General features: G+C 42.2%; 1 protein-coding gene across 1 annotated transcript; it reads right to left on the minus strand.

The window, feature by feature from the left end:
- Positions 1–16,798: 16,798 nt before the first annotated feature.
- Positions 16,799–52,960, minus strand: RNF144B (ring finger protein 144B). The gene is made up of 8 exons (XM_015619720.2): positions 52,793–52,960; positions 39,761–39,865; positions 31,851–31,911; positions 31,743–31,745; positions 26,943–27,144; positions 25,666–25,810; positions 23,842–23,931; positions 16,799–23,572 (listed from the first exon to the last, which is right to left on the minus strand). Exons 1-8 carry the CDS (start codon positions 52,955–52,957, stop codon positions 23,432–23,434), a joined length of 912 nt encoding a protein of 303 aa, XP_015475206.1. The 5' UTR covers positions 52,958–52,960; the 3' UTR covers positions 16,799–23,431.
- Between the last annotated feature and the right edge of the window lie 19,129 nt (positions 52,961–72,089).

Genomic DNA, 72,089 nt, shown 5'->3' on the forward strand with positions numbered 1-72,089 from the left:
ATCATGGCAGCCAAGAGTGCTGGGTCAGAATACAGAGAACAAGGGAAGTCTGGTTTCATGGAGGAGGTTTCATTCCAGCCAGAGACCAGAACTGTGACAATGCCCACTGCAACAGACACAGAGCAGCTGGAACTTCTCAGCACTCTCACTCAACTAGGCATCAGTTAAAAGTAAAACTTATATTTGAAATACATTTAAACCAAAAAAGTGCCCAAGTGTGCCAAGATCTACTTGAAGGTAGCATTTAACAAGCATCTTACTAACAAATTAATACAAGTAAACTTAATTCACTGTGAATATTTATATATTTAATAATAATACACTCAATATTTAGCTATCATATGAAAAAGTTAAGGTTTCAATGGGATTATGTTTGAGAGGGTTGTTACTAACTCAGCAAAACAGGGAGTCTTGGAATACAGACTTGTTATCAGCCAACTGTCTGCTTGGATAGATCCTGCAGACATCAAATCAAACTCTAAGAAGGCCATTCTGAGTAGGGCACAGATAAACCTAAATAAACCAACACAACAATCTTCTGGTGAATTTGGGCCAAGTCCCTGTTGCAGATCAAACCCACAACACTCAGGGCTACCTCTGCATTTTCCAGGTCCCACAAAGGCACAGCTGAACAGCACCAAGGCTGAAAGAAGAATTTTTGCTCTAGACCCAGACCTGGCACTTCCACCCATCCAGCTGTTGTACCAAGCCACCACCACAGCTGCTGAAGAACCAGGACCATGGTGATTGGCACTCTGGCCACTTACAGCAGCGTTCCAGCCACTTCTGCAAGCATACACGGCTTGAAGGAGGCTCAAGAAATGTGTGATCTCTGACGCTATGGGTTACCTAAAGAAACGCTAAATACCAAAACATTTTTAATCCATGCGAGGTTAAAATCTAGGCTTGTCCAAAAGTTTCCTTGTGCAAGGTCAGCTCCTTTCTCAATTACTGAGCTCAGACACTGCCTGACAGAGCCCAGAAGTGCAGCTCCCTTGGGACAGACAGGGACCTGAGATAATGTTGATGAGATGAGTAGGACTGATTAGGATTACTGTGTCATGAATTTGTCCCTCGTTACCTACCAGAAGAACTAGTGGACAAACATGACGGCAAACCACCATCACTTTCCACCTCAAGGGCACTGGAAGCAAAGGCCAAAATCATTCTCATTTGTATGAAAGCAAGCATGCCTTCAGATGCAGAAAGTCTCAGTGAAGAGATTTTCATTAAACATTTTTGTCCAGATAGAAGCACTGATTTTTTTAAAACATCTGCAAGGCATCATGACCCAGTGAAGAGATGAAAGACAGTCTCTTGCTGCCAAATCAAACAGAAAAGGGAATCTATGTGGATGCAGTGATACTCTAGCTGCTCTTCTCACCCCAGGAATGCTCCAGCTGGGAATGAATAGATTGCAATGTTAAAAACCAAGGTGATCACATCTGTTTTATTTCTGCACATATCCACCACTAGAGGCCCTTGTATATCTCCTCCTCTGGAGAAGGCTGCCCTCAGTTAAACCCCTGTGGCTGAGCACAACAAAAAATTATATACTTTTAAATCAAACTCTCTGCTTGAGGAGTTCCAGCCCAAATGACTGATAAGAGATGATGGCTGAAACTTTAAGCCTGTGATTTTTCCTGCCTTAGCATCCAACACTCAGCCTGGGGGCTTTAGGTTTGATACATAAACTTCAGCAATCTCACTTAGGTTTCTTGTCCAACTTATATCTTCTGGCATCCTGTCAAGAAAAAGCCAGGCCAATTTTTTTTTTTTTTTTAATCCATCTATTTAATTCAAGAAATATCAGAGGATTATAGTTTACCTGTGTGCTTACACGTGTTTATCCAAACTCCAAAAGACACACACAGTTTTCTGCCTGTCATGCAAGTAAAGCAAAGCACTTTCTCAGATGTTTTTCATTAATTTTACAAAGCATTTTGAGGTCCCAATTTTGGTCCTCTGATGCAGCTGGCTGTGAAGTTGATCTGAATGTTTGCCATGTACATGGTTCCTAGAATGAGGAAAGGCTGTGACTGGGGCTTTGTGTATAATATAATAATTCTCTTCTTCCTCTGCCTCAAATGTTACTTCACTGGAGTCAGCTTCTGCTTTGGTTCATTGAAGCCAGCTGGTCATTTCTGCATCCTCAGATATATCAGGGGAAAGAGAGGACAGAGGGCAAGAACTTGAGTGTGACCTCTGCTAGATTCTGCTCCCCTCTCCTTTTTCTAGCAAAAGGTAAAAAGTAACATGGAACAGCTCTGGAAATGTAAGGCACCTGGATCCTTTGCAAGGAAGATATTGCAAACATTACGATTTTACATCACCAACATATGAGTCTTATGAACTATCATCTAATAAGTTTGGGATATATATTGCTGCTCTTGCTACGCCCTGAGCCAAATTACTCATGGCTTTGTTATACCATGACTTTGGGATAGTCATCTTGATTTGGGACTTAAAATTATAGAAATTTCACCATGCGGTCCAGGAAAACCAGAGTGTTATTTCAAGAATAACACTCCTAGTTACAAATTGGGTCTGGTTTCTAGTCTGGACATGCACCATGTGTGTTGGATAATGCTCCATGAGAGCCTTTTCCACTCATAGCTTGCCATTATTAAACCTGTTGGGTACTTAATGACCAGAGTTTGGTATTTGTGGGCTAAATTCCTCCAGATGGTCTCCATGGGACAAGACAAAATGCAAAATCCTTCCTGAGTAGTGACTTGGTTGTCAAGTGTGACCAATGACACCTCTACTGCTGCAGAGTACACATCTATCCTGTAGCACCCAAAGTTCTACCCTGGTCCAGAATTAAAGCCCAGATGTGGCATGGCCAGATGTTTCACCAAGCTGGCCTCCTGTTGGGAGCAGCAAAGGAGGGAAGCAGTGGCCATAGGGAACTGGCTGTGCCCAGCAGCAACTCTGCTGCCCCCAGCCTCCTCAGCCACAAGCCCAAAAGCTTACATCTCTCCTGCTTCTTACTGGGGACAAACTGGGGCAAAACAGGGGCTCATCAAACCCAAATGGACCTTATTAGTTACACAGTGCCACTGTACTTGCTTAGGAAGGGAAAATTTGGCCTGTGGGCATGTGGCAGGTGTGGAAGTGGCATGTGTCTCACCTTGTGAAAGTCACTGCTCTGCTTTTTGTGTGCCTTTCACCACCTTAGTCTCATCTGCACTCCTCCAGGAGTTTTTTGACTTTATCTGTCCAATTTTGTACTTCCCCAGTGATCAAAAAGTATAGGAAACCTATCATGGCAAAGGTAGATTCACCTTCAGAGTGGGGAAGTACTTCACCACCATCCCCTCATGACGCTGCCTGACCCACCAGCAGCCCCAGTTCACCTCTCACATCTCCACCTGAATGCACTGTCAGCTCCTCTGGGGTCACACACACATCACCTTCCTGTGTCCAAACAAACCTCCTGACTCCAATGAAGGAGACTGTCATCTCTAATTCCCTTGTAGCAGTCTTTAAAACATTACAGATGGATAAGCAGACACCATGTTTTTTAAGGCCATTAGACATTTGTTCCCTTTTTAACAAGAGATCATTAACCTTGTTTTAAAAATACACAGGTTGGAGAGCAGTAGTTTGAGTGTTATATTCCTGTTTGGCTACATGCACTGCCCTTGGTGCCAGCAGTTTGCATCTTATCAAGGATTTAAGCTCTTCTGGGATGAGGGCAAGGTTTTTTTTCTGATGGCTGAAAGCAGGGGTCACTCCAAGTAATTACTACGGCTGCCCCCAAAGACACCAGCAGCCGCAGTGATTTATCACTGTTGGCACCACGACGCCCTGAGATGCCAGGGAACAAAAAGGACTGAAGGAATAGTAATGAGACACCTGCAGTATTTCTAGGCATCCTGCCTTTAGCAGCTGAAGACTTCTTAGTGGGGCTCCCTGCAAAGCTTCAGGCTGGGAGGAAGGCACAGCAAAAGGGGATATAAGGAAAAGTCATTGTGTAATGTGCTGTTCCCATCACAGATCCTGCAAGATGCTGTTTGGAGGCAGAGGGAAGAAGCCTGCTAGGTGATAACAGGATGCCAAGGTGGTTCTTGTCAAGGGTATTTAGAAACACAGGAGAAAGGTTTGAGCACCCATATCATATTATAACAGGTTGAAGAGGCCACAGCAGGAGCACACACAAAGAAGCTCCAGGAAGCTTTCTAAAAATTTCCAAGGTAAAAATATTATCATCATGTTTTTATTTTGAAGAAGTAAAAGGACTCACAAGTTTTATAGTGAAATCTTGGCCTAATCAGAATTTGTTGAAGCTTCTTTAATTTCTGTAGAAAATGCACAGATTTTCACCTGTAACCTCAAGAAAGCCCAGTTAGAAGATTAATTGCAACCCTATTAATTTTATCAAATGGGAGGGTCAAGATTTATGCGGTCCAAATAAACCATTTAAACAATCCATTAATGCCCTATTGTCTGCTTTTCTAGGTCTGCCTTACACTTTTCCACGGGAAAAAATATTCTGGGTCGTGGTCCATCGTTATTAGAGGAGTCTGAAGCATTTGAAAGTACAAAAATAAATAAAAATAAATAATTTCCCCCCTTTTTTATTGTGATCACTCCAGATTCATCAGCAGAGTTTATCTCAGGGGTTCCTTGCCCTCTCAGGGACATCACCTGAGATGGGCACAGCCAAGCAAAGCCAGCCTGCTCCAACGTGGAGTCACAGTGCTAGGGAGGAAAAAACACAGCTTTAATCGTGTCTCAAATCTGGGAAAAAAACCTTTTTCCCTTATTCAACAACAAACATGTTTCATGACTAAAAACCCATCAAAACCTGTCTTGGCGTGCCAGAGTTTCCCACGGTTGTTTTGTAGGAGACACAGAACCCAGACACCACCAGGTGGTTCAGAATTGTTTCCCTGCCCTTTGTCTTTGCCAGTTCAGTGACTCCGCTCGCATCACGGCACTAGAACCGAGCATTTTTTTACATTTTTAGGTACCCACGAAGGTCACTAGATGGCAGCAAGAAACTGCACTTGGCAACCCGATGGGCATCTGCCCACCTGAGTGCCCCCAGCTTCTCCTCGCCTGCAGGCAGGGGCAGCCTCTGGGGATTCACTTTGCCTGGGAGTATTTATTATTATGTCACTTTTACCCGGGACACCAGTGCCTCGGGATACAGCTTGCTGCCCATCGCAGTCCAGCAGCTTTATAAACCCAATAGCATCCTTAAAACACAATAAGATCACATAGCTAGAGCCCAAAACCTCACAAGTTTCACAGTGCAGGTGAGTGTTACCTTTCCAAGAAGCTGGAGGGTTGTTCCCATTTCCAAATTCTCTTTATGCCCTTTTTATCACGCCTGCATCATATCACTTCTTGCTTTCCCAACAGTGATTGTTATACATCCAGGTGGCAGAGAGGGATCTGCTGGAAAAGCCCTCGGCCAGCTGCATCTCCAGTCCATCTCAAAGCAGGACCTCCAGCAGGAAATGCCTCCCCAAGAGCATCTTTCCTCCACTGGCCCCTGGTTTCTTTAGTAGATGATTTCTTAAGCTGTACTTACAACAGCAGGGGTCATATGCACTTGGTGTCAGCAGAGTGCTGTGCTTTCTGAAAACCTTCCTCAGTTACCAGCTACCTGACCTTGGCCTTCCATACCCACCCACTATCTCTGTCTCTATCCCTCTGATGGAGCTGTTTCCTCCCAATGATAATTTGGAGCTGATTTTTAGTGTGTTCCAACACACACACTCACTTCTCCTTCAGCTCTAAGGTCTCTGTTTATACTTTCACCAACCTCTCTTTGGCTTTTCTTCCTATTAGAGCCAACTTTTTATATAACTATACTGATCAGCGTGACAGAATTGTCTCTGGCTGCCCCAGCTCATCCTTCTGTCCTGACATACCTACAGAGATGCCCTCCTCACCTACCTGATGGGGTGGAAGGCCAGAGAAGAGAAAATAACTGGAATAACCCCATTGGATTTGCTTCATTCTCTCTCCAATAGTCACTTAGAGGCCATGGACAATTTTGGTCACTCACCTGACCATGCATTGTGCATTTCCCCACACCATATCCCATGACAACTCCTCTCTGGGGGCAGAAGGACCACTCATATCCTGCCTTTGTCAACACATTGGTGCCCTCTGTCCAGGGGTAGAAAGAGCAACACAGAATAAAGATCTTTAAAATTAATGACAACAGGCTCAAATTCTTCTGTGGAAGAAGAATTTGTGCAAGGAGGCTGCTCACAGCTTTGCTTTCTCCAGCTTTATTTCCCACACAGAGGCACCCAGCTGTGCAGCTTCTCAAACTGTGCACTCCTCATAAGCCTCTGAAAGCAATGACAACCAGTGGCCACCTTGAGAGATTATTTTAAGGGCCTTCCAGTGCTGCTCAAGGGAAGCAGAGGAGTTTGTGCTGGGGTACATCATCTGTCATGCTCCATTTTTAAGCTCATTCTTTAAGCAAAGACAACAGGATGGGATTGGGGTGACTCCTTTGTCTACAGCAGCACAGTGCTTATATTCATGCCACACAATATAAAATACATATCCCCAATATCTACTTCTGCAAGCTGCATGACTCTTCCTGGGGGGGGCCAAACCTGCCAGCAGCAGCCTTGAACCCCTCCTGAATCAGCCACAGAAGGTAAAGAGAAAGACACAAATTCCTCAATCTGGTATCCATAATAGCCACCTTTCAACCCCTTGCTGGCAGAAGGGGAGACCATGGGCACCTCTTACCAGAGGAAGGATGAGATCTGACAGACAGCCAAAGCTCCAGTTACAATTCCCCTTTGACATCAGGTGCATTTAGCATCATGTGCTCATAAGTCCCCCTTTCTGTTCTCTCCTCTCCCCAACACCCAACCCCTGACACTTATACCAGAGCAGCCCACAACTCAAGGAACCCCATATCTCATCTCTCCTCTGCAGCCTGCTCTGCTACAGGTGCCTGGTGCAGGAGCCAGGACCTGCCCTAGCAACCTTCTGCAGCCAGGACACACCTGGGCAGGGCTGGGGTGTGAGTTGGGAGGTGCAGCATCCCCCAGCTATAGTCCCATGGCAGGGGGTGAGTGTGTGAGAGCTGTCACATGCAGCTGACAGCAACCTGACAAGTCAGCACTCAGACCTCTTTGTACCTTAAAGCTGCACAAACTTGGCCAGATAAACTGACTTCCTCCTGCGTTCTTTGCTAACACTGCCCAGGTTCCTTCCTTCATTGCACTGGGTTTCTAACGACCTGGGTGAAGGCACAGCAAAGTGAAAATAGAGAGTTCTTTTGTACAGACTCTGCTTGTTTCTCTTGCCCTGTTAAGGCTGCTTTCCTCCTCTCTGCTAAAGCTGCTCCTTCAAAACACTCTCTGACCTTTGATGTCTCTCTCAGACCCAGTTAGTCTGCTGCTGTACCCCTCACTCTGGCGGTGATTCTGTTCAAAGAGCCCCATTTCACTCAGAGGATGCAATTTCACCCTCTCTTTTTTTTCCAGCATTTAATCCAACCTGCTGCAGCACTACCCCACTGATATTTGCTAGCAGCAGCCAACCTTCAGCCTCACAAGCTTTCTATCCAACCCAACAGCAGTCCCAGGGAAACCTCCCAGGCAGCAGAAGGTAATTCTTGGCATTTCCAGACCCTTCAGTGCCCATGCCAAGAAGAAAATAAAGACTTTAGCAGGAAAAGTATAACTGTTTTCTGGTGCCCACTCAGAGATAAAAGTTATTAGTTTCTGAAAGGCAAAGTATTGGCTGTCACCATCAGCTATATTTCCCACCTGCTGGGAAGGTCACTCCCTGGCCCTTGCCTCAGTGGCTGCTTTTGCAGCTCCAGAGCACTCATGCAGCTTTGGCTCTAAAATGGTACTCAACTGAAACCTGTAGATTAATCCTCTGATTTGTCCTGTGGGGAGGGAAGCTGCCTGGCAGAGGGGCAAGAACATCAGTGATTTCCCTTAACCCTACCCCCTGACTTGGCTCACACCTGCAGAAAGGGGAAGAGCAGCAAAGAAAAGTCCCTAGAAAGCCCTTCAGTACACAGAAGAAAGCCAGGTTGTTTCCAGACTTGTAAAGGCTCTGTTCCCGCAAGTAATAGTGCAATTTTCCATACAGAGAAGTGTCTGAAGCATTTCAGAGACATCCTTTAACTTCTATGAAAAGCTATTCTGTTTTGCTGCCACAGAGCCTCACACATCACAGTTGAAGTGCACAGCAATCCATGGTAAAACCCTTATCCCAGTTAATGGGAAGTTGCATCACCCCAGCAACACAAGCCATGTTTGGATGTGTCAGATGTTATGGCATTTGGAGAACATAACCTACTTTCTCTGGCTGAATTTTCCCTTATTTCCAGAGACTCAACCACTGCAGCACAGCCAGACAGGGGAGCAGAGCTTGCATTCAGCTGTGATGCAAATCCGTATTTCACCTTCCCACTACAGCAAAGGGGAAATTGCTGTGTGTGGATCCATGGAGGGCCAGACCTCACCAATTTACTCCATTTCTATTCCCAGCCTTGCTAGAGGTCAGAGAGAAGAGATGGACACCATCCAGCATCTTGCATGGCCCCATCCCTTCCTGCCCCTCTCTTCCCAGATTTGGGGAGTTGGCTCAATCAGAAGCCATGAGATGCCCCATTATCCAGCCAGCAGACCCACACACAGGCATGATTCAATTTCCTCTGCAACCTCTCCAAGACCCTTGTTGTCACTGTTGAGAGCCCCCAGACTCGGCCCAGCTGTGGCAGAGCGCCTGACCATGGGTGGATCCGCACCTCTGAGAAAAAGGGTATCCTACTTGCTGGAGCAGGAATGTGGCTCTGCCCAATTTCTCAGTTTCATCCATCCTTGAGGCCACACAAGGAAAAGCTCTGGGGGAAGTGGGGGAGGAGAACAGGGAGGGACAAGGACATAAACACAACCTCCCATTATTGCTCAAGGATGTTCAAAGTCAGGTTCCTACAAGAGTTATGCAGCAGAGCCCCATCTGCAGGGTCAAGTGAAGGAAGATGTGCCCACCTGAAATCCCAATATAGGCTTGAAAAATTCCCCTGAAGATGCTGGAGAAGAAGATTAGGCACTGGTGTTTAAGATGTCAGCTCAGGGCTCTGTCCCACCCCAGTGCTGGATCCACCAGGCAAAAGGCAGGACCTCATATGACATCTCATGCCAGCAGGGCAGGAGGGTCCCCACACACCCTCCTCCCTCTCTGGGTAGCTGTACCTCTCTTGTGCCCTGTGGAGCCAACACCAACAACAGCTCAGCAACACACACAGGTCTCCATGGAGTAGTTCATGCTGTGGTGTCCATCCATGTGCCGGTCCCTGAGCTACCACTTCGAAAAACGCAACTTCCAACCCACCTCCAACATCCAGAATCATTTCTGATTCCTCCAGGAATGTAAAGTCTGATAGTGTGCCCACATCAACTATTTCCCAGCAGAGACTGGACAACATTAAAGGAAAAACAGCTAAATCACTTCATGAGATCAGCTGGCAAGGATCCCACATTGTTTTTTCGCCTTTGAGTCAGACAATTATTGTAACCTGCTTTTTGTTTCCTGGCCCCTGTTTTGCCTGTTCACCCATGTGATCCTTCACTTACAAGTTGTTTCCACACCATGACACAGGCAGGAGATTCAGAGCAAGGAGCACAGCCAGGAACTGATGCCTCTCCACAGCTTTTCTGGCAGCTCCGTTGCTTCCCGGGAACAGAGGTGACGCAGCACAACCTGCACTAACATTCCAATGGTGGTTGTGATGGACAAGGAAAACTTTAAAAGTGCAAGACAAATCTCTCTGACACTCATCACTGTTTCCCTCTTGCTCTCCTTCTGCTTCCCCACACTCACTTTTTCCTCTGCACAAAGTCACTGGTGAGCAGCTGCTGCTCCTGTGCTGCTGCGGCTCTTCTCTCACACAACACCTGCCCTGTGCTCCTCAGGGATGCAAAGAGAGTCATGAGCTGTGTTTTACCCCAGGGAATTTGACTCTCAATATTACCAGCTTAGCACAGAGATGCACCAAATGGAGCCCATGGATTTACTGTGGGTACCAGAACAGTAAGTGTCAGAAGCCTACATCCAAGGCAATATTTGGTTTTTCTTTTTCCTCTCTCTTTCCCACCTTGGACTTGCACATCTTTCCCCCACTGCTTTCCCAAAGATGTAAGTGAAACACAAATGATACGGCATGAAACAATCCAAATGGTTTCTAGTTAAACCCTATTTAAAAATAAATGGCATCTTTGCTTTTAGTACATTAGCATCCATTTTTTAAAACAAATCTTGGGGAGGAGGCTATTATACTTTGTTTGACACAGTCCACAGAGTATAAAGCAGTCTCTTCTTCCTCTGTCCTGCCAAGCCACGGGAATGCTGCAGCCCAGCAGCAATCCCAGCAGGCCCACATCAGTGCCAGCTTTACAGGAAGCTTTGGATGTGCAAAATCCCGTAACAAGAGGCAGAGGGCACATCTTCAGCCAAAAATCACTGTCATTTCAAAGAATGAGCCAGGGCTAGGGGGGACAAGAATGATGGTGACACATGATTTGCAAAGAGCAAAATAACTTCATCTTCCCCCAGAAAATGCCTCCATCCTCCCCCAGCAAAGCAATGTCCTGCATAGCTTGAGTGCCCTATCACCCCTGTACTTCTCCAGGCCTCAGACTGCCAGGTATTTTAGTCTCATGTGCACTGGAGCATAATCACATTTGGGAAGAAACTGGCCACTTCAGGTGTCCCAAGATCACTGTGTGCATATAAATATATAGTTAGATAATGGCAATTATATAAAATTACACAATAGTATAATGATAACATATGAGTAATGGGGCTTATAATAACACCTCCACTCCAGGAGGTCATGAGCAATCCTGGTTGTCACTGGTGCTCATCCTTCCAGTGTGATCTCAGCTTAATGACAGCTGCAGACATGGACTGACACCAAACCCTGGATCTGAGAGGGACTCACCTTCCCAGAGGAGTGGAAGCAGGATTACTGAGTACTTTGCTGCTCCCATATAGATCAGCCTGGGGAAAATAGGCAAACTGCAGACATACCAGGGTGTGTGTGGTGGGGGCACACACTTCCCTCTAGGTCACCATCACAGCCTGTGCCAGAGAAGCCCTTGTAGATACTTAGAGCTGTAACACCCCCAATCCCAGCCTGCACAGGCTCCAGGGTCTGCTGGAGTCACTCAGGAGTGATGGAGTTTACTGCTCACTTAGAAAAGCCACCAGCCTAGTTAAAGTCAAATCTCCCCTTGATTTTAACTAGAAGGCTGTGTCTCACCATGCCTCAGTAACACCCAAAATACATGGATGCAGGATCAGGAGACACAAGGTGGTTAAGAAAGGAAGGGGGCACCACCCAGCATTCCCTTGGGTGATGTCAGCAACAGATGAGGCTGCTGGAGGGAGGCAGACATGCAATCCCAACAGTCTCCGTGCCCACTGCCATTCAGGGCTCCTCTCCCGCAGAGCTGTCATCCCACAAAAGTTTATACACAGGCACAAACTTGGCACAGACCATACTGGCAGCAATGGGACACACATGCGCATGTAACACTAAGCACGACCACAAACCCAGGCCTGGCACCATCAAAACCCAAACCACAGCTGGGAAGAGCGACCAAAATCCTTAGAGGGATTATGAAGCTTACCAGAAGCTTAGAATTAGGGGCTTGCTTTTAATTAACAAAAAAGTACATGCTTGATTTTTGCTGAGTTACCCCCCATTGTTTACATACATGCTATTTTCTTTGAATTCTTTTTATTGATCCCATATGCCTCAACTCTGGCAGCTGAACCAAGTCATCTTATAAAAATTAACAAAAATAATGTAGTCTTACACATTACTCCCATGATTTGTTCTCCTACACAGACATTTTCCTCTCCCTACTTTGAAAGGGTTTTTATCTCTCTGCAGTCAGGTTTGTTTTTTCCCTGCAATATTAATTTCCAGAGGGATTTGGAGGGGCTCAGAGGAAGGGTCTTGCCACACCAGGAGCTGCCAGGAAGCAAATGTGAGCAAGAGCCCTGAAAGGCAGGAAAGACACTGGGGCAGCACAGTCATGTTTCCCCCAGGGCCCCCAGACCTGCCTCCTCTTCCAGGCTCTTGTGAAGCATCTTTCATATGCCCTGTTCAGCTCCCAGGATGGGATTTGGGACATGGGACAAAAAGCTTCTACAACCATGTCCATTCCTCTTGTGTTTCCTCTATAAGTGGGTCTCACCTTAAGCACACAGATAGCTTTACTGGCTCATCTAAGATGGGATTAGGGCATTGCTGAAGGAAGTTGACTCTTACGTGGAGAAGAGAGGTGAAAGGACCAAATTCATGACAAAACTCTCCCTTCATCTCACCATGGTAGGACCCTGTCCAAGCTCCCTACAAGTGATGAACAGGTCCAAGCCAAGCTCTGTGCAGCAGCACAGCCCTGTGAAGGAGACACATTTACCACCTCTCACAGCCCTCAGGCAGAGAGATCCTCTGGAGTGGCTGTACTGAGTGCCAATTCAAATAATCACATAACAGCACAAACAGCTGCACCACTTGTCTGGAGGGAACAGGCAGAAAGAAAACCCACAACATCACAGTCTGTATGAGGGATGGGACATTATGGGAAATCTCTCATCTTCATAAATAGAATTAGTAAGTGGGTCATATTTACCTGCTGAACTTTAACCAGGACACCTTTGACTAACTAGTGAAGTGTCTTTTCCTCCAAAATCTACCTGAAATACAGACTGAAGCCTTTGATTAAACACATATATCACTGTCGTTCCTTCCAGCCGTTCCCAATCGGAACAACATATCACCATACCAAATGTTATACATTTGGTGGAAGAAAGTTTTCTCAAAGCCACCCCAAGCCTCCACTCTGTCTACCAGAGTTCTCCTGTGGCAAGAGCCCTAGATCACATATCGGGCTGATGTGAAGACAACATAGCTCAGAGGTGGTAGAAATTAGTGTAAAATCCAGCCAATCCACCACTACCACAAGCATTCTTCTGGTTTTTGAGCCACCACAGATATATCAGGCCCTGCTGCACTTCCTCACCCAGCCAAGAGAGACTCAGGTCTGGCTACAGCCTAGAACATCCCTGTTACCACTTTGAAACCATTGCCCCTGGGGAGCCACAAACTGCTCTCTACTGAACCTTGTGATGACACAGGCTGGAGGCCCCAGGGCGTGTCACATTTTAGTTGTTCATAGTCATAGCCTGAGCGAAGCTAGAAGTTTCCTTTCCACTCTGATAATGTTTTTAAAATGACACTACCTCATTTGGTGCCACTGGCACTGCAACACTGCTCACATCAGCCAACTTTGGTAGCAGACATGCCTCAAGGCTTCTCCAGTGGAAAGATCATCAGGAACACTGTCCCTTCCAGGCAACAGCTAAGCGGGTAAAGCATAGGTCAGCAAAACCGAACACAGCGTAGCAGAAAACAGATTAATTCCTCTCGCCTGGCAGTGCTGAGGGCAGAACAACAGAGCTTAGTCAAGCTTCAGTATCCCAGGGAATTAGATATCAATCCCTTGATCTTTCCCATTGCATATCTCACTATCTGCTCTGACTGAGAATCCCAGGGAGACCAGGAGGAAAAACCTCCAAATGGGAGCAGGTATAGTTCAAAAAAAGACTCAAAGCTTTCTCAAGAGGCATTCAGCTGAGCAAGGCTCAAGGTCCTGAACTAGCTCCTCTAGTATCCAGAGTGCTGCTTCTGGACACTTTCATAGGGCACTCCCTAGAGTCCTCTTCCTAGGGCCTGACCACATACCCCCATCCCACAAAAGGTTTAGGGTTGTAAGGGTCCTTAAAATCATCTAGTTCCAACCCCTTGCCACAGGCAGGGACAATTTCCAGTAAACCAGGTTGCAAGTCTTATCCAGCCCGGTCTCGAACACTTCCAGGGATAGAGCACCCACCACTTTTCAGGGCAACCCAACCAAGCAACAGAATGTTCAGACACACTCACATGGGCCAATCCAACTGCTCCAAGAGCAGCTTCCCCACTAGCTGCGGTGCCCAGGATGAGCAGGAACTGCTGGAAGCAGGAGTCTCCTTCCTCTCACAACTGGGAACTACACACTACCACAGGCACCTGTACCAACCTGGGCTACAAATTTTTTAGCCAAGACCCAGGAAAACACAATTACCTACTAATTGGCCAGTCCTCCAGGTTTCAGGTTTCTCAAAGTCTGACCTCTTGACACTGGCACAGATCTCAAGAAGGTGAGATTGTGAAATTTCCAACTCTCCTTGATAATGGATTATGCTAAGGGTCAGCACCAAGAAGGATTTTTCTGCTACATTACTGTACTCAGGAAAAAGACATGGGGTGCTCTTGCTCAGAGGCTTCGCTCTTCTGCAGACACTTTTTATAACCCCATTTTGACAAATCAGAGATCCTGCAATTTTCCCTTTTTGGATAAAACACGAGCACGTCTTCAGGCAGGTGTGGACACAAGACTTGCTCATAAGCTCTGACATGGTTATTCCAGCATCCCTGCTGAATTTTAAAGTGCACCTATTGCTAGGTGCACTGCTTGCTAGCACAGCTGGAGCTCAGACTGGACAAAGGAATGACAAGAAAGGATTAAGTCTGCTTGGTTTTTTTTTTATATATTGAGTATCACAGTACAGATTTGGAGCCTTGAGTTTGCCCACTGGACACCTCTGAGACACAGCATGGCAGTGGCTACAAACATGGCTCACTAGAGAGGTGTTAATGAGGTGTTCTCTGCACTAAGAAGCTCAGCATGAGATGTCCCATTCAAGAAGTAACCCGTGGCACCAAGTGGAAAGCATTTCCTCTGAGAAGTATGATTTTGTGGGTAGCACAGGCCGTTCATTTGGTTTCATTTTTGTTGTGGGTTGATTTCGGGTTTGGATTTTTTTGGTGCTTTTTAATGATGTGATATCCATGGAAAGCTCTGTAGAAAGACAAGCCTTTTTGTTCTAATTTTTCTGGCTTCCAAAAACTAAGAAGTTTTCAGACCAGAGCAGTTGTAGAACTTGAAAGTAGCTGCCAAGCAGGCACCAGGATCAAAGGACATTGGGAAAGCTTCTTGCAAGGGAAATCCTTCTGAGAGGCAGGCCATCGCTGCTTGCAGAGGAGGGAGGATTCCCAGGAGGAGTCACGGGTTTTACAGGGAAATGTGACAGAATGATGATGGGGTGGACAGCACCATCCACAGGATCGGCCTAGAGTAAAAATGGGAGACCAGGAAGGGTGTTTTAAGAGGGTGATGCGGGTTGTGTTTGTCAAACTGTAAGGATGGATCAGACTGTGGGTAGTGTAGGAGTGGGTGTGCACACAGAGAGGTTAAGAAGGTAAATGACATCTTATGTAATCTCAAAAAACATGGAGAGTTTAAAATTGAAGGATTTGGTTACAAATAACTCTGAAATAAAAGGCTTTTGAAGAAAACTAACCTTCATGATAAGTGCAGGAGCTGAGAGGGGAAATTGCACCTTGAAGCTGGGATCAAATCAAATTTGAACCATTGACTTTTTATTTTCGAGAACTGGCCAGCAGATGTTTGGGTTGCTTAGGCTAGTCTGAGTTGGAATTTTAAATATTGGAAATTCAGAAATGTTTATCTTTTTCTTGGAAAATATTTGTTGGTGTTTTCCTTCAAAGTTGCCAGGTGAGGAGCTGGCAGTTCACTTGTCTGCCAGGTGGGAAGCTGGGCAGTTTGCCCACCACTGGCAGCTGGTAGGCTGGCAGGGTACCAGGCACACTGTCTGCCAGCAGCTGGTGTCCATCACAAGTCTGACAGAATGGACACGTTCCCATCAGAAAGCTGGCTCCTCAGGAATCAGCAAGATCCTCTGAAGGAAAAGTGCTGTGCTGGAAACCTTCAGACTGCTGCAAATCGTCACCTTTGTTAAGGTGTGGACTGGTTAAGTTGCTCCTGCTTTGTTGCACAAGACCAGAGCCTTGAACACACACAGACACACACACATAAAAAAAAAAATTTAAAAACATTTTTTTCTGTGTTTAAGTGGAATAATATCAGTGCTGAATTTACTCTAAGCAAACTAGTGGGGAAAAAAAAAAAGTGTACATTCATGACCAAAATTTGAGCTGTAAGTTAAAATTGTGGTATTCCCCTCAACCTTCATCCTGAAAACATATTCTCAGAGGCAAAACTATCAAGACCTTTCAGATAATGTATTGAGGTGAACAGCCCCACAGAAACACGCAGGGTTTTCAAGGATGTGTCAGCCAGTTGGAAAATCCTACCTTCAGATGCTGAGTAATTGTAGCTAAGCTAGAAATGTTTAACAGTAAACATCGCCTTCATGTGTGATGCTCAAAACCACAGCTGTGATTGTCTCTCATAAGCACTGCAGGATGTGGGTGTGTGAGGAAACTAAGGAGCATGGATGTCTGAAACTGCACAACAGGATGTAGCATTCTGCCAGGTCCTTCAGAAACTTGGAGCAGGAGGCCCTGTTCTGCTGCAAGGACAGGCAGGGCTGAGGGAGTAAGTGAAGAGAAAGGGGGCTCTGAGGGAGCAGACTTTGCTCTGTGCAGCCTGACACACATCCTACATCCAATGCCTGGGGTAGCTACCAGCTCCTCCAGGTGCTCCTGGTAGCTCCCAAGCCAGTCTTCACCAGACTTTGCAGGGGAGCAGATCTTTAGTAAACCTTCATCCCACCTACGGAGAGCAAACACCACCACTGTCTGCACGCCACTGCAGCAGCTCCCAGGGCTAATCCAGAGCCTGCCACACACTCTTCAGAAGAATTTCAATGTCAATTATTCTCGAGAAAATAAAGAAAGAGTCAAGACGCTTGATCCCAGCTCTTTTACCTTCTTTTATCCTCAAGATTTCCATTAAGCATATCTGATGAATTCAAATTCTCTCCATAAATTTTCTGTTATATTTTAAAAGGCAGTTGAAGATTACAACAAAATGAGACAATGTCTTTACACTAGTTTTTTAATGTTGCACATACTGCATTTTATAACATCAGAAGAAAAAAAAACCCAAAGTAAACCTTAAAGACAGAAAATAAATATAATTTTTATGAATATATGCAGAGAGAGTGCAAAAAACTGCATCTGTAAAACATTTAAAAGCTGAATCATACCACAAAAAAAAAATTTACAAAAGCACTTATTTCTTTATACATGTCAGCCTTCTTCTTATAAACACAAAAAATATTTTAACAAATCTTACAAAGATCAAACCCTTTTGCCCTTCACCAGAAGAAAAGTGGTGAAGAAAGTGTATTACCTGTAGGAAAAGAAAAAAAAACCCAAAAAAAATAAACAGAATGTAAAATCTGCGAGGGGCAGGACAGGGGTCCGTGGCCTCTGCTGGCTCACACCACGTGCACAAACACGCCCAGTGTCAGGCCTGGACACTTCCATCTACACACATGTAAAACACAGGCTTTTTACAGAAATAAGCAATGCTGAAGCAATTAAAAGAGCTCTCACACGGTGACCCTTGGTGCCTGTGATGCCAGTACCTGTGTATGGAACAGTTCTGCTTCTCTTCATTCCCAAGCCTTGCTCATTAGGGAAAACTGATTGATCAGACCAGCTGAGCTCCAAATAGCTCACGTGAACTGAAGCTTTTGTGAAACTGGACCAGGCCAGCAGCAAAAGACTTGGAAAATGAAACAGATTTGCTCTGTGTTCTGGGGTGTTTAGGAAGTGGGTGGGTAGCTATGGAAAGGGCAAGCTTGAGATAGAGCCCCTGATGAACATCTGGGATATGCTTGAACATGGTGGGATGGCCCAGCGCAACACGTGCCATAGAGCTGGTGGCACTTGAATCCTCACATGGACAAGTCCCTTGTGAGGGACCACATCCACTGCATGGGCCTCAGGAAGCCATGCAGCTCAGGCACCTTCTTGAAATTTAAGCAACTCACTGCATACATGCTGCAGCATCGCACATTCATTCCCACTGGGATCTCCCCGGCACATGGCCACCAGAAGCTGCAGCTTCTGTCTGGACATCCAGAAGGCACAAGCAAATTAACAACATCCTTAATTTTCATCCAAGAAAAGAGAAAGTTTCTTGGGAAGAAGAAAGAAGAATGAGGTCGTTACCTCTAAAGAGCTGGTGGACCAGCTCATGATCGTCAACCACTATCATCTTTTATAGCTCAGATTGTGATGGTCAATAAAATTGGTTGCTAGGAAATTACCTTTCCTAATGACAGAGATTTGCTCGATTCAAACAACTAACTTGAGGGACCATAAAAAAACCTCTGATGTAACTACAAAATAGTAGGAAACATTTACTGCGGACTGCACCAGATCACAGAAATTTACTTTGCCAGGTGCACCATGACCTTTTCTATGGGAAGCAGAAGAGAAAAGCCTTCCAGGATGAATGCAATTTAAATAAATCTATCATATGATAAAGGCAATGATACTTCATCCTTAGTATTTTATAATTATCAATAATAAATTATATTGCATTGCATAAATTATAATAATAAATTATAAAACCATATTGGTTATGAGGTTGCATGTCATGACACAAGACAGACCTTTGGGTTTCCTGTTCAGCAACACCATTCAGTTCTCACTTCACTATTTTACTAACTAAAGGACAAATGAAAACGAGACTGAAGTTCTCCAGAGTCTTAGCAGTAAGTTAACCTTCCAGACAACTGCAGAAGAACCAACTCTTGCTGTTCCAGGAAAGGTAATTTTTCGCATCTTTATTTCTAGCCATGTAAATTACGATTTCATCCTACACACTCATGGGTGAGAGATGTCTGACAACTGTTTTATAACTAGCACACTCTGTTCAACTGCCTCAGCATATTTATAAGATTATCTTCCTGGGTAAGTATACTCTAAAAAGTCTCTAGAGAGTTTGAATGCCTACATTCTGAATCTATACAAGAGAAGCATTTTTTTATTTATATAATGAAAATATGTATACAGGATGTAGATTTTTTTTATTTCCCAGCACACTTCCAAAGAAATCTGCTTAACAATAGAAGCATCTCTTCTGTGAAGCTCAAAAGCTGAAGAGCTCCCTTATCTATGAATTCCAACAAAGCAGCCCTTATTTAGGTCTTACAAGAGAACCTCTTAAGTCTCAATAGTTTTTTCCTAAACAAGCCAGGTCTGGAATTTTCATCTTTGGTCCAGTAACTCAGCATCAAATTTCTTTTTCAAACCTGGGAGAAAATGGCTGCAAGATTTTTATCCTCATACAAAGACATCTACTAGCTTTGTTCTAAGAATCTTTGGCCTATTTGGAAATACAGGATGAAAAATAAGATCATAAAAGGAATTAGTTTGAGAAAGAATGACTGGGAGAAAGAGATTACAGTGCAAAACAGATTTCAAATTTTTAAAGCGACAGTCATTACAGCACAACTGCCCATTGTGGTACCAAAAAATGGAGCAGCCAAAAGTTGGTTTTATTGTCCCATTGTGGAAATGCAGTTGTATCTGTCCGCTTGTAATGATTTCTTCATGCAAATATGGAGGCAATATCCAGTTTCTCCTAGTTCATTCAAGTAAAATTTGTGTACATTTTAAACTTATCTTTGGACTTCATGCTGTGTAACTGGACAGACAACAAGATGCAGCATTTAGCGTCATTAAAGCACTGAGAAACATTCATTATCATTACCCTTCATGCCCTTCTTTGGGGTAAGTAACTCCATACACCAAAAATAAACCATCACTTACCAAAGGGCAACACTGAACACCCACTATAGTTCTGGAATAAATACTGCAGAGATGCACTTATGCTGCAGCATGACAAGTATCTTCTTTTTATTAAGAGATCAATCTGGGAGAAGATATCATCATCCTCATTTTAACACAAGGACATGGAATGCTGAATGGGATCTTCAGCTGTATTTGACACAGACCCAGAGACTGATGGGAAATGACAGGATATGTGGCCACAGAGATTTGTGGCCAGAAGCAGTACAAATGCAGGTTTCTAGCACTGGTCTCTTAATTTTAGGAACTGACCTTTAAAGACCTAGAGCCCAATTTTCATAAGGCCTGAATGCTCCTCATTCAGAGGAGTATTTTTCACTTTCATTCTCCACGAGATATGTCTGTGAATGTTCTCAGTGTAACATTAAAGGTGTAAATCCCACCCCCAAGGTGTCTCTCGGTGGTTAAAGGCCCAAGAACAAACTGGCAATGTGCTCTGTGTGGTACCTGCACTGCCACAGCCCTGTGCTCTCCCCTGTCTGCTGCCCCCATAGCAGCCACCTGATATGGTGAAGAGATGGGAAGAGCAGTGAAGCCTGGTAGTAATATGCACCAGCTACATCACACAGACGGAGCTCAGGAGGGTGGATTTACCTCAATTAAGAAGAGTCAGATGTAGTCAGAATCCTGAGGTTTTTTTTCTGTTCTCCCTAATTATTACTAGTATTATTTGTCATGCTTTCAATAAATCTTTTATAAAGTGACTCTAATGTTTCTTATAAAGTTTAAAAAAAAAAACAAAAAAACCCAAAGAAACACAAAAGCAAAAGCCAACACTGTAAAAAGATTCCTGCTAAAATGTTTCTCTGGAAACTCTGTGAGCACAGCCAGCTAGTGCAAAATAGCTGCCTTCTGGAAAACAAAGCAATGGGGCTTTCCTGCTCCCAGCACTTCAGCGCAGGTATTGCTCGTCTCAGCCGGGCCAGGATCTACTTAATGCACACTAATGCACATTAATGCACATGCTCAAGTATTCCCATGCAATGTAAGCCAGGATATGGACACAGCCTTTTAAAGAAAATCATTGTTGTAAAGCTTTTAATTTTAAGCTCTGAAGATATCTTGAGCTTCTTTCTTGGTCCATTTTTTGCACCTACACAGCCAAAGGAAGTGGTGCCTGTAGCTCATGCTCCCCTTATCCAGTTTTTGTGTGAAGACCTTCAGCAAAAGCCTGGGGTACCAATCCAGGTCTAGATTTCTTACATGCCTGGACTGGCGCTGAGACTGCCAGGCTGTGTTAACTCCTTCATAATTCATTTATACCAGTTTTGGAAAACCCACCAGACATCTAAAGTGGTGCAAGAGAGGTGCCTTTGGCTGCGTTTCTTTAACAGAGGGAAGAATCTGACAGTTTCATTAACACAACGGTATTAATGAAAAAAGGGTCCGACACCTTCATTCCAATAGGCATTTTAGATAAAACAGGCCAACAGAAAGAGGGAGAGGACAAGGAAAGAAACCAGACTAGCAAAGGATGCATCGGTCATGGCTAAGATCACAAAACATGAAAAACCCTCAAATTTTAACATGCAAAGATACTGGTACATTGCAATGCTGGTTATGGTTAAAGAGACTGTACAGCTCCTACATCTTTGTCCTTGAGGCTTTGTTAAAGTAAGACTTGCAACTTCAAGTTCATAAATAAAATGGAAATGACAGTAGTGCCATAAAAACGTAGGTAGAAAAATAGTGCAAAGCCAAGGGCTGGACACTTTAATCTGTCACAAGTACCCCAAAGCACTACCATTAGTGCTCTTCATGAAAACACATACAGAAAACATTCTTTATTTATTATAAATGGCAGTTGCCTGCATTGCACTCTGTATTTAGAATGTACTGTCTACCATTCTGCTTCCCTTCAAAGCTGAGGATGAAGAATAAATATAGCCTTTCACACTGGCGAGCACTGCCTGCCCTCCAGCCACGACTGGTAGCAAAGTCAGACAGTATTTATAAAAGAAATCAATTAAAAAGTAAAACAGACAGTATCTGTTAAGGCCTCTGTCCTTGCTAGTCTGCTCAACATACTACACTTTCTCAAAAGAACACCTGCCACTTTTGTTACAGTAACCAGGAGCTAAGTTAAACAGAAAAAAAAGGTCACATTTACAGCTGCCAAGAAGGCAAAGTTCCTGAGGCTCAGCCAAACACCACACACAGACACCCTCGCAGCACCCTCCGGGTGACCCGCGCCGTGTGCTCTGAGAGGGCTGAGCGCGAGCCCGACACCACGCTCGGGCCCAGCATCTCCTGCAAACCTCGCAGCCCTCATGGAAAGGGGTTTGGAATTACAACCAATTGTATAGTGCAAACTTGTATCTGTTCCCAAAGGTACAGAAAGCACAGACGGGAGTCCAGAACAAAAGCGCCCCGACTGTGAGGAGAATTATCCATTAAGGAAATAAACTCCAGAGAGTAGAGTCTGATCTCAGCTACTCCTGACTGAGCCTGGAGTAATTCCAGCTCTTCAGTGAGCTTTCAGTGAACTCATACAGGTGTAACTGATACCAGGGTATGACTTGGTTTGGTGGTGAGGCACCAAATTAAAATGAAGCACTTATTAAATGATAGCTTTCTAGATTCTGAGTTACTAAAAAATACCAAAAACAGAGTTTGTTAACCTTGAGCAGGACGAAAGAAATACCCACCAATGGAGGGAGCTCACATTTACAGAGCATTTCTCAAGCATTCACTCCAGCATGTCCATAACGTTCTGAAGGAAGGCTTGGCTCAGCCTGGTTTCAATAACTTTTTAACAGTGCTGCCACCCCATGTAAACTGTTGAAAAAAAGATGCTGACTGCCCATATGTACTTGGTACATCTGTGCCCGTGCCATGCTCTGTACACACACAGCCAGGATCCCAACGCTGGACACAAAATGGGAACTGTATCACAGTCTTTCTTAAAACATTACCTTCACTGTGAGTTTGCTGCACCCATGGTACTGACAAAAGGCATGCCCAGTGCTAGGGAAATATGCATATTCCTAATATTTCTTGGTAGATACGTCATGTTTGATGTGGAAAAAAAAAGCAGCTTTCTCGTGGTAGTCTGGTCTCTCAGAATAAAGCCGTATCTTAGAAACAGTTTTGTTGTTTTTTTACTTCTGTAGCTGAGATCAACGGTAAAAATCAAATGGATTTCAATGCTGAAAGAAAAGCTATGGCAGCCAATTGACAGGGAACTACCAAACATATTTTTCTTAATGGTTTGTTACATTTAACTGGACACAAGCTAGCAGACAGAAGGACCTAATCAGGCTTTTCCCTCTCCCTCTTTTACAAAAGACCCAAAATTTTCTGAGAAATCTGAGTGTCACCAAGAACCAACAGCAAGCACAACAGTAATAGTAATGACTAGATCTGCAAAGACAGAGTAATGCAGCAGGATCGAGTCATCGAGTGCAGCCAATGGAAAATGGGAATGCTCTATTGGTCTTGAACGGTGGATCATATCAGTGGTATGAAGTACTGAATGGTGTCCTGTTTCCCTCTTCAGGAAGCAAAAACCTACACTATACGTACTGCACAATAATCTAGACTTTTCCCCCACTAGGATTTGTTACTGATAGAGTAGCCTGTAAAGAATAGGCACTTATCCCAAGAACTGGCAAAAAAAAGGGAGCGTTATTTGGTAGGAATGGCACCCAAACACAACCATTGTGCTTTCTCACATGTATATGTTGTACAGATGGAGACTCAAAAAGACACAAAGTTTTAGGTTGTCGGCAGGCTGTGTTTTTTCTTTTTGCTCCGGCAAGATTTGCAAATGCAACAGATGATGCATGGAGATGCCACAAGCAGCAATGGCGAGGTCACCAATGCTATGATACCTAGTCCAACGAGGATCCCCACAACCTGAAAGACAGGGTGGTGAAAAGTACATATTTAGATAGCATGGAAAATAAAATATGCATGTGCATAAACATAACATGGGTCACAAAAAAAAAAAAAAAAAAAAAAAAAAAAAAAAAAAAAAAAAAAAAAAAAAAGAAAAAGAAAAAAAAAGAAAAAAAAGGAAGAAAGAAAGAAAATATGAAAATAATCATCTTGGTTCTCCTCTGAAGGGTAAAATCTCTTTGCTTCATGCATGCATGAGAGCTTTGCCCAGCTGGCTAGGAACACACCTGTGTTCTGTTCCACATCACTGAAGCCCGTGAGTGGCCCAGCTTGTTTCTGCAAGGGCCTCTGTCGTAATGTCGTAAGAAAATATCATTCTGAAAAACAAAAGGAGAAGTTGTAAGAGCAGGTTACAGAACTGCAGGGAGAGGTTCAAGACCAGAGTGGAAACACAACCTTCCTGGCACTGCTTTGAAATTGCCAGCTGCCAGCAGACGAGTTCACCTGTCTTCTAAATAATTACCTAGAGTAACTTCTCGCAGTTTCAGAAATTGATGTATGTTTGGCACCTGAGCTATCATACAGAATCTTTCATCCTCCACGTTTAAAAAGCATAAGCACATGAGTTTCACCTATTGCACAAGTACGTGGTCTATAATTTGGTGATGATAAAGGGGACTGAAAACAAAAGGCATTTCTGAAACCTAGCAATGTGAGGGATCATCTTCCTGAAGTATTCCACCTTCTGTTCTCCTGATGTACCTACTTCACAGTAATTTTCTCCTTAGATTTAACAGGAAAATATAAAAAGTACAAAAATCCTGTTTCACTTCTCTTTAACCATTAATACTTATTAAACTACCCATTCCTTTCTCCAGGTGACTCATGGCCTGCATTACCCTCCCTAAACCACTGTGCTGTAACCTGATGCTGCTTCCCCTTTCACTTTTCAGGTCTGCTCTCTGGCTTTGCAGGTATTACCTTCATCTATGCCTGGAGCTTCTGTAACCCCCACACATTCATCAAAAAATACATTTGAATCACACAGCTATAGTTTCTTTCTCTCTTTCTCCCTTTGAACTGACAAAAACTCGATAAGGGCATGTCTGCAGAGTCTGCAAGAATGCGACACTCTCCTGGTTCAGCACAGTGTTAAGCAATCACTGTGTACTGCATGTACTCTGAGGCAAGCCCTAAGACTCATGTTGAAAAAGCACATTCACCCACAGAGAAAGGAGACATAACACTGAGGGAAACCTGTTTAGCATGCTGAGTAAAGGATGAAGAGAGGAAGTCTCATTGTTTGCTGGCTGTGGAGTACAAAAAAGAAGACAAGAAAAGCCATGCAGCACACAACATTTTATTTCAAGTGCTGCTAAAGTCCTTTTCACACTCCCACAGTTGTTACTGATGGCTGTGCCAAAAGGGCAAGCTGCCATATATACAAGTGCATTACTTCAGGACTCTTCATGCTGCTAGGATACTTGAAGTCCACACAAGTTGAGACTGGTTTGCAACCTTTGAGAAATAATTAGCAACCTGCACTTCACAATCCATGTTCATGATCCAGTATTTTTATCTTCAAGCCTAATAACCAATCATTCTCTTCAGCAAAAATGGCACTAGAGAGGGACTAGTAAAGGAGACCTAGTCCTTCCTAGCAGGTAGCCCTTAAGCCACCATACCATGGAACAACCCCCTTCACCCAGTACCGTAACATGTTTTAGACATGCTGTGTCCTTTGCTGTTGAAACAGGCAGAACGTTTATTTTTCTCACTCTCAACCAAACTGTCTTTAACTACTGGAAGAGGGAAACCGAGCAAGGTATTGCTGCAACAAACCTTCAGAAAGTGATGTGCTAGTCCCATTTCCCTCAAAGAACTAACATGGGACCCACAGACGTGGCTATAACCCTTTATGGAAGAAATAAAAATTATACTGATATAAATAAAAGCACTGGGTGAAAGAAGAGAAAGAAACTGAGTCAGAAGCTGAATTGAGCCAAGAAATAAGCTAGGACAGCAATGAACTAACAAAGAGCTTGCACGGAGCCTCAGACTAACCCTAACATCATTATTCTTTATCTTGGTGTTTTTTCTGCAGTACTTACATCCAAGTTCTGTAGACAATACCAGCAAAATGTATGCTTGCAGTTTTTGCACATCATCTGAGCACAGCCCTCGTTTCGCTCAATATAAATTCGACAAACTGGGCACTGCTTAATTGGCGCCTCTGTCTCTGCTCCAATAAGGAATCTAGAAAAGTAAGGAAACATTCAAGTGAGATGTGAACATAATTGTTGGCATTCAGGTCCACTGCCTGATAAGTATTGTGCTGATTTTTCAGAGCTACTAATATTGTTGTCCCAACGCACTCAGTGTGTGAAGCTTCAGAACAATACATTGAAGCATACTCACTACTAGGTGTAAGACTATTAATATCACATAGAAGTGAAAATCCCCTGCCTTGTTCCTTGATGCTATATAAAACCAACACTCACTACACCCACAGTTAATCACCTATAGCATTAAAACTTAGGACTTTGTTACAGAGACCTTGCACAATTCATTTAACAGGACTGGATTATGCAATTCATAGCACTTGTCTGAATAAAATAGGCTTAAATTCCACCACAGCCAGAGATCACACCTAGAGAAGAAAAATCATAACAAGAGCTTTTTGGCAACTCCTATTCAATGGAGTCTCTAGAAAGCAGAATGCTTTAGGTTTAAAGTCTTTCATTTCCTAAAAAAATGATAGAAGACTTTGAATACATGACTCAACATAACCTGATTCTGAAAACAAAGATGGATAGCCAAAGACATGATGTAATTTAAACACAAAAATCTCTCTTCTGTAGATTAATGACTATTAAAACCTGATCTGTAGGCTGTTTGCACTTAAGGAAAAGGAGCATAAATCAGGCTTCTCACACCAAGTGAAATTTACACTCTGTATGAGTTAAAGTTTTTCTGTGCAGAGATTCTATATATATTAAGCAGGGATGATTTCTTAATCTCAGTATAGGCAAAATCTGTATCCTGCAATACTGGTATATTGGATTTTTTGTATGGGCATAGCTCATAATTCTAGAACGTGAACAAAACCTTTAGGCAGATTTAAAGTCCTGGAGGGCTTCGCCTTTCAGAAGTGTCAGTTGCAACCCAAGCTTGGCAAGTACACAAATAATATTAAGCATTAAAAAATGAAATTTATCATTTAAAGTAATATTTAATCTGGAATTGTATTTAGGAAACACCAGGAGACATGGACAGTTTCCAAGCTGAAGCTGTGGACCTGGAAGAAAGTTGCTCCACGAGCCTGATGTGAAGCCCTGTGATGAAAAGAAACGAAAGACTGCGTGGCCATCATGGATTCCCATCTTACCCCTGCTCGGTTGGTACTGGAGTAGTTTGGTTTTCCTGGCACAGGTGCTGCCCGTGCCATGGCTCCTTGCAAGAGGAGCAGAAGGTCAGGTGGCAGGCGGGGCACTCCACTGGCACCGGTGCTCCCGACTCGCTCAGTGCAACGTGGCACACTGTTTGGCAGTCAGCTGTGGGGCACCATGTTCTCTGAGGGTCCAAGTGGAGTGGCACACTGTTTGGCAGTCAGCTGTGGGGCACCATGTTCTCTGAGGGTCCAAGTGGACTTCTGAAAAGCAACAGAGAGAAATAAAGCTCTTTATACAGTCCCCTTCTTGATCCAGTGACATGTGTCTAGGTATACAACACCCAATTCTGCACTAGGGTGTGGGTACCAAAGCGCTCCGCACCCACGCCCATGGGCATTTGGGCCTTTTCTTCTTTAGGCAGGTCTTCATTTGTGCTCCGCTAAGCAGTTGCACTGAAAGTATTGCAACAACAGAAATACAATGCACAGAATGTGTTCCTTGCTTTTTTACAGGGAGGTGCAAAATATGAACCTAATTGCTGCTTGCTGAGAAGCATGTGTCTTTTGTAAGACTAGGCCACTCCATGTCTTTCACATGTGCAAGCCATGCAGTAACTTCCATATAAACAGCAGAAGGACTGTAATTAAATTAATGTCAAGTCACTTTCCTGCCTGATTTACTCTCCTCTATCTTTAAGCTGCAGTTAATATTCACTGTATGATAACATTACTATTTGTCTGGTATCAGATTATTACAGGAGTCAAGATTCAGGGTGTAGACACTAAGTTACAATCATCACCACATGGCAGAGAATCATAAGTGTTGATCCTCTCTCTCACTTCCCAACCTTTATTCAAGGAATTTGCAACAAAAACCCACCAGGGACACATTCACTTTTGCTCGTTTGCTATTCAGATCCATGAGATGCAGCTGAGCACTCACACCCTGCAGAGCCTCTCCAGAAAAGGGCTGTTATGCCTGCAGGAGCTACCTTGTCCCTCCTCCTTCCCTGGGAGCTCTCTGGTACCACCACTGAAAATAAATAGATGAAGGGGATGTATCCAAAGTTGGTGGAAATCCTGACTGTGAGATGGCAAAAGCCATTACAAGGTACCTGCAGCAGACAAAATTAATTGTCCCACTTGAAACAAGAAACTGCACAAGAACCTCATATATATATATATATATATGTTCTCTGGCAAATGTTGCTGAAAGTACATATGGATGTTCCTCTTCTCTGATGGCTGCAGGACACACAGGTACACAGTGCTCTGACTTCAGGTAATCTCTGAGTCTGTGTCAGAGTGCTCCAACAGAGGTAGAGAATTTCTATATCCAAGCAAAGGCTGTCACCTATAATTTAGGCAGTGACAGCAAAACACCTGTTCCTTCAGCTACTTCATGGATCTAGTTGCATTCTTTTCTCTGTCTTGAACATGCTTTGCCTCCTAAAACAAACAAACATTTTGCTTTCTACTGAATGAAAGCAAACCAAATTAGTTCTCTCAAATTAGTTCTCTCAAATTAGTTAGCTTCATTTGTATGGAGAAGAGAACCACAGCCAATCATGTAACTTTTCATATTTACATACTTTTAAAAGGTAATGCCCTGATTGAGAAATCTTCTCTAGGTTCCTTTAGTGTCTCTTAAAAGAAACTCTGAATTGGGTAAGACTATGGCCTAGTAGTTGCTATTGAATTTAATCCTTCACACAATAGGTTCTGCATGTTTTCTGTTGAAAATTCAGCTTTGGAAACCTAAATTCCCCTATCCTGTTTTTGTGTGAAAGACAAAATGTCTGGTTTTGACATCATTGTAAGGAAGGGAGTTGGGTTGTAAACCTGTTTTTTAACAAATTTGTTGCAGCAAGATGTAATGCATGAAATGAAACTCCTTCCTCTCCCACTTCCTCCATTTTACAAAGAACCTACAGACAGTGTTTTGCAATCCAGGCTGTCTCATACTGTTTGGTTTACCATGCAGTACAAGCAAAAGCAGAGAAAACTAAAAAAGGCACAGCCAAAACAAGGAAAGAGGCTATCACCCTACTCTGGCAAGTTACTCCATCTCTTGGTTAAGGCCATTTCTCTCCCGAGCTTTTCCCTGCAGCCAGTTCAGCCACAACTCCTTCCACTCTCAGGAGGAAAGCCCTCCCAGACAGTGCCAGTTTCGGGCACGGACCTGGCCAGTTTTCATAAAACATGCAAGCAAACAGGTGAGATGTGGGTGGCAGACAGGGGGAATGCAGCACCCTGAAGAAAATAATTTCTGGCTCAGAAGAGGTACTCACTGAAAGGATAAGACTATGATTGTATTTCACATAAATCTCCATTTGAAATGGACTACTTTTGAGTCAGGCATAAAATGGAGATTCTCTTCATCTACCACTCAGCCTACTGAGTAATTGTCACAGAAACAAACATAATGCATGTGCCCTAAGCACTTACCATTCCTCTATTTCTTTACTTCAGTTGACTACATCAACCCCATCCTAAATAGACATTAAGGATTTCCTGTTTCTTCTAATAAATATGCTTCACAGAAGCTCTGTGGTTTGGCCCTGACTGGATGCAGAGAAATTAAAGATATGCAAAAAAATCTTGTTTTTAAAAACACATTTGCATCCTAAGAGCACAAAACCCACAAGAGAACAGCATATTGTCAGTACATCAGTTATTAAATTTAACAATTGTCTATAGATACACCATTCTATACCACCTACTTCTCACTATGTTTTCACACAATATTATTGGCCCATTAAAAAAATATATATATGTTATTAACATAGCTAGCACAGATGGGGGATGGGGGAAATAGCTGTTAGATGTATAAATCCTTCTTGGGGTGTTCCAAATATTCCTCAAAATCCATTTCGCAATGGAAAATATCTGGAAAGGCTCTACCAATCACTTGAAGATCAGGAAGGAGTCTCTGGGCAGATTCTGGGTCAGAATTCATCCCCAGCAGATGCCATCAGTGAGGTTTATTGCTAGTTTCAGAAAAAGTGTCAGACCAGGGCAGGCAGGCTTTCCCAGGTAAGGCTCAGGTCTGAGAATGGAGCTCCAGGCCACCAGAAACTAATAAGCCAAGTCCCACTAGTGAGTGCAGAAAGGTCACCCTTGGGGAACAGCACTAAATCATAGTGGATAGGCAAAAGTCTTGGCTAGGGCTGGGATTAGTAGTGGGTGTCCAGGTCAGAGCTTTAGCTAGCAGGAATTGCTGTTCCCAGACATCAGTAAGCTGGATTTATTGCTGGGGCCAAAAGGCAAGGCAAAAGGGCTACGTCTAAGTCTGCTGCTTGGACACCAGTTTTATCGTAAAGGAGCAAGAACAGATATTAGAATCATAATGAAGAGAGATAGCAGAGGTGGAAGAGGATTTGTCAGACTCAGGCAAGAAAGAAAAGGAAAGGAAAGGAGGATTTAAAAATAGACAAGTTTCAGGCTTCTCCATGCGGGAGGAACTATTTAAAAAAATATATATGTAACAGCGAGTCGGACAAAAGATCATGGGTTCAACTTTGGCTAGTTAGAGAGAAGATATCAGGAAAGCAATACTTTCAGAGTCTTCAGTTAAAAAAGGTTTTACATAAAACAGATTAACACAAGGCAAGAAAGCCTCATTTTCTTAACCCTTTAATGCAGTGATTTAACAAGCTCTGATTTCCATTGTCTGGGACTGTAGACAAGCCCCTGATTAGCTTATGAACTAGAGGGACTTCATAAGGAATTAAGAATAAATAAGAAGGTGGTAAAACAGGAGAAAGAAATTTTAAAAATGAAAGCAAGGTTTGGAATTTTTTTTCCTTTTATTTTTACCCGAGTGCCATAAAATCATAGCTGCAAATCTCCACTTACCCATAAACTATGGGGCATATTTGAATATTTTACACTTTTTGTACTTTGTGGGCATTCAAAAAGACTCATGTCAGATGAGATTCTGTAAAAACCTATATATTCTTATATCTAACCAACTTTTCAAGTGCATTGCTTTGCCTAATTTTTATAGACCTTTGCATTGTCTTACACAATCCACTGCATCTAAGCAGGCATGCAGAGCAAGAATATAAATACAGCCTTTCAAGGAAAGTTTGAGAACAAGCAGAGTGGGGCAGTGTCTCAGACACACCACTCTGCATGCTACCAAGCACTGAGTTCTTTGAAAAACTCTGCACCTTTCAGCTGAAACCCTCAAGCTGGTGACAGTCTTTAAAACCAGAAATGGGATCTCATCTTTCTGACTAGCAAGTTTCTTCTTCAGCCTTGGCAAGGAACCACCTCTTGATGCAGAAGGGTGATCTCTGGGCATAGGAAAGCTTGGCCTAAGTGAGACCTTCAGCTTCAAACTTCTTTACAAAGTAGGCCTTCCTCAGGAATGAGGGGACCTACTATTCCCAGGGAAGAAAAACTCTACTAGATGAACACACATGAGGTTTCTACATAAGCAAAGCAATTTTTGCAGGGATGCTTGCAAAAATCCACATTGCATTTCAGAATATGTGTCCCCCAGAAGCTCTGAAGATCCCTATGGATGTGTAAAAGGATGGTGTGCCCTGGCCTGCACCAGCCTCTAGTACCTTGACAAGTTCTACCAGTACAACCACCTCAAGGATCCAAGATGAACGTGCCATTGGAAGAGCAATGGAGCCCCAGGCACACAGTCTGAGAGTGCTGCCCACAAGCTTGAGTAAAAGTCTGCTAATTTTTTTGATTCTGCAAAACAGAGAACTTTGAATTTGTCTGTGGAGCACAGTCAGACCTAGTGACTGCTCTTAAACTATTTGAAAGCAAAGACATCTTCTCTGTCTCTTCCTTAACTCACTCGACAGGCCCTGCCTCTGCCGTATGTAACAGTGCTGCCTCCACTGACAAGAAAGAAAGCAAGAGAAACAAAAAGGTTCATACCTCGTTCAAACTTCAACCTCTTGTATAACTCAAACTGGTCAACAGGAACCAAACAGGCAATCTGAAAAGAGAAATACACAAAATAAGCATTAGAACTACAAACTTTAAAAAGTTAATAAGCGCTATCTTCTACACACCTGCTTTCCTGAGCTGGCTCTCAAATTCACTTCTTTGTTCCTGGACCATGCTCCCCCATACCAACTTCTTCTCCAAAACTTAAAAAGTCATTCTTAACCTTCCCTAATTCATTCACACAGCCCAGAAGTTCAGCCCATGTCTTTCTTACCATGCACAAGAAAACCTTCTCTGTGGATTCCGTATTTACTTCAGGCTTGCCAGTTTTATTTCATGTTGGTTTAGTGTAACAAAGAGTGACATGTTGCCAGCCCTGGAGACTGCAGCATGCTGTTCATGCACAAGAATACAGCTCAAATGAATGGTTCTTCATTTATGTCTCCCAGTGTTAATGGCAGGGGTCACTTAGTTCTCCAGAACTGAAAGCAGTCTGGTTTCCATTTTTTATTCGTTTCATTTCATGTTTGGGCCAAGACAGCTAATACCACTGCTGCTGGAATTTGCCTTAGACACAGAGCAGCCTATTGGGAACCAGACTGAAGTTAACAAATTTAGTTGGCATAGACAAACAGGCTTTGCTGATACATTCTACACATTACCGTAATTACACTAGCAGCCTAAAAGGCTAAATGCTCTAATCTCCAATTAACAGTCTACATAAGAAGACCAAGTGCCCTATTTAAAACTAATAAGCAAACCTGCATACCGGGTATGGAGGGGTTTAAAAGAAACTTCACAGGCACCTCAGGAGTCACATGTTGCTCAGATTCAGAATGTGGGATCATTCTCTTAATCTGATCCATTTGTAATATTGTACCAGCACTGGAAATATTTTTCTCTTTTACTGAAAAGAAACCTAGACTAATATAAGACCTGAGACCTGATCATTTGAAACATTGTGAGACAGTGTAGAACTGACAGCTTCAAAGTGACACACTTTCAAATCTCACATCCAGTATCCAACCACAGTCTGTTCAGATTATTGTAAAGGGCAAAATTTGCCCTCAGTGAAGTGGCCCTTGCTGTCCTCCTCGGATGCAAGGTAATAATACTCATGAGAAGAAATCCAATGACAAAAATCCAATATATATTCAATATCATGCTGTGAATACATTTTCTTTCACAGATGGAAAAAATAAAATAACTTTGTATTATAAAATACAAAATAGCTTTATTAATATCTCAAATCAATTGGACTTGATTGCACACAACTGCATTTTGTAGCAGATGCTTGGATCATTTCTTTAACCTATGCCAGAGTAGTACAAAAATGAATCCAAATTATGTCAAGATTTAATAATTTTAAGATTAATATGGCTGTAATTAATTAATATTTAATATTAATATGACTGTAAGACAAAGAGATTTTTCTGGGAAACTCTTCACCTGTTCATCAAAAGTCACCTGAAACACTCTTGGAAAACACAAAAAAACTAAATCAAATGGGTAAAAAGAGTGAAGTTTAGCAATTTCAGCAATGACACATAATTTCAGTTTTGCCCACTCCTCCCCAGGGCAGCTTTGCATATAAATAGTTTGGAAAATGAAAAGAGTCATCTGTATTTCTCTAGCTGGGTAAGCATTGGCAACTACTTTAAGTTTTCCTTCATTACAACTAAATTAAAACCGTGAGTCTCAATGCTGTAAGAGCCACTTGAGTGAATTGTTTAGTTGGCCGGGGTCCCTCTGTACTTGCTGTTACATTTAACAAACAGTTTTTTCCAAGAGCAGTTCTATTGAGCCCAGAATTTCCCATGTATTAAAAATCAGCCTTTTTGATTACAGTGGGACTGGAGTTATGCATCTTAACGCAGATTTCAATAGGAAGCAGAGGCAGTGCTGAAAGCTTCCCATTCTCCTGGGGAAAACTTGAGCTTACCATGCCAGCTTTCCCTTCCCCACTGGCTTCACTCAGCTCCACTTTTTCCTACGTATCCTCTTCACGGCTCAGCTTCCCCCTCCCTGTGTGCAGCTCTGAGCGTTGAACACACGCAGCCCATCACCTGTGCCACTGACTCCCACGGGCTTGGAAAGACCAGGTCCTGATGGCACCCACACATGGGTCAGCCTGAGAGGTGCTGAGCCAAAGCCCCTCACAGATTTAGTATCTTTAGGCATGAGGAAAACAATGCACAAATTCCTGCTGCCTGAGTTCAATGCCACATGAAAGCTGTATATGCAAACGTAACTGAAAAGAAAAACCAAACGTGAATATCAGGTCCCCATAAAAAAACAGCAAATCCTTTCCTCAGTGAACTTTTAATCTCATTTATACCTAAGCAAGAAGGACAGTCCTAAGTGCAATAAGGGGATTAGGTGTTTATCCCCTCCTACTTGGCATCAGTCTAAATGCTTATTTCCAGACAACTTCTCAAGCCCCACCTGGGTGTCCGTCCGTCCCAAACACCTCCTCTCCTGCACAACCACTCATGTCTCTGGGCTGGTCAGGGCATGGAAATCTGGGGAGGCAGCGGACCAGCAACCCAGCAGATGGCAAAGAGCCCAAAGAGAAAGACCATGAGCATATCAGAAAGCAGGCAAGCAGGCTTTGCTTATTCTGTGCTATGAAATTATTCAACGTAGGAAGAAATGCTAGAGGACAGGTACGGGGAACTTATTTTTTTTTAAAAAAAAAAAAAGTACTGGGTGTTTTAATTAAAAAAAAAAAAAAAAAAAAAGAAAGAATTCTCCTCTCCTGAAAATATCTCGATTTGAGACTTACCAGGTTGTTAGGAGTTGAAATAAGTATTCAGATTTTCCATACCCTATCAACAATATCTGCAGGTAAAATACTCTTGCTATACAGCACAAGAACACACCAGACCTATTGCTAACAATAGCAGCATTCATCTGAAGTAAAAATATCTATGGACAAAAGCAAAATTTTGAAGGCTTACTACAAACAAAGGGCCCCAGCTGGACCCCTGTCAAGCATCCAAAAAGATCGTGTGTCATCAAATGTATCACAATAACCAGGGTCCCTGCTATCACATGATACCAAAGAGCAAAGAAAGGAAATTGAAAGGGGTCAAAATAATTTGGTTAAGTGTACACTAGGGCAAACTTTTCCAGGCAGTGCAGTAACCAGGATGCAAGGAAGAAAAACTCCCCTGTTTTTAAACACTGGCTACCAGAGTGGAAAGGGAAAATCACTACTCCACCTATTCTCGGGCTTTCAAGGGAGATGCAAAGAGGCAATCAAGCAAATTGAATAGATCTTACTTCCTTTCACACCCCTATGAATCAAGCCTTGATAATGCCAAGGGAGGGAAGTTCAGCAGGACAAAAGCTTCTGTCTTTCTCACTTTAGCAGACAGGCAGCAAGGGGAAATCCTGCACTGGCAGCAGAAGTTTGCAAAGGGTGGCACTGCCCACCTCTGCCAAAGCCCCACTCACAGAGGAACTGTCTTGTTTTGCAAGGAGTGTAAAACAGTTTCAGCAGGGGCTCTGGTTTGCTTTTGAAAGGGGTATGAGAGCTCAATCTCTTTATTGTTAGAAATTACACCCACAGCTTTCTTCGTCACGCCACCATGCTCACTAGAGTCATAATGAAATACTAAATTATTCATGTTCTTCATTAAGGAGCTCTTCTCTTATTTAGCAACAAATAAAAACAAAACCAAGGCTCTCTCACTTGTTCCCCTAGGTTTTATTTTAAAACAAGTAAATAGGAAGAACAAAATTTTTCATTTTGACCCTGAAAAAGATAGGTCAGTCTGAAAAATTTTCTCACATTCCTTCTCATTTTACCATTTCAATATCTTCTGTAGCAAACTATAAACCAATTTTGAAATTAAAAATAAAACTGATACTTTAAACCAAGTCCCAGTGGGATTTTGTGTTTGGCTATGTATGGAATATAATGCAATTAAGAATTCTAAGATCTGGGTTACTGTCCTATTTCAGCATTGCTTTACACAGTGCTGACAACCCTCTGTCAGCTTAGCACTGGTGTGGATCACGAATTTGCACAGACAGAGGGACAAGGAGCAGATTCTGCACTGCATGCAAAGGGGCAATTCTTGACAAACTTGAGAGCCCAAATCAGTACCTCCTTTACTGACTGCTGCACAGCTTTAATCCAAATCAGATTACGTATAGATGGATCACTGTATCAATGTTACAAACCTTGGAACAACACGGGAATCAGAAACAGCAAAGCACAATGCCCTAGATATTATCCAAGTGAGTACTGCAGTAGAAATCCCTGTATGCAGTGGAGATTTACCCTGATTCACAGCTTACACTGGTGACTGGATTTGCACCAAGGAAAACCATTTCAAACCATGATAAATTACCCTTTATTTAGATTAGGGATTTTAACTGGTTCAGTTAAATCAGTGGAGGAAGTTCCCAAGAGAGACAGGAATATTCTAGACAGAAGAAGTCTGCGTGTTTAAAGAGAACTGCATTACCATAAGATGTTCCTTCTACCTCCTGCTTCCAAGAAGAAATCCAAATAATCTTTGTTTATTGTACCATTGGAGCTTGAAAGGGCAAACATTTTGTTTAACCAGACAGCTTTTAAACTTTCCTTGTTTTGTGTAACCAGCTATTTGAAAGAGAGTCTGTAGCCAAAACCATTGCCTTACCACCACCACCCCTCATTTATTTCTGTTGAAAGACAGCTATGCTACAAGCAGCTGCTACCTAGATGTAACAGGTCAAGATATGACCTAGGATTGTGTTGGAGTCTGAGATACAGTGTGTGTGCCCTTATTTCTAATACTTAGTTATAGGATTCAAAAAAACACTTGATTTCAAGCACCTCAGTGGAACAGATCCTTCTGTTTGATTGCATTCTTTGTCAAAACAAAACAAAACAAAATAACAAACTGCTGGGGAATATACCAGTTTCAACTAGATTTTGTTGAAGGAAAAAGAAACCCAAGCCAGAGGGTTTCAGAAAACATTTAAAAAGTACTGAAAAGTACAATATTCTAGTTCAAATGACTTTTCACTTCATGCATTTTAACAACAAAAAACCTGGAACATTTTTTTCTAAGGTCCAGAGGGACCTCAGAAAGGAAAGCCTTAATTCCCAGCATTTCCTATGGTCTATGAATAAGCAGTTTACTCCCCAAGCACCGATGAAATATTCAACTGTTTTAGAGAAACACATTCCCTACTATTCACACTTGCTCATTTCATCATGAGACATACAAGAAGAAATTCTATTCTGTGTTTAAATTGTTAACCAGAGTTTTTGCCTCCCTGCATCCCCCAAAGGCAACAGAAGAACATGAATCAGAAGCAAGGCAAGAGCTTTGAAAAGGCTCTAGTAATTTAGGACCAAGCTAGATAAACTCTTCAGAATTTTACTGAGAAAATAAACAGTAACTAGACAAATTAATTCTGATTTGTCGAAATGAAGACAAACAGGTCACTGGAAAGCACTGAAGGAATGTTACACACCTTGAATAAAGACCTTGAGAGGGAGAAGAAGGGGAACTTTCATAGCTATACTGTGTTCATAGCTATACTACATTATAAATGCTTATAAGCTTTGTTATTAATTGTTCAGTTTCCTTATTGAAGAAAGCTCAATCCAAAATACACTGAAAGTCAATTAAGAGGTTTTCCTTCACTTTAAATTATGCCTAAATTCATCTTTATCTCCCTTTTGCAGGCTATGGTAAAAGGCATTTTAAAAAGCAAACAAAAACCTGTTTTAGCTAATATGACAAGATGCATTTAGCCCAAAGTATAGGAACCAATTTAGCACTGTGTCCATGACAAATCCAGTTTGAACTGCTATTTTTTCTCCAAACTTCAACAGTATCTGATGAACAGCAGTCACAGCATAGTCTGAAATGAACATGACATGAAAAATGCACCTTTTCAAAACACTGATGCTATCTTAGAGGAGATAAAAAGGACCTTTTATTTTTGTTTTTCCTCACAGTACAGGCAACATGTCATTCTTCATACTACAGTCCTGGTGAGGAACCTTGTCCTGTCAGAAGCCAGAGACAAAACATCCAGACCCCTCAGAGGTGAGAAGCCTTATACTTTTACACCAGGAGTTTGAGAGTTTAAGGAATAAATTATAACTCTAAACAGTATTTCCATGCCAAACATTAGCCCTAGTTAAGCACATTCTGTATCATCTGATAAGGTTTTGCTTTTTTAAGAAATAGCTTTAAAAGGCCACATTTTCACAAAGGACAGCCTTTATTTATAGAGGAAAAAAGAAAGAAATACAGAATGTTCATATATATAAATCTGTAGTTTACAAACTATTCTTTTAGTCTGTGAATGAAGTCATTCTATTCTTTCTGTCATTACTGCTTTTTCTGGGTGTTTTTTTTTTTTGCCTTAAAGAAATAGGTATTTGGTAAAATATATAAGCAGTACTTTTAACCAGGTTGGGGATTTGTTTGCTATTCAAGCAGAAGGTTTGTGTTACAAGCACATCGCCAAAAGGGAGTGTCAGAACATTCAGTCATCCACGGGACACTAATGCACATTTGGGCTGTTTAGTCATTCTGCTGTCAGCCCAAAAAACACCCAAGGATTAGGCCAGTGGTCCATTAATACATGCTCCTGGAGTGTCCTTCACTATTTCTTAATTCCTATAGCATTATAACCCTAGTTGAACAGAGCAGAATTCTTCCTGTCATTTGGTAATTTTCCCTTAAAAATACATTTTTAGTAAAGGCTAGATACCTCCAATCTGGTGCAAAGGGTTGGAGAACATTGCTACACCCTCTGTATCTTTTCAGAAAGAGAAGGAAACAGCTGGATACTTTTCATAATAGCTGGATTCAGCCAAAAAGAAGGCTCCACCATATGTTTGTACACCATAATAACCACAGCTGAATGTCCCATGCCCTGATTCAACTAAGCACAACATTTCAAATGTATGCTGGAGAGCAAATACAGAATTTTTTCTGGAGAAAAAGTCTGTTTTGGTATCGGGAATCACACTGTCACTGATGGCATTTGAGTAGGATTATATACTTCTGCCACAGTTATGACATCTGTATGCACAGGGCTCAAGAGAATCCAGAAGACAAACTTCTCTTCTTCAGTTCAGGGATGGAGATCTAATTTTCCTTCATTTAATTCCTGCAAACAAATGCTGAGAGAATGCACAAAACAAATCAAAATCCCGTAGCCATCTTATTTTTCCTGGTTGGTTTTTTTGTTTGTTTGTTTTTGTTTTTTTGTCCTACTTGTATTGTCAGGCCCAGCAGGGACATTCCTGCCTCAAAAAGCAGGCAAGCAAGCATCCCTTGGGTGTATCCCAAGAGACACGTTCCACATCTCTTAAGATCTACTTCAACCAAGTGTTGCGCAGGTACCTTTCTTTCCATACAACTACACAGCCCTGCATGATTATATTGGACTGCAAAATGGTTGTTGCAGCCCAAGATCAACATACACAGGGAAATTCTGACCTTGCACACCATCAGTCTGAGTTCTTGCTGTTAAGAAAGATACAAGAATTTCAGCGTTGGCAGACGAATCAAATCTGACCGAACTGACAGTCTAATGGAGGCTCAGCAGTTCTGGGATACAGGGCATTCTGGTTAAGTCACCTGCATGGGTAATTCAGAGGCTGCCCAGATGCCAAGGGAACTTCTCCCCCAAGGCACAGAGGGAGGGGAAAAGGAGCAAAACTCTTTAAAAACATCTGTTTGTTTCTATCTCCTCTTGTCAGTCAAACCTCTTGCCAAAAGTTCAATAAAGGTAATTAAAGGGAGGAAAAAGTGTATGATTATCTTTATTATTATACTGATAAAGAAATTCAGGGGATATATGTTAAAAAAAAAAAAGAGAGAGAGAGAGAGAGAGAGAGAGAAAGAAATAAGCATGATAAGTATAGATACCTCTGCTTCTTGTAGGGTCCCATGGTTCAAGCATACCATGTCTGGACATGTGATAGGGGAACCACAACCTTCTTGAATTGCCAGCTCCATGTACTGTTTTAGACACTAGAAACAAGTAAAGAAAAGAAAAAATAAAAAAAAAAGTTATATCCCACATGTTGGTAACAACCAGATGTCAGAGATGCTGTGCATTTCCCACCTTCACCACCTTAATTGGCTGTCCTGAAGCTGCAGCACACAGCAAACATCAATTATTATAAGCATGAATGCTACAAGTCATTACATTGGAAAGAATGAAACAAAGAACAATTAATTATGCATGACTTCATCTGCCGAGCACTGCGTTTACCTAAGTCAGCAAGTCAGACCTTTCAGCTGTAACAACCCCTCTGCTCTGCTAAACTGGGATTGGAGGATTTGGCAGGGGTGGGTGTCTTTTATCCTAATTAAACAGGCTTTGCGCCTTTCTTTTTCATCCTGTGTTCTTAATTGAGACTCTCAGCCAGAAGTCTCCATTGTAGAAGAACTCATCTACAAGAAAGACACTACTGTTCTCAGCTGCACAAAAGGGGAAAGGGGTTTAGCACCTGGTTGGGAGGTTATAATCTGCCCTAGAAGATGTGGAGCTACCAGTTTTTCCTCTCCCTCAACCTCCTCCTTAGATCGAATAATTTCCATAATTTATCACAATTTATCATCTGCCTTTACTCTATTCAAAGTCTATTTCCAGCATAGAGTCCACTTCATGAGTTTTTCCAAATTGTTCCATTACAAGAACAGCAGGATTCCCCTTCAAGCTCATAAAGCCCTCTATTCTCCCCACCCTTTATCTGGCATGCCAGTTTCAAATATATTCAACTTCTCTTTATAACACATATTATAGAGTTTTCAGTAAAATCACAGTGCAAAACTCATGCCAAAGAACACTGCTAGAATTGTTCCTCCAAATTGCATAGATAAGTAAGGTCACTTCTAAATAAAACAAAACAGCAAAGTCTCTTCAACATAATGGCAAAGCATACAATAAATTGCAAGTCACCATTAACAAAACAAAAAAGCCTGGAGTTCTGACAGATTTTGGTATCAGCTTGCATAGTTTACTGTAAATGAAAATAAACATATGTTATGAAAAGTAGGACTAATGTAATTTTTTTTCCTACAGTTTTATTTTCATGCCCACACAACAAACCTCCACCCCAGTACTGCTGACTTCTTCCATTATTGCCCCATCAATTTTTAAGAAATGTCAAAGTGACATATGGCTTCAAGACATCTGTCTCTCTGCAAACTTTTGGAAGAGGCACAGAGTTCAAAAGCTAATAAGTGAGTGATGGGGAAATCACACTCCTTCCAACTATGGAGGCCTTAAGACTCTTCAAAAAACTTTGTTTTATTTATTTATAGGCATGTAATATCCAAATCTGTGTTAGTCTGGGCTATTCTGAGAAGGCCTTGTATATCGTGCTCTGATTAAAGAAATTTCCTGATTTGTATTTTTTTATTGGAAAACTGATTCCCTCTTAACTGTCAGGATAATTAGGACCTTTACAAATGGAAATGATATTTCTTTATTATTCTGTCTCCCTACTGAAATGTCCACATCCTCATTTTGCTTAATTCTGATGAGCTATACAGAGATATTAGCCCAAGCAAGTAGAATCATCTTAACTTAGTGGCATTTTAAATTAACTTACTTTTGATTTGTAAATATTTGAAGTGTATTCTCTTAGAAGAACGTTGGGATATAACCTAACTGGTAAGCTTTAAACATGTATCTCATTAAGCACTAATGTATTCAGATCCAGCATGCACCCCTACAAGAAAGCAGCAGAGCAGGCTGTAAGGAACTGATGGTGCAAGTAGTATGTGGGAGGCGAGGGAGATACTCACAGGTGAAAAGCAAAGAAGAAATCATGTCCATCAGTGAAGGCAGTATTAGCTCCCTAGGGATTATCAACCCAGATTTAACCAGGAGTTATTCTTTTATTATTCCAACAGCAGTCTCAGTGTCCTGACCCATCTTCTCACCCACTTCTCCCAAAAGCATCCAGGTACAGTGCTTTTACAAAGCCGGTTTACCCACCGGATCAAATCACCCCCAGCACAGCAACCCCCTCACAGAGCAGTGAGCAGTAAACAGAAGCAGATACGGAGCCACAGTGGTGCCTGGGAGCGGACTCTGGTGACACTGGAGCTGCCCACATCTGCCTCCATGTTCTGGGCAGTGGTAGCAGGTGACATAGGGAAAGCCCAAGCATGCCCAGAGCCCAGGGTAGCTCCCAGGGCCATTACTGATGCAGATGGAGGCTGTGGGTGACCTTGTCCTGCAGCCCCATATTCACTATGCACTGAGCATTGCCCACATGTATCACAGGAGAAACGGGGCAGCAAGCGCTCACTCCCTGCACAGATTTCCTCCCTGGTTTGCACCTGTACCCAGCCTCCTCCACAAAGAATGTAAACAGAAAATTCTGCCCTCAGAGTCCCTTCCCCAAGGCCTGCACATGCTGCAGTGTGTTGAGGGCACTTCTTAGATACGTGGGCAGAACCTCCTTACATCTCACTCCATCTCCTCATGGGAGACCTGATTACTTTCTGGATCAAGTCTCAGAACAGCATTTGGTGAAGGGCAAATGCTTCCCTCCCACCAAAGCATTTAGGTAGCCTTAAATTCCTCAGCAAGCATGAGAGAGCAACCTTTTACTTTTGCTAATATCCTGGGTTCTGTCTCCTCTGTGGCGCCGCCTGATATTTAGTAATTTGTTTTGACAGCATGGTACAGTGGATTTGTATTCTGGGGGCAGCTCAGGTCAGGTGGGTACAGAGGGAGGACGAAGCCTGAGAAGCTACTGCAGGCCCAGCAGCAGCCCAGAGGCTTGATCTTAATTTAGACTCTCAGGACAGGAGCTCGGAGCACTGACAATTACGCTTCCGTACAAGGATGGCATGAAGCTCTTAAGGAGCTTCGATCCACAGTATAGATTTTGCAATCTGTTTCCATACGCAGCATCTAAGTACCAAGCCAGAAGAACAGAGGTTTCTGAGGATTGCTAATGGATCTGGATTCTTCTTCTCTTCTAACCCTCTGCTTGGCTGTAGGTGAGCAGAGGTGGGCAACCAAGCCTTCTGTGGTTCTTTTAGAGGTTGCTGTGTTTTTCAGCTTGAAAAGATTTTGTAATTGGGCTGTGCAGTGCTTGGATCTTCAAGTACTTCCCAGAAAATCTCTCTGTTAAATCATTTCTATAGATATGCAATCTTTTGTTTTGACTTTCTGTGCTTAGAGAAGGTGCTTTGGGTGCAATACAAGAAGGGCTTAAAGTTGCTGGGAAACTTGGAAGCATTTAGTATTTATCACTGAAGGATTAAGCTTTTTACTGAAGTACATACATGAATGAAGATGTGAATTTCCTGTTTCCTCTTAGCACCAAAGAAACATTGGAAAATCACTAAAATTTTAAAATATGCCCTAACTTTGCAGCAAAACTGTTTTCAGAGGGGTTTTACCACTATTTACAGCTCAGCTACTAATTTAGCTGCTTACTTGAGAAGTGGCAACTAAGAGTATCTGAAAAGATGCAAGCCAAAAACGTGATGAAAAGATGTTTCCATGTTTGAATAATGAATCACGACTGACCTTCTCAGCAGTGTGTCCTCCCACACTTTAGAGAATACATTATTACAGACATAAAATAGCAAGATTTTTTGTGCATTTTGTCTACAAAAATCAGTAGTATCTCAGGAATACTGCATACACTACATATGCTACTTAATTGCTCCTCAAAGTTAAGGAAAAATCAAGATGCTCTGCCTTCTGTGATACAAAGCGTTGCCTGAAAGGGTCTTAATCTTGACATCCAAGAAATTATGAGATCGGAACACCCTGGGCTACACTCTCCCACCAATCTCCTGCAATGTGGTGACTTTTGAGCACAGAGATCCATCAGTGGCTGGAGTAGCCTCAACACAGGATCTGTGGCTTACAGTGACATTAATGCCATCCTCTTACTTTCCATGGCCAGAGCCAGCAAAGTTTCCGTGAATGTGTCATGTAAGCAAGGCAGAATGGTTGAAACAACAAACTAAAAATCTACCAAGGTCTTGCTGAACCTTGAAGTTAACTAACTAACTTGCTAACCTTCTGAAGGTTAGAATCCTGCTGACTACAAATCACGCACTGGAGGTTTGATTCCATTATGTTCACCCCACAAATAAAAAGCAGACACCAATACAAGTACTTTTAATTCCCATGCAAGTGTGCTCTAACCAGTTACACTCAATTTACTCAGATTTTCCCCACTGAGGAACAAGATCATGTACATATCTGTGTTCTGGGAAACATAATAAAATCCCGAGACATTCAAGCAAGAGAGATCAATTCAAATGTGATAATGTAATTCCACTAGTAAAACTCAGCACACTTAACAGAATGCTTTGTTGCTGATCTAGCTTTGCAAATCATGTGTTTCTCCTGCTGGACAACTGACAACTTTGGTCAAAAAGAGGACTGCAATTATTTTTTTCTCTGGCTGAGATTCATAATGTATAATGACATTTTTTTCCACTAATTTGCTGTCTAAGTGTTTTGGGGAAAGATTTTTTTCCTCTTACGCTGGTTTTGTCATTCAGGCCATCACCTTCCTCTGTTTAATAAAACAAGATCAATACCCAGTTATCTATCTCACAAAATGCTACTCATGAGTATCTAGTAAGTAAAGGCCTATAAAGTACCTGGATCAAATTATCCTGCAACATATATGCTTGGGTTTTTTTGGTTTTTGGTTTTTTTTTAAATCTTGCAGGACTGCTGGGAAAGATTATGATTTAGCCAAATTCTTACAAATGCCCCAAATACATATTTCCCTGCTGGAGCTAAGGGTTTGTTGAAAGAGTACATTGAAACATGATGGAATAATCTTTAAAAATACTCTGAAAAGCCTATTAAAAAAATGCACAAACTAGTAATATAAAATATCCCTTCTTCAGTAATAAACAGAAGTGTTTCTATGGTCAGCTTCAAGCCTGAGAAAGAAAATTCTGTTCAGGCTATTAATGAATTTTTCATTTTAACAATTCTGCATGCTGCTCTAAGTTCAATTTCTTTTTTTCTCCAAAGTGGGTATTTTTAATATACTGACCAAGAAAAAGATGTTTGTTTGGTTATGTATTTACTCTGCAAAGGGATCATAACAGTTCTGCATTTTAACATAAAAATGAGTACAAAGTGTAACTTCAGTGTTATGTTGCTAGGTAATGATGTGACAAAGGCACTATATCCCTTTCACTGTGAAATCTGAAGTTTCTATTCAAATCCACTTTCAGATAATTTATGTATCAAAGACAAAAGATGGATCCCAATCATTCCTACATACTGATTTTCAAGTACCCAGACATGTTCCATTGCCTTGCTCCTCTCCAACCTGCTTGCAGCTCTTCAGCTCCCAAAATGCAGCCGCACGAGTTTGGATACAAAAGCAGAAATGAAACCCCTCGTGTCATACGACAAAACTGAACTTTTATAAAGAATTTTTCTAAAAATCAATAAATTTAAGAAAATTAAACCTTTATTAAGAAAGATGGAGGGAGGGCTAGGAAGAAGAAAGAAAACACTGGCTTATTTTCCTGTCAAATGCCACCGATACTGCTGCCAGACACTGTGTAGTGGTTGGTACAGGATAAGTAAGGGTATTTGTCTTTAATTCAATTATGGAAAGGTAAAGAACAGAACTACAGTATTTCCCAGACAGTACTACAGGAACTACATTAAATGTGAAAATGCACAAAATCATTGAAGGCATCTTGCCAAACAAGAAGGTCTTTCCTCCTAACATGTAACTTGAAGACAATTTCCATTTCAAAAATAATAAGAAAAACATAGGTCTCCCTATTAAAATCCACAGGAATGATTTACAATGTTAAATCTCTCTTCCAGATTTGTCCTTAAAACTGTGTTTGTTTGGGGTTCGGGTTTTGTTTAGCCTAGGCTTTTTTACAAATTCCAGTTTTGGGGGCAGGTTGCAGAAATACTGTATATGGAGACAATACTTTTCAGCTGACATTCCAGAGTGTCTCATGATTCAGAACAGATGAACAGGTAGGCATTCAGTTTTTATTTTAGTTCAGGGTGGCCATGGTTATGTACTTTTTTTACTCAGTAAGACATAACGTTCATTTATTTCTTATACTATAGAAATGTTACCTGTTCTTCAGTGCGTACACAATCTAGTATTACTAATTTTGGTAAGACAGTTCACATCAGAACTCTAAATTTAACCACCTGATCTACCCAGTATCTAATCAAATGTGTGCTAAGATAAATGTACCTAGACAGTACTCATAGTGCTTATGGCAGATATATATAATGTTTAATAATAAGTTCATCATTGCTGTGACATCTGCACTTCCACATGTTCAATCACCAAAATGGATCAGCCACTTTCAATGTGTGGTACTCAAACTCCTCAAGTATCTCTCCAAAGGTCTTAAAACTAGATGAAACAAGTGTATTGGCAATTAGCTTGGAGGCATTTGCACTTCACTTGGAAAAAAAAAAAGTGAGCCTTTTCCAATTAAAGTTTTTAGAAACTACATGATGAAAATAGTCGTATCTTAATTTGTTACAGATAAATTTATGACAGGCACGGTTTAAAGTGAGAAACAAAATTCCAATGAAATCTGCATTTTGTCCAATCTCTATTTTAACTGCTAAGGACCAGATACAGTGATAAATTAATGGATAGAAGACCAAATGGATAGAAGATCAGGCCACATAAGAGCCTTATCAAGAAAGATGCTTGGAAAAAAGTGGGGAAATGCCCCTGTAGCTTCAAAGAACATACAGTCAGTTCATGGCTTAGTATGAGGAAAGGAATAAAATCACTAACAAGAATTTAATGTTGTCACAACCAAGTGAGAACACTAAGCAAACATGACAGTGCACAAGAACATAATTGCCTCCTCTTGGTCCACAAGCCTTTTTTTTTATGGGATCCTTCAAATGTTCCTGAGAAATATACTGTCACCAGCTTTGTCTCAATGTATCTACCAGTGACGCTAAATTCTGCTCAGAAACACAGTCTGAAACTGTTTCTGTGAAATTTACTCATGGCCCAACACATCCTGGCAGCATTTCATAAAAAAGTGGGAAAGGTTCCTGGTAATTGTTGCCATGAAGTGGTACCACCAAACAGAACAGGACCAGGGAAACTCACCCTTCACAAAATGTAACCAGCTGCAAATATAATTTTGCTTGCAAAAAATCCATGTCAGGCCAAACCTGGCCTTACCAACAGCTACAAAACAGACATGAGCATGAGGCTTATGTCACAGTCTGGCTCAGTTACTGTGGCACATTGAAGCACTAGCAACTTACTCCACATCGATTTCTTCATTGGTTAAACGAAGATAACACCAACTGCATTGATGGAATGCTGTCATTAAAACATTAATTCCCTCTTCCTCCCGTCTTTCCTTGGCCACCATCCAGAGGCTGCCACCTCTACTGACTTTAGAAACATGCAGTCCCTATCCTGAAGTAGTATCCATCTAAAGTGAATCACATGCCAAGATTAGCAGGTGTAGCAATTCTCGTTTTTAAAACTTGAAAAAAAAATTTTTCTGAGACATTTCAAATGCCGAGCTGGGAAAAAAAAAGAATCCCAAATGTCAACACTTTCAAATGGAAAACAATCTGAGGTGAGCTTTACATAAAGTAAGTGGGGCATTGCAGCACAGGGTATATTTAGGAGGAGGAGAAGGTAGTGAGTGTTCTGGTGCAGTTGTGAGAAGGTATCTCACAGAACGGGGAGAAAAAGGGGAGAACAAACCCCTTCTTGAAAATTAGCACAAAGAAACAGAAATTATACTAAAACCCAGTGTTGGCTAGATGATGGCAAATCCGAATATTCCCTCATAAGTTTTACTAAGTATTATTTCAGTGGATTATTGATACACAGTTGTTTCACTTAGCAGGTATCCCATTCTTTTTGCCATCTGCCTCCTCCTTGTACTTGATCTACTCAGTCTCCTCCGCTCTCAGTCTTTTCTGCTCATGTTTTTTGTGAAGACCCCTCCCACATTCGTTTTTCCAGTTTTCCAGTGCTCCCCTCCACAAATAATCTGAAACTTCACAGTGCTGAGGGCGAAATGTCACTGTTCAGCCACCCAAAGGAGGCAGGACAATGAACAGCCATCCCTGGAAAGATAAAGGAAAGCAGAGGTGCCTTAGAGTGTCCTATAGATGAAGTACCAACAGAGAAACTCCTATTTCTGTAAGAGTTTCTTCTTCTCCTCTAGTAAAAGCAGCTGGCAGCAGCCTCTTTCCAAGGCTGAAGCCCCCAAAGCCCAGGCAGGTGGTTTCCCACAGCACCATGCTGTTCACAGCAGCAAAGGAGCCTTTTGAGCCCATGTTTAGCCCTAGCCTTGTTGTCACACATAGCTACAGCAGAAAATCTTGTTCTCCAATTGCCTTTGGAACACCTCCTACTTGTAGAAGCAAAAGACAACACAGAAGCTAACTGGGCTTGCATGCTGACTTCTCCTTTTAAGGCTGCATGAAGTTTAATCCCATTTGGACTGCATTGTGTGCACCAAAATAACAAACAGGTAGATCATCATGGTGTTTGTTTTGCACATTTTGTAACCCAGTTGCCTCACACACTTCTCAGATGTACAAGACTCAACAAAGAATTTGCTCAGGAAAAAAAAAAAAAAAACGGTGAATCATGCTAGTTCTGCATAAACCTGTGCCAACAAGTTTACAAGAATAACATACCTGAAAGCATCCTCTGTTTTCAGTTTGTTACACATTGTCTTTGACATCTCAAATCCTGTGCCAGTAAATAACACACAAGATAGGTGGACATAAACTGCTGCCTGACATTAATAGCAGCAATCCCATTTATTGCTCACCTGGCTCTCTTTGGGGCCATGAAATGCTTAAGTGGAGGGGAAGAAAAGAGGAAAGACAAAACCAGTGCGCAGGGAGAAAACTGGTGCGCAGGGAGAAGCCAACACTGGGTTTTCTACTGACCCCTAAGACCATGTTTCTGCAGCAGCACTGCACTAGTTCCTCCCTGTCACCACTGCCACCAGGGCAATCTTATCCCACCTGCTAAAACCTCACCTCCATGACTGCTTACAGGCTACAGACACACACCAAGCCTTTTGTAGGGCTCTTGGTATTTCCAGCATTACTGTTAGTCCTGCACCCCTCCCTAGCACTTCCAAAGGTATGCAGCGCCAGACACCAGGTCAATCCTAGCCACGGGTATGTGAGATGTACATGATCACACCACTCACTGTCTCTTCCTGCTGCTTTCCCAGTTTCAGTCATGTTGGAGTCTCCTAGATGCACACTTTCCAGACAGTCTAATGAGCACCAGAGCCTGGGCAACACCCAGTGTGTTATGCAAAGGCAAAGTGGGGAGAGTGGCCTGTCCATTCCTGGCACTGCCCCACCAGAGGACTCCTGAGTCTTTCCTGAATGAAGCACTGCGAGAGCTCTCTGGGCAACGAAGAAAAAGAGCGAACATTTACAAAACTTTATTACAAATAAGTAATAATATTCAAAGTATTATTCTATAAGTGGATGAATCAAGAAGCAATTAATATTAGTTTGCTTTGGACCCAGATGCACTAAAGTGCACTAAAATACTGTATTTTTTAAACACTATAATGGTGTCGACAGACACAGTGTATAATTATTTCACATACATATGTGAGCACCGTGACCACCATGGGGGCAAAAACCTGAGGAGTTGCACATCCAAGGAAGAAAAAATTGCAACAAAAGGTAAATCTAAGGGACTGCTGATAAGTAGGACATCCCCCCAAATATACAAGGATGAGTGGGAAGACAAGGAACAAGATGAACAGTACCAGGAACAGATTACATCCCCTCTCTTTTTGGGAAAGGGATAAGTAAAGGTGACAAGGGGACCATAAAATCATGCAGCTTAAGCAGTACGTATATTGCTGAATATACATACATAAAAGCGTGCACCACAGTATGGCACTGGGCAAAGGTTTTATAGATACAGGAAATTAACTGAATAATGTAAAGTTTAGTCCTCTAAAACTTCTACAGATAAAATATATCTCACATCCCTTCCCAATATTCTTCAGAGATCAGTCTTTCATTCAAAACTAATATAAACCCAAACACAATTAAACCAAGTCATTAGGTACACTAGAGCCATTTCCAAATTCTTGGCATGTGCAAATGTGTGCTTTATCTCACACTGCAGTGGAATCTTATGCCAAGTGCAATACATGCTGAAAAATACAAGACTGATGCCTCTTCAGACCTGATTGAGCTACCAAGTATGATGGTAAGTATGCTCTGCAAGGCATCTGCTTTTTCTGCTGAGAACAGAGAGAGTAAAAATGTTTACAGTTATTTGAAAAACTCCTACCCTACTAGCAACATTCCACCAAAATGCAAACATACACATTCTAAAGCACAGTTTACTTACTTTGGCTAGAACACAGCTTTTATGGGGTATTTTGTTCATTGCAAGAGTTTCTAAGCTGAAAAAAAAAGCCGTACACAATTCTAAATAGTTTGAATGCCTTGATTTTACAGGCTGCAAATGGAAAGGAAATATAACCTCACCCCCACAGATATCTAAATAGTAACAATTTCCAATTATATTCCACAGCCACAAATGCTGTGAAAAATAATCATCATTGCAGCTTCACCATTACAGTTAGGAAGGAAAAAAAAAAACCCAAAACCTTGCATGTAACAGAACAAAAAAATAACAAAAGCAATGGTTTCAGCTTATTGGAGTAGAACCTATTATGTCCATGTCAAGCTCTTTTCTATTTCACATTTAATACTACTCCTGGTTCTATAAAATCACCCTTAGTGACAAAAGAATAAGCTATACAAGCTGAGAACATTGCTAACTGAAATACTGCAAAACTGACTGGTGCTCAACCCCATAGATCACAGCGGATATTCTTACCCTAAAAATCTTACTTAAGTGTAGGGTGAAGGTATCTCACCCTGGCATGGGTGAGAGGAAATTTAGGGCATGGCACACCAGTAAAGCTGCTGCAGGCTGTGCCCCAAGCAATCCCCCATGCAAGTCCTGACACTCCGTGTCAAGCTGCTCCTGACACTGCTTTTTGGAGGCTGCCCAAAAGTGCAACTCATATGGCCTCCCAGAAACTGCTCTGGCTTCAAGACAGAAAGCCATGTAGCCAGGTTAAAAGTTTCCAGAGCCCTCTTTGTTACAGGGTGCAAGATCTACATGCCTGGGCATGCATCAGCCCGAACACATCCATCGGGAGGACGTCAGGACACAGACAACAGTCAGACAAAGGCTGGACTTGGAACATAAACTCAATTGAGACATATTATGCCCACTGAAATAAATAGAGCGTGTCTAAAGGCTTCTCCCAGCTGCATTCGGGCTCACTCGTGGCTGGCTCTTGGTTCAAAGTCAGCGAAGTTTGTGCAGATGCCAAATAACTGTGACTGCACCCTGCATGTCACTGCCGCAGCACAGGAGCACCAAGCTCACAACGGATTGCTCTTCCTGGTGCTGGCCAGGGAAGGAGTATATGGATGTGGTGACAGCTGTGGCACCAACAGGGGACATGTGAGCACAGCAACATCCCCAGCCATCCCTGAGCTCTCCCTTTGGCCAGCATCCCGTTGCAGTGCAGAGTCCAGCTCTGCCTGGCACAGTCCTCAGCAGCCCACTCTTCCCTAAGGGTTACTCTACCCAGCTAACACTGAGGTTCATGTACCATTAATGATACTAAATCAGACACTGAGTTCTTGCATAGGAGTGGGACCACTGTAAAAGTATCAACCTCTGCACTTTTCTTTTTTCATATTTAAAGCATTGTCTTCTACCTTTTAGGTACGTGGTCTCAAAACTTTAATTGCAACCTAAAATACAGAAATGCTTTGTGCAAGTTGGTATGGAAAACAAACTTCATTAAATTCAGGTTGAAGTGCGTATTTATCAATCTTATCCCAGTTTCTTGAAACTAGATTCTCATCCTGTTTAAACAACCCTGAATTCAGTATAAATAAAGATATTCTCGCCCTAGCTGGCTTCACTAATTCAGACATACCAAATTTCTTCATGAATTCAAATAATCAGGGGTTTTAACACTTAAACATACTTTCTTGATGCTTATCCACAATTTGTTTTTAAAAAATAAAACCAAATACCTTTATTCTAGAGTTAACCCCCCCTCTCAAAAAAAAAAAAAAAATCAAAACAAGCAAACAAACTAAAAAGAAACAACAGAAAAACACCACACCAACATCCTCCTTCTGACCCATTTTCAGGTCAGGTACTTTAGTTACCATTAGTGAGGTACATCAAAGTCACTTTCACCAGAGAAACTAGGTCCATTTTTCCCATGCTGACAAAGAGACCAGAAGAGTACCACTGTCTGTAGGGCTTTTATCAGCTCATTCAACCTCTCCCTCTATCATTTCCACCAGCTTTATTTGATCTGAATTTGCAGACCAAAAAGTCCTTACTGACTACTATAGGCAATGCATGACCTGGGCAACATCTCTGCAGCACAGAGGCAAAGGTTCAACAGGCCATTTTTGTTTAGGTTTTCTGATTGCCCTTAAAAGTTACATAAAAGACTTTAAAGGTCTCTGAGAACTCAGAAAAGGATAGCAGGGAAACAAAAGCTCACAGCTATCCTATGATGTTTCAAGTATGCTTCAGGAAAAAGTAAATACTGAGATTGATTGCATGCAGACTGTGTATGTTCTCCAACACTCTTAAACTGCATCTTCTTCCTTTTTATTACTGTGTTTTACTAGCACATGTGATAGGAAAATATGTTAGTTACAAATTATCAAAAGCAAAATGACAAAAGAAATCTTTTAAATGAGGCAAGACAGGCTAACACCAAATGCTCTTTAGAAAAGCATCCTGTGTCAGCATGGGTAGCACATGCTTCTTGTACAAGACAAGCAATCCCATCTCACACGTCTGTCCATCTCCCATTACCCTGCTTCTGTAATGTAAAGGCACTGACAGATCATACCGCTGTACAAAAGATGCAGCTGCATTCCTGAAGAGTGGTCATCTTATCCAGGGAATATTCACAGAGACATAGCTTGCAAGTGAGGAGAGGCTCCAGAGCTAACTCTCCAGCTTCTGACTCGTCAGCAGTCATGGTGTGAGGACAAGCCTTCTCAGAAGAGCCCATTCAGTCATCAATGGTGCACTCAGCCTGAAAAGAGAAATTGGCAGCTGAAACATCGTGTAAGCCATGCACTCGCTTCCATTGCTCTGAGAATTTACATCTCAGATCCATAAAAGTACCTGCACACACAAATGTACTACTCAACATCTCGGGGCCAGTCTCTACTTCAGGCCATTCAAGATTTACAAAGAGAGCGCACCTCCTCAAAAGACCTGAACTGGCTGGGTTCTCTGTGAACATTCACCTTGCTGGTACAAAGTATCTCAGTCAGGCTGCTTAACATCAAAATAAAAAACCCAAACAAACACAAAACTCAGAGAGGGGGAGCTATATATATATGTAGGTATGTATGTAAGTATGTATATGTACATATATATATATGTGTGTGTATATACATATATATACACACATATATATGTTTATTCACATATATATGTGTATATACATCACTCTGCCTTTTGAAATGAGTTTCAGACTCATACTCTTCCCACCCAAATGGGATCCTTCATTGCACCCACACAGTTCCAATGAGTGTCTCCACTTCCACTTTCTATTCCAGTTGGTGGATTGGAAGGTCCCCTAGGCAGTGCAAGACAAGAACAGATTCCCACTTTCTAGGCAAGTATTTCAGATATTTAGTCTGTAATGTAGGTGGCGGGTCCCATGAACTCCACCTTCTCCATGAGTTGTCACTGAGATATAGTGAGCTGGCACTCTACTCCAAGAGGGGTGGTGAAGGCATCCAAACCCAGGAAAGGGCTTCAGCTTGCATGTGCTACATCACACAGGGCTGGAGCTTAAAACCAAATGAGTAGGAGCATTTCATGTGCAGTCTTCTTTTTTGCATTGCCTTAATGATGTCAAAAAGTAGGTTTTGTGCATCCCGCCTACTGGCTCTTCTGCTTTTTCATAGACCTCTGAGACATTCAACTGATGCTTGTGAACCAAGTGCACCAGCACTTCGACAGAGAGGTGCTCACCAGAGCCAGGCTTTCGCTACACATCACAGCAGTGCTTGGGGATGAAACTTCTCTTCTTTGATGAGCAGCAAGTGGAAATGTCATGTTTGCATGTAATGCTTTCTGGCCTCAGCATTTAAAAACTCTGCACCGTAATAAAAAACCTCAAGACCCTCATTCTTACACAGTAACACTGAAAAAGGAATTAAAGAGAATACCCTTGTGCTTAAGGTGAAACAATGTAAAGCCTATTTGCAGATCTTACCTCAGCACACACAGTGGGGTCCGCTACAGTATTTAAAGCACAGAAAAATCTATCCCTGCCTCTAAGAAACTTGGCCCAACTTCCGTAGACCTCCTTCTGAATACGCTTTGCTGATAGCAAGACAACCTTCACCCATATTTTACAAGCAGAGACCTGATGGCCAGCTGTGCACAGCTGCTTGCACCAAGAATGCAGCTCTACTAAATCTGGAGCTGCATCACAAGTGAAGGCTGCATGAACGTGAAACCAATCTAGACCTATCGATGTGCCTGTCAGATCTGACATCTCATGAGGCAAATCAGAGACTCGAGCCATTTGGTCCTCTTCTGCTGGCCTCCCCTGCAGTCCTGAGCACCCTCTGGGCAGGGCTGTCAGGTCACATTTGGCAGCACGTCCCTGCCGGAGGGAGAGAATGAGGGGGCTCATGGAACCTTTCTCTGCAGCTCCCATCTCAGTGCTGAGGCCTGTCCCCAAAGCCTCATGGGAGCCTGTGCTCCCACAATCTGCAGGAAGACACCTTCTCTTCAAAAGCCACAAAACCACAACAAATCTGGGTCAGAGAACACTTATCCCCTTTTAATTTTTACACTTGGCAGTTTCCTAGCCTAGCCTGTCAGAGAAGCCATCAGATCTGTACCTTGGAATGTCTTTCTTGTAAACACACAGTTTTAACAGATATGAGCATCATAGCCAAGATTCTGGCACCCGAATTTCTGACCACAAATCCAAAGCAAACCCTCTTTTTATGGCTTGCTATCATTATTTCATGACATACGCTATTCACACATTTTTCTTGTTCTAGTCCTGGGGCCTGCTACCATGATGCCCCTCAAAATTTGCTCCATACAGCTGCAAAGCTGGAGCTCCAGCATGGCCAGAAGCCTTAGAAGGAAGCCTCCCTCTGAGTCAGGAACTGCAACAATCTTCTGTAATTACTGCAGCAGGGTGGGGGGAACACTGAGTCACTGGAAACGCTGTGGCAGATCAAGAATTACCTGTTATTTAAACCTACGTGCTAGACGTTATCTCAGTATTTAGGAGAATTGTTACATGTTTACTCAGGTTGCTTTTCAATGACAGCTGCATCTGTACAGATGAGCTATGGACCCTCACTCTGCACTGGTCTGAAATTTCTTCATTTACACAGTAAAAGGTAGCAATGCTAAAAGGATGGATGCACAAAAGAACAGGCAGGAATATTTCAGGATGTGGGAATGGATATAAAATGGATAAAGCTGTTTCAAAAGTCAGTGTTCTCCTTATAACTAAAAGGGTTATGACCCTGCATGCAGGCAGCATTAAGGCATCTGTAGGAAGATTCAGGTGTATGACTGTTTAGGGCTAGAGGCTAATTTTAGATGGCCTAAATCCAGCACAGTGAAGAGCAGGCTCCTGATACACTGCTCTGTGCTAGTAGCAACCTAATGCCACGGTGATGGCTGTAGGGACTCATTATGGTATCCCACTGTCACTGATGATAACCCTTGTCCCTGAAGACTGTAGGTGAAATTCAGTTTTGCTCCCTGTCCCTCCACACGTTTGCCCTTCCCTCACACCAGGATGACAGAGCACAGCTGAGGTTCTCCATAAAACAGGCAGAGCATCCTGTGGAAATCTCCAGCAGACAACACCAAGCAAGCCTGGTACATCAGAGGATCAGACAGCCCACGCTGGCTCATTAACCCCATTGGAGTTCATCAAACAAAGCGAACAGAGAACTTGGAGACAGCTCCATGTCCTGCCTGCTCAGCCCTTGAAGGAAACACTGTGGCTACCAGGAAGAGCACTCCTGCCATGGTCCTTGAGAGGCCAGCTTGTCCACAAGCATCCCTCTGGGTCAGGCTGGCACAGGCAAAGCCATCCTGTTAGGGCTGAACACCTGCCTGTCAAAGGGAGAGCAGACACATGGCCCGCTTGGCCTGCCCTTTCTCCCAGAGCGACCCAGCCCACTGGTCCTTGCATCTGCCCTCACAAATCTGAACTTCTGCTACTGCTGCCAAGGGACACATGCTAGGGGAAGAGCTCAGGGTTATGGAGAAGGGTAGGCCCATTCAACAGCAGCTGGGCTCTGAAATCAGGTCGGCAGGGGAGGTTCATTCTCATCACCACATCAGATGGTAGTAACAATGGAGAAAGAAAAACACATCTTCCTCCAGATCCCAGCCCCTACTCCTCCTGTTCTTCCCCAACACTTCAAAATGCATTGTCCTCTCTCAAGCTCTCCAACTATCTCCTCAACTTTATCAGCGTGGCAGAACCGACTTTTCCAGGTGCAGCAGCATGCCATCAAGTTCCACCTCAGCTGCTCTGAATTTTTATGGCTTTCACTTTGCTACGCTTATCCCACAGACTGTCATTACTTAATTACACATCCATCAGTCCTCTTTACAGAGGATTAAAATTCCTATTGTAATTACAAGTGAGTTGCCAATAGGTTAGATTGAAAATAAAGCATCTTGGGTGTATGTGTTGTGCAGGGAAAGAGGGAGTCACTGAAGAATGAGTTAGGAAGAAAAAGACCATTCCATATTTGGTTATATGAACAAAAGTGATCAGAAATTAAAGTAAATAGAAAGTTTCTGAAAAACAATGGACACTCATATAAATACAACACATTGTTAAGCATTTAAACTTTCCCTTTCATGCTTAAAAACACAAATGGCCTGTTTAGGAAAGCATCCTAAACAATGCAAGAAATGTGTCACTGAAATTGTAGTGCGGCACCTCAACTCTGAAAAAAAAAAAACCCACTGAACAGCAGCAAGGGCTCCACAGACGTTGTGGAATACAGATAAACACTTCTTGTGGGCACTCTAACCCAGAGAAATATACTGGTCTGAATCCTGCACCAGCATGAATCAGGGCAAGGAAGGGTCAAACTGGCCCCAGCATGTGCAAACACTCAGGAACTCTGAAGATCCAGTTTTTTTGTCAACTTCTATCAGCCACTTACATGCACACACACGCAGATCATACTCCCTTCACATTGCACAGGATTTCCAGGAAATTGGACATCTTTCCTCAAATTGTACACTGCTCATCTCATAAGAAGACTCATACTTCCCTGGCTGTGACGCTGACGGTGCTGATGCCACAGGAAAAGGCAGGATCAGAAAGTCTGAACAAAAGTTGCAGAGGGTCAGCCCTGTAGGGGTGTAAGCTGCACAGTCACCAGGACCACAGCTTGCCAAGCGCTCACACCTGTCAACGTTTCCGTTCCACTCATCTGCCTGTGGACACTTTCGCTTTGTCTCTGGGAGGTGACAAAGGTTTGTGCTTTCTTGTAGCACCGGAACATCCCAACATGGCCCGTAAGCAAGAAAACATTAGAGTATGCTCAAAGCAGAAAGGGCTGAGAGGGGTAAGTACAAGCAGAAACACTAACACGAAAGCTGGAGATTTTGAGTGAGATACGAGAAACAGAAGAAAAACCACTGCCTCCTGACACCAGTGTCTGATGTCTAGCCTTGAAAATTACTTCCTAAAAGCACATATCAGCAAGGCCTGCAATGCTTCTAGACAGCTACCCACAGCCAATCCTGGCATTAAGTGTCCCAAACTGGAAACTACTAAATCCCTGTGAAAGGGGTGAGAGAGCAGCCGGGTGGGTGTCTGGGAGACAGCCAAGGTCAACCTACCCCAACTCCACAGAGGTATCAAAAATCGATACAACCTACTGCTGAGACTTTCCCTGTAAGTAGGAATTTTAAGGTAACATCCTTGCTACAGTCACACAAAGGCTCACTTGAGTCTGCCCAGCTGCCTCAAACCATGACTACTAGGGAGGAACAGAAGTTACTCTGTATATGCAATAGAGAAAACAAGCCAGGCAGTCTCCAGAGCTGCAACATCAGGACATTGCCTGTGTGCCTGCAACCAGCTCACTGAATTTAACTAAAAAAAAAAATGCATCTGAATGCAACTTTCACCACTTAGAAACATCACATAGAATCATTAGAGCCTCCCGCACTGAAGCTGGAGGAGAACGAATGGAGTATGTTCAGCATCACGGGTTATGCTTTCATTTTTCACACACTGCATCCAATGGCAAAAACAGAGCTCTTGGAGAAGCTACTTCAAGTCCTGTGTTTACAAACAATTCTGCTGAAGTTAGTCAAGCTGTGTGCTTTTACCTGCAATTAGGTTTAAAGGAAGCCAAGAAATTCACAAGTATAAGACACATTGCTCCAGGAAACATTAATGGAACAAAAAGGGTCCTTAATGTGTTTTCCCCTGTGGGCTGGCATGTCCATCCTGTGGGCAGGGCGAAACCTGAGAGGCCCCTCTGCCCCAGTACACCCATAAACCAGCACCCAGGCTTGTGGATTTGCACAAACGTGGTGAGATTGAAAGGAGGTGTAAGGATACATGTGGGTCTAATGCCTAGCACAGCATGTTCCCCTTAAAAAAAAAAAAAAATTTGCATCAAAACACAATCAGAGCATGTGTGCTACATTCCTTTTTAGAGTACCAGGTATTTATTAAACTCTCTTGGAGAAACATTTGCAAGCACTGCAAGTAATCCTTTCTCATGCCCTAGAGATTTTCCAAGTACTCCACCCATTATGAAATTACTTCAGTGCCATACAATACATGGTTTGACATGGTCCACTCAGGATTCTGTTGTTTCCTGTAACTAAGATTCCCTCCTTAAAAAATAATAAAAAATAAAAAAAATAGAAAAAGAAAACTATCTGAAAAACATGAGTGCCCCAAACCAATGCTAAAAATCAGGCCCTTGGGGGAAAAGAACAATTACAGAAAGATTTAAAAAATATAACAGAGTGGTATTAAGATAATGGGGTCAAATTACAAGATATAAACTGAGCTATGAAAGTAGGACTTGTGAAGACAGTTGTCAGAAACCCACATTTCCATCAACTACAGTGAAATGCCATCATTACCAGTTTTGGTTACAAGTCCTTAGCTGTCCCAGCTCTCTCAAGACAATGTCATTCAAAATTCATTACTAAAACAGATTTTTTTAAGCTCAGTATTTATGCTCAGAGAATTAGTCCGAGTCAAGTGCACTAGAGCTTCTGTGGTCTTAGAGATAGACAGGCCACTAACCCACGGTGCATTAATTTCTCTGTACGATATGCACTGCCTACACAGAGCTACCTATCCAGTCCACACAGCATTACTTATCAGGCAGTGATCCAGTTAGGCTGTAAAACATATGATTAAAGCCCCAATTTTAAAAAGCCTTCATCTTCAAGAATGACATTTAATCATATGTTTAAGTGCTCCTGTGTATCAAAGCCTGAATGTTCTGCTTTATTGCAATGAGGTTATTAAAAAGTTAAACAAGTACTCAGATTTTCTGAAATCATGGTCTCAAAAAAAGCAACCAGATCCACAAATAGAAGGTCTCATTTTAAATACATTTTTAATATATTCAGAATTACTGTATTACATCTGAGCCTTAAAACAGCAAGCAGTTGATTACATGCATGTATGAGGATAACCCATTTCTGGATTACCATAATATGCTACCAAGCTGAAGCATTAGAGAGAATCAAAGCATTTCAGTATCTGCTCTCTTTGAGCAAGGCTTAAGGAAAGTCAGATGTATAATATTTCATGACAGCTTTCTACATTGTAAAATTTTTATTGTCAGAAAACTTGTTTAAAGGACAAGCAGCCTAAGTAAATGTGCTGGTACATGAGAACACACCAAAGGCAATTTCTCTCACTTGTTTTCATTGGAATGCCTGGGAAAAAAAGAAAAACCAACAAAACCTTGAGCTGCTGTTCAAGAAGCAGTAGCTATATGAAGTATTTTCATTGCATGCTAGCAACCAAAAAATACATCAAATACTTTTAAAGGAATGCAGTGAGTGGAAAGCCTCTTGTACACACAAAAACCCAAATGTTAAGGGACTGATTCTAGTAGTTCAGAACATGATCCAGACTTTTGCCAGCAATTTTTATACCAGCACTTTAGGATATTTAAAATACACATTGAACAGCTTCCCAAATATCACATGCACCCAATCATTCCAAACCATTCTAATAAACCAAAACACCACTAGGACACATATATATCAGTCTCCACAAGACTTTGAGAGTGCAGCTGTCAGATAACTTCTCTGCTGTATTGCAATACTGTGAGGTATGGAAAACTTTGAAAATTTAGAACACTAGTTCTTCACAACAACTTCTTGTGACCCTATGTCAATTTGTCCTCAGGAAGGTGAGGTATTTTGCAAGAAGATCATGGATATTAACTGAATATAGAAGAATATATTTTGTTTTTCTGAAACAGATGTGACCCTGCAATTGTGGGAATCCTTTAGAGATTTTCTCGCAATATTGCTTGAGAACAGCCAAGAGAGAAAAAAAGTGGGGCTTTCCCCCTTCCACTCTTAAAAAGCAGGAGAGTCCAAGAACAGGAAATCTACAAGCTAATGGTGAAATAAATGCTGCTACTCACAGCTGAAGGGAGCTAGGAAAAGCACTTTTGAATCACTTAAAGAGAAAAACATGTAAACTAAAAGAGAAATAACTCAGCTGTTACTAAACTGAAACGCATAATGGAAGCACAGTATTCCACTCTTTCCAATACTGTCAGGAGCCACACAATGGCAATACTCACTGAATCCATGAGGATGGGAGCAATCCATTCTGCATGGGATGAGGTCAGACCATATCACAGAAGCCCTCACTTTCACTCATTTCTGTGCTTGAAACTAGGACATATCAAAGTTCAGAACACAGCTCTATCAACACTGGCAAGCTGGGAAGCCACAGCTTCCTGCACTAGATCTACTGGATGTGAGTCCTGGGCAGGCCTGTGGGTTTCCATCTCGGGGTCACCCAGATCTATCAGGCTTACTGTGCCTGAGCAGTAGGATGGTGCTGGCCCCAGGCACAGGCTTATGGTGACACGTCTGGTCCTGCAGGAGGTCAACTGCAGGATTCTCCTAAGGTTTTATGTTCATCCTGGTCACAGTGCTCAGCAAAGCTGATCAGCACAAAATGCAGTGAAACAAAGTGCAGTCAGACAAGAGAACTGGAGTGTTATGGCATCAAACATTCCAGATATTTCCAAAACATATTCAAATAACAAAATTATACCAAGTGGAATTCCAACTACTGGTTACCAGGTCTGAGATTAAAATCTAAAGCTTTTCTAAATAACATCCTCTGTTCTTAATGACACTATGCAACATATGTTAATGCTAAGCTACAAGGAATTTCCACCCAAACTAGTTTGGTGCACTTTACTTTTAACATCCTGTTGACAAGAGGTAATACAACACTATTAAATAAAAACACATTCTTCAAAATGACAAAGGACAGATCTTTCTTTCAGACCACATGAAGGCTTTTGGTAACTGTGGCATTTACTGAGCAAAAGGAATTGAGCTTTGGGAAGGTCAAATGGCTTGATAACTTGGCTAGCTGTCTCTTCTGAAACAGGACTTGGGAGTTCAGATGTAACAATTTGCCTTTGACACAGAAAAAAATGTTTATTTTTGTTAATCGAATAACAAAACATTGGGATATGCTAAATCCCTTAGCTGGAATGTTTACAGTTTAGATAGGGTGTGTTCAGAAGACATTTGCAACATTGGCCTTTTTTAACATCAAGGATTTTTTAGGAGATATTTATAAACACACATTGTTAAAGTGAAAGCAGTGGAAAACAGAGGGACCAGCTTCATGTGATTGTAGTTTGCTCTCTTCTAACAAGAAACTAACTGGGCTCTCGGGGTCCCCTGGCTGGAGACTGCCAAAGCTGTCTGGAGCAAGCAGTGTCTTGACTGCAAGGCAAGCAGGTCAAGGCACATAGAGATGTGACACAAAGCCAGGCCTCCAAAGGGCCAGCAAGAAACTTCCTGGCATCAAGAGAAGCATGCAGAGTCTGCCAGAAACTGAGGAACAACTCAACTGACAGGAACAATGAAACTGATCCTCCACTGAATTCTGCAAAATGTACTGAAAGCCATCTATTGAAAAAAAAAAATAAAAATTACCGTGTGTTTATTTTTAGAAGGGTTGATCTGAGAATTTTTTTCTCAGTCCTTGCAATAAGATGATACCTTTAACATCACTGTCATTCCATTTTTTCACTGCAAGCACTGAAAAGCACTTTCAACAATTTTAGATTTACATCAAGAGAAATAACAGAATAAGTTGATTTTCCTTCTGTGTGACTGCTCAGCAAACAAAGCTAATACATGTAATATTTTGATCTGCCCCTATCTAATCCCATAGTCAAATACACTGCTCATTATTATATGGAAAATATGTTATTTGAGGTAACCAAAATAAAACAATTAAAACATTGAAAACTGCCTTTGATCCAAATGTATCCCAATGATTTAGAAAGCTTACCCAGTGTTCAAGTCTTAGCTACAAGGACAACCAGTGGATCAAAGACTGGGAGTAAAATCTGAGGATCAGACCCTAGGGAAGTCACTATCTCTGACATAAGCCTTTTCCATTAAGAAAACAACATCAACAGCTACTGACTATGCTGAAATTTGGCAAGAAACAATAGTAGAGGTTTGGACCTGGACATGAGGCTGTTTTGAAACAAAACACATTTACAGAAGTAATTATTACTACTGCTTTTCATGACTGGTAATTAAACTAGTCCAAGTGTATCCCATAACCTCTCCTCTGCCAGTTCCTTGATGAGTCCTTCCAAAGGCTACTGGAGATGAGGAAAGGACAAGTTCCAGCTCTGGACAGATCTGCAGAAGCAAAAAGGAGAAGTAAACGCAGTAACAATCCCCTGACTGAGCATCTCTCTGCCTGTACTCTCAGTATTCACATTTCATCTCCCTCTTTCCCAGCCCATGCATGGGTAAGAGCCCAGCATGCTGGGAGAGAGATCCTGGAAGGAATTCTGCTGCAGGCAATTCCTTCCATATTGCCTACTGCTCCAGTGTGAAGAAGCCCCACATGCCCAGGCTTTGAATTTGGGGCACCTCTAACCTCTGATAGGCCTCACATATATGCTACTGAACAGAAGTTGCAAACTACGCTGGAATAGCAAAAATACCCTGTTTTCCACATTCCTCTTCTGTCTCTGTGCTTCAGGCTCTGAGCATTCACAAAAAGATTTTTGCCTGTACTGTGCCAAACACAGGGAACACAGTTTCTCAGGGCCTCGATGCAACTACTTAGAAATCCAGATGTTAGTACATGTCATAAACCAGAAGCGTCCATCAAACATAGAGGTTTGCATTCATCGCTCCCTCACTTCAATTCCAAATTTCAACATTCATTACCGTAATAATTACAAGGGGGAACAGCAACCTGTAAACATATGAGATTCCAGCCTCAAGTGCCTCAGCATCTGGTAACAACTGTTTAGTCCCTACATGATCTTAGCCATGCAGTCAAAGTCCTGCCAATGGAGCATTTCCAAAGGAGTGTTTTTCAATAGACCTGTGCATTATGTGTGCAAAGATAAGCAACTGGGAGCTAATCTATGAAAGAAGCTGCCCCACCTCCCAAACTCTTAGAAAAATGAGCACATAGAACTGAAAACTCATAGTTTGTTTTTTTTTATTATAGGATGACAGTCTTACAGAAACCTTTCTAGAAACTTTCTGCTAGCTGGTCTTTTAATTATGACCGTGACAACTAATGCCCATAGGCAAAATAGGCATTTTGTCCTCACTGTTGCGGAATTTGGAAAGAGATAAGAATTCTTGACTTTTTCTCTACTCTTCACACGTGTATGCTTCCTTAAATCTGTTGGTACATCCTCCCAAAATGTGATAAGCAAAGTTAACAAGGGGGTTGAAATTGCCCAAGCCATGCACGCCGCTTGGGTATTTGCAACAAAAACATTGAGCAATCCAACAAATACGTCCTCATAGTAGTATTGTCTAAATTAAGTATATGTATGTGGCCTCTACCTCACTCCCAGCAAAGGGCACGATTGCCTTTCCCACAGATTTTCTGTGGAAACTGGTGATGAAGAATCCCCACCACTGAAACCATCAGCACAACTGTGGAGAGGTCAAGAGGGTGCAAGATTGCATCTTCTCCACTGTGCAAAATTTCAGCAAGCAAGTTATTGCTGGCCCCGTGGATGTTATCTTAGCCCTAAAACGGGTAAACCCCATGGGGAAGGGTTCCAGTACCAGTGGCTGGCAGAGCGCCCGCTGCTGTGAAAAATGTTCCAGTGAGTGCAATGGTAAACAGCCCACAGGAGCAGCTCCATTTCCCCAGTGATTACAGCTTTGTAACCTTCTTCCTTTTTTTTATGTTTTGTTTTTTTTTTGAAAGGGGGAAAGACTGGCTTGTTTTCCTTCATCATCTCCCCACCTCCATCAGAATGCTTAAAAAATTCACATGAACTCTCCCGTCTACTGCTCAGACATAAACAGTGCCAGCCTGCATGTCACTGCTTCTACTTAATTCTGGAATTTTCTTCGCATGCAAAGGATTAGCCTGGATGCTAGTCATCATGAAATGTGTTTTTCCTTCTATGTACATAGGGATTTAGAGCATGTAACTTTGAATTATTTGCAGCTATATATACACATGTGCAAAGAAATCTCCCCTACACCACAGCAACATACAGTACATGAGAGTGTAAGCAGAGGTAGCCTCAAAGGAACCAGTTCCAGTCCCTGAAAATAGATATAACTCTTCTGTTCCAATGATTTTTTTCCTTTTTTGCAAATATATAGAACACATGTTTTCAGATCTGCAAGTTTCATTCCTGTCTATCTGAAAATTCAACAGTTTGTGTAACCAAACGTGAATATCATCAAAGCCTCTGTCAGATACCCAGACAACGTCCACTCCTTGAGTAATGACTCATGTCTTATACTTTCCACCCTTTCCTCATATTTACAACAAAGCAAGAGGCAGAAAAGCAGGCAACAGACACAAATACCAACAGTCTCAATTAAAGGGCAGAAGCATGAGCATGAGCATGACAGTAAAATGGTAATTTTTCCTTCTAATAAAAAGTGATTCTGTATTCTGTCTCCAAACCAGCATCTGGACAAACTAGAGAAGTGGGTGCATAGGAACTAAATGGTTCAACAAATCCAAGTGCAAAATGCTGCATCTGGCTCAGGGCAATCCCAGACATGGGTACAGAATGCGAGAACTCCCTGAGAGCTGCTCTGACAAAAAGGGCTTGGGGGTCCTCGAGGATGAAAACTTGGACATGAGTGGACAGCATCAGCACTTGCAGGCCAAAATACCAATCACACCCTGGGCTGCATCTAAAGCAAAATGGGCAGGAGATCAAGGGAGGGGAATCTGCCCCTCTAGTCTGCTGAGACCCCACCTGGAATTCTGAATCCAGCCCTGGGGTCCTGAGCACAGGAAGCACATGGTCCTGCTAGAGAACATCTAGAAAAGGGCCACAAAGATGATCAGAGGGCTAGAACAACTCTCCTCCAAAGACAGGCTGAGAGAGCTGGAATTGTTCTGCCTGGAAAGGGGAAGGCTCCAGGAACACATCAGTGTGGCATTCCAGTACCTAAAAGGGGTCCATAAAAGAAGAAAAAGTAATTTTTACACAGGCAGATAGTGATAGAACAAGCGGAATGGTTTTAAACTAGAAGAGGGGAGACTTACATCAGGTGCTAGGAATTAATTCTTTCCTCAGAGGGGTAGTGAGACATTGGAACAGACTACCTAGAGAAGCTGTGGATGTCTCATCCTTGGAAGGCCAGGTTGGATAGGACTATGAACAACCTGGTCTAGTGGAAGCTGTCCCTGCCCACGGCAGGTAGGTTGGAACTAGATGGTCTTCAAGGTCCCTTCCAGCCCAAGCCATTCCAGGATTCTATGCTCTTTTGTCTCTCTCCTTGCAACAAAAATCATGTATAACAAGTACCCATGATGGCCGTGTCTACAACAAGCTCAGGAAATACAGAGGAAGAAACTCCATGCAGGAACCATTTAGAAGAGACACAGAGCGATTACTGAACACTATTTTCTCACTGATCAGCACAAAGTTATTTGGCACAAGCATCTCTGTAAATGTTTGTCCAAGACTAGGTAAATTTGCAGTGTACGATGGCCCTCAGACCTGTGCTTCTGTCAAGTGAGAAGGCTCATAGTCTAGCACTGGAGCTCAGTTATGCTTCAGCAGAAATACAGAATGCTAGAGTCTGAGCTTAGTATCACTGCTGCCTTTCCCTCCGGATCTGTTCTTTCTTGTTTTGTTTAATGTTCCTCTTTGCAAATCAGAAGAAGATTAGTTTTCAAATGGAATGAATGTAAGACCAGTTGTGAAGTGCATTATACTGGGCTCTGCTTTGGCATGGAGAAACCAGAGGAAGAGGAGAGAACTGCACCCAGCTCTGGGCAAGTACCAGAAAAAAGCACAGCTCCAGAATCACTTTCAGCCTCACAAAGCTGAAGGCAATATCTGTTTTAGGATATGCAAGGAGGTCTGATGGGCTCAATTCACAGCGACACTGGCAGCCTGCCACAGTATTTTGTTCACGTGGGCCTGAGATATCCATGGGCCCAGAGCTGTAATTATGGTCTCAGATATCACAGTACTACTAGCCCAGGAGATATTTATGCATCTGATATGTACAACCTAAAGGCACTGTGAAGTTTCAGGCACATTCAAGAAAAATCTCCACTGCAGAAGGGGGACAGCAAGTCTTTAGGAGTTCTTTTGAGGTACATCAAAGCAACACACTCCACTGGATCTCACCACTGAAAGTCACTGAAAGGTCTGAACAGGGTGAACTGCAGGCACAGGGCTCAGGCTCACACCACAGATATTATCAGAGGCATACTAATGAGCTGAGAACCAGGTTAAGCATTAGCACTGCTTGTTTCCCCATGAAGTAGCTTGCTGCTTCTCACAGTTGCATTTTAAACTCACAATAATAATATGGACAAAGTACATGCTTTCCTCTACCAAAAAGGGAAAGGCCAGACAACCACTTCCACACTATTTATTTCTACAAAGCTTATGAAGCATTCAGAGAATAGAGTGCAATCCAAGAACCTAGCTAGAGAGAAATAAACTCCATATTGTTTGCTTTTTATGCTAACTTTTCCCCCAAAGCATACTATCACAGAAACAGGACCACCAAAATATCACATCTGTGGGAAAGACGCCCATGATCACACCAGTGAGGTGCATGCAGAATACACTTCAGCATGGGGAACAGAAACTATACCAGGTTGCCAAATGCTAGCTCCACATGAAACCTAGGGAGGTTTCTGGGTCCTTGTGTGAGCAGACAGGACTTTGTGTGAAATACCCACATCAGACAGTAAGATGCATGGGAGAAGAGGAGTCTGATTCCCATCATATTGGCTTGGCTCTGGAGTAGCTCTGGTTTATTTTGAAAGAATGCCTCCAGTTCACTACAGCTTTAGACACTCTGCAAACACACACTTCTCCATCCATAATCTGAAGCATTACTTTCAGCAGCATACCTGCAGCCATGCCCTTACCAATGTGCAGTACTTTCTCCAAAATAGCTTACGTTCATTGATTTCAGCCACTTTCATGTTAAAGCAACAACCCAAACACCCATTCACATTCAGGCATAGACAAATCCTATACAGGACAAGAGTCAGGACAATATATTTGTTTCGAAAAATATTTAAGGACAGGATTTTGAAACCTCTGTTTCCATTAATATTGGGACCCTCCAAACCCAGTGCCTGCCCTTAACTGAGTCCACTTGCCCTTCAGGCTGAGGGCAGCCAAACGTATCAGATTGCCCTGCCTGCTCACAGGCAGCTGGAAAGCTGCATGGGGGCATTTCAGTCACAGCCCGTATCTCTGCTAAAATTTACTTCTTTAAAGCATTCACTGTCTGTTGACCAAGAGGATTCAAAGTCACCCTGCAATGCTTCCTTTACTATAGCAATTCTAAATATTTTACAACTTACAGTGCTCTCTGAAGGAAGACATTTGATATTGCTGTATGCAGTTAGGGAGCAGAGTGCTTTTGTATTACAGAAAATACAGATCTTTAAAATAAACTAGCCTGAAACATCTTCATTACTAAAGCTGCTTTGCACTGAGAAAGCCTTATGATGAGAAAGCAGTGCAAACACTCCAGTAAATGCAGTTGTCTATTCTTAGTGCCAAAAAAATTTTAAATGCAAACTAGAGAAGTATGATATATTTTGTATGTGCTTACATAAACCACATAACCCAAAACCCTGAGCAGATTAGAAGCGTACATTAACACGGATTAGAAGTTAACACTTGCAATACAGATGAACATATTTTTTCTTTCCTGAGACCAGCTGCATGAGACTGTGGCAGAAGAAATGCCTTTAAATCAGGAGGAAGTATCAGCATTTTAAACTCAGGCTTTCTCCAGCTTAATACGGTATTTTTTTCTGTGTGAAAGAAGTTCTTCTATTTAAACTAAAACATACTGACTGTATGCCATTTTAGCAATTGCCTTCCACACAGATATATCCTAATACTGCAGCATTTTTAAACACTTCACACAGCTATTTCTCCAAAAGTTACACTGACAAGAGTCATTTCACCCTTTTTGGGAAGTACTTGGTGTCTATTTATTTTCAGCCTCTAACAGTCAGGACACCAAGGTTTCCTTCTGCCACACTGCCTCAGCTCTAAGCACCAGATAGTTTTATTTTAGCCAAAGCACAAATAACATTTATTTTAGCTATTTAATCATTCTAGTCCTCACCTCCTAAAAAAAAATAAATAAATAAAAATTTTAAAAAGGCTTTTCCACTCTCTTCCATTAGAAGCTAATGCTGGCTTTCTGTTCTTTTAGGGTATCCTTTGCTCTCAAGGAGAAAAAGCAGACAGAAAGCTGTATTCCAACATACCTTGAAAGGCGAGGTGACTTTTCAGCGGCTGCCCTCGGACTCCGGCATTCCCAAGAAGCACGATGTGACAGAGCCCCGCAGCTCGCCGTGAGGAGCGCAGCAGATTGCTCCCACACGCCCTTCCTCTTCCCTGGCTATCTGACAGCTCAACACTTTTAAGGGCAGCAGCAGGACTCGTCTCCCAGCCCCTCGGCCGCTCCGAGAAATCATCCCCTCCCTGCTATTAAGTGCACGCTGCCATTGCACCTTAATCGCGCGTCACAGCTCGTATGCAGTAGCTGTGGGAAAGCTGCATTTATTTGTACAGGAAGCTTGAGAACAGCACTTCCTACTTCCCATCCGAGACTCAATTCAACTGCAGGTGATTACTTAAACCCTGTCAGCTCCCAGCCCATGCACACCCTTACGTTCCGATTTGGGTCTCTGTGCAGCTTTTAGCCACGACTCCCATCCGCGCCCTGACAAGGTAAAACTGAAAGCAGCGAGGCATTAGATGTGACACTCATCAGAGCCCTCCCAAATTAACCTGTTTGGGGAGAGCAGTTTGCATAGCAGCTGATGTCTGAAACCTTGCTGGCTTCTGCTTGTGAAAAAATGTCATCTAAAAAGAAAAAAAACAAAGTGATGTCTTCACGTTGGAGGGGAAGGGAGCAAAAAATCTGAACTCAAAAGTAAAGTACCCGTGTTAATTTCAGATCTGAGTGTTTAATGATGATGGTGCTCATCTTATTCTGTCAATACTAAAATTTCACTCTTTAAGCTTTCCCTGCGTGCAGGAGGGGTTGGGAATCCTGCAGATCCGTATTCCAGACCAAAGGGTGTGATTCACAGCAGCCAAGTAGCAGGAGAATATCTAATTGTGCCACATGACACCAAACCCTCAAGAACTTTTCCTGCTGTAGGAAATGCACCACACCCACAGATAAGAAATATAGATATATCAGAGTGCAGAGAGTGCAGAAAAACAGAAGTATAAATGTTAATCTACAATTTTCTTATGACAAAATAAATTTACTTTGTACTTCATGCAATCGTTGCTGGCATTTTGCCCGCAGTACTTTCCTGTGAAAAATTATATATAGGCATTTCTTCCGGGGTGTATAAAAGCTCACAGCTGAGCTTTTAGTTCTTTTCAGACAATTATACTGCATCAGATGAATTTAAGAAAAAAAAAAAAATAAGCTTGTGCAACTTTAATTCAGCCTCCTTGCTGAATTATTTCTTTATATTACAGCTTTGCTGGAATTGCCATCATATACTCTTCCTCTCAGAATAAGGACAAACTTAGAAATTATCTGTTTAACACTGGGTGCTTGATATAATCTTAGATATATATAATTTATATAATTTTATATATACAATTTTTGAATATATTTATATATATTTAGGGAGAGAGGGAATAACAACAAAAAAAAAAAATAGCTGTTCCAACATGTGGAATCTTGTCGAGCCCTATGGTGTTCATCATCAGGGTTACAACAAGATTAGGTAAACTAGAGCCATGTCACATATACTGCCACTTGAGCTAGCAGAGCATTTCCCAGCAGAAGCAGATGTATTATATTCTCAGCAGTGGCCAATCCTAGACAAGACTCAAGAAACACTGAGGGCTCAGAGTTATGTTTTTAGGCTCTAGAGCAGTACTGAAAATATGGAATTCTTTGGAAAACTTTATGAGTAGAATATGATTCTCCTTCTGTGCTTAGATTTTTATTCTCCATGTTCTGTTCTAGTATGAAATAGCTTGAGCCTCTACCACTACTCTCTTCACCACCTTCCCTCTGCTTCCAGCTCCTGTATTTTCTTCCTGTAGCTGCCCCCTTTGCTACTCTTCCTTCATCACACAAGTACTTGATTTGCCACAGATGAAGCTCAGCAAGAAAACTCCTCCTGTTCTCAGCCCCCGTGCTTAGCACCACAGCACTTGAACAGCAAAAGGCAATTATCTCAAGGAGGAGAGTGGTGAGAGAGGGAGGATGAAGGAAATCAAGTCATTCATGCAGGTGTAGGGAAAATGGTAGGGTGGTAAGTTCAGAAGCAGAGCAGAGCAGGGCAGCCGCTAATAACAGACTAGCAAAGGTAGCATCTTGTTTGGTACTTACTCCTTGCTGGCACAACAAAACAAAAAGAAATTTCACTGAAGCAGCCTCCAACAGTGAAGAGACAGAACTACAACAAAGAATAGTCATCTTTCCTTCAGATAAATTATAAGGCCAGCTTGTAACTAGGGGGGGTGTTCTTTTGAACTATGAAAACTAGATTTAGTACATTAAAATGCACAAAAATTCTGGAAACTTCAGCAAAAAATATCCCATCATATTTGTATCCAATTTCCTATTGTCTCCATGCAAGTTTTAATGTGATTGCATAAATGTGCAAAACTGCTTACAACAAAATTATTTTCCCTTAGACATCACATAATTGGTGAGAAAAATTATGCACATTTCTCAAGACATTTAATTAACTGGAAATGTTAATATATGCTTGTTCCAAGCACTCTACTGCTTGGGTATCAAATCCTAAACTATGGGGCCTGGATTTACACACCAATCACTTACTGATGCTCTTTGGACAGGTGTCTATACCCCTGCTTCTGTCTTCTCTTCAGTATTTGCCCCTACTTTTGTGCTTATCCAGGATGTCCACAGCAAAGAGTAGCCGAAGGTGATGTGACACTGTGCAGGAGCTCGGGCTGCAAGGACTTGAGATGATCAATACTGATGATTCTTGCAATTGTCATCACTAAAAGACGTGAGCTGGACTTTTATGAGCTCTTCTGTCAAAATGATTTCTCTTCCAGCTACACCTCGAGCCCAGGTACTTCACAGTTTCACAGAAGCACATCTTCTCGGCAAGCTAATTTTGTGAAGTGTTATGAGTCATGCTAAAATTGCTACCCAGCTCAAGTCCCTGAATCTCTAAACCCAGATTGATTGGTTTCCTTTATGAGCCAACAAAAAAAAGAAAAAAAAGAAAAAAAAAAAAAGAAAAAAAAAAGGAGTTCACATTGTCACACAATTCCAGACAAGGCACAAGCTAAGTTCTCTACTTTTGCTCCTTGGATAGCAGTGATATAAAGCACAAAACTGAGAGGATCTAATTAAATTTTTGGACACTCTTAACTGAT

This window comes from Parus major, chromosome 2 (genome assembly GCF_001522545.3).
Source record: "Parus major isolate Abel chromosome 2, Parus_major1.1, whole genome shotgun sequence".
NCBI classification, from domain to species: Eukaryota; Metazoa; Chordata; class Aves; order Passeriformes; family Paridae; genus Parus; species Parus major.

What these genes read in the sequence shown, in the direction of transcription:
- RNF144B (XM_015619720.2), bottom strand. Translation starts at nt 52,957, where the DNA reads ATGGGCTCTTCTGAGAAGGCTTGTCCTCACACCATGACTGCTGACGAG. An exon ending in CCAGTACCAACCGAGCAGGG is followed by an intron (nt 25,811 to 26,942) that starts GTAAGATGGGAA and finishes TTACTTTTCTAG; the next exon opens with ATTCCTTATTGGAGCAGAGA. An exon ending in TGATGTGGAACAGAACACAG is followed by an intron (nt 23,573 to 23,841) that starts GTGTGTTCCTAG and finishes CCTGTCTTTCAG; the next exon opens with GTTGTGGGGATCCTCGTTGG.